At 34.3% G+C, this 60,948-nt stretch overlaps 1 protein-coding gene, 1 long non-coding RNA gene and 1 pseudogene across 2 annotated transcripts; 2 read left to right on the top strand and 1 right to left on the bottom strand.

Moving 5' to 3' along the window:
- The first annotated feature begins 2,182 nt into the window (after window positions 1-2,182).
- SRX (sulfiredoxin) lies at window positions 2,183-22,768 on the top strand. The gene is made up of 5 exons (XM_086441688.1): window positions 2,183-2,345; window positions 2,518-2,672; window positions 22,157-22,190; window positions 22,327-22,420; window positions 22,495-22,768. The coding sequence occupies exons 1-5, from the start codon at window positions 2,204-2,206 to the stop codon at window positions 22,508-22,510; spliced, it is 441 nt and encodes a 146-aa protein (XP_086297814.1). The 5' UTR covers window positions 2,183-2,203; the 3' UTR covers window positions 22,511-22,768.
- Window positions 22,769-31,739: 8,971 nt separating this feature from the next.
- LOC147410931 (alkane hydroxylase MAH1 pseudogene) lies at window positions 31,740-33,508 on the bottom strand (annotated as a pseudogene).
- An 18,385-nt stretch (window positions 33,509-51,893) lies between these two features.
- Window positions 51,894-56,260, top strand: LOC147410930 (uncharacterized). The gene is made up of 2 exons (XR_015178258.1): window positions 51,894-52,378; window positions 54,151-56,260. It is a non-coding gene; the product is annotated as an uncharacterized LOC147410930 (long non-coding RNA).
- Window positions 56,261-60,948: the final 4,688 nt, after the last annotated feature.

Genomic DNA, 60,948 nt, shown 5'->3' with positions numbered 1-60,948 from the left:
ATTTCATCGTTGAATTAAGTAACTCTCTATTTATCATCATCGGTCCCAATCCTCAATCTTTCAAATTGCATGGATGGACATGTACTTCTTGTCATATGTCTAAGAATAAATCTATTAATGTATATATATTAGTAAAAACATATTGATTTTTTTTGATTATTTTGTATTGTTACATTGTACTTATAAACATGAATCGTTAAGTGATCCATTTACCACCCTTCCTTTCGGAGGAGTTAAAAAAAATACTATGATGGTTTCAATGCTTTATATACTTATCTTCTTTGTGATTCAACAATCCAAAATTTTTTCTTTTTTATCTAATTGAATAAAGAAAATATTGTTGTCATCATTTCACTTGAAATTGTATCTCATGATTTTTATTAAAATTTAATATTTGACAAATCATCTAATACCAATCAGGAATCATATTCAATTCGTATGACTTACAAAAATATCAAAGGATTTTTATATGAAGGATTCATATTGGATTGAGATTTGATTCAAATCTTAGATTGTTGTATGCTTTATATTTAAAGAAATTCATATATAATTATACAAATCTAGTATGTTGAAATTATATTTAATTATTAAATTATAGGATTTTGATAATTTGCAATACTAAAAGAATAACAATTAAGCAGAATAATTGTTAAAAAAATGTATTTTGCAGTCTTTCATAGAAGTCCTTGGTCAAAGGATATGGAATCAAGTTATTAATGAGTAAGTGTGCTTCAACTAATCACCAAAACTAGCAATTCTAAACTATACCATTTAGATTTTGTGGAAAAATAAATAAATTATGAAAAACAAAAGAAAACTTTTTGGTCTTGAACCAAAATTTTTAAAATTTACGACATGAGAAGTCATAACATTAAAATTATAATTCAACGGTGAAAAAAAATCAACTCTATAACATCCAGTTGATGAAAATCTATAAAAATTCATAAAAATCTTTTAAAAATAAATTATAAGTATCAAGAATTTTATTTAAGAAAACCACTAACATCCAACTCTTTAAAAATAAATTTCGAAACTGTGTCAACACCCCAAGTATAAGCACATTCAACAAATTGGTGCATGGTTGTTTTATCTAAGAAAACAATAAAATAAAACTTAAAAGTATCAACCTGGTAGCAACTCAATTTTTTTTTAAACATTTCCCAAAACGGTATATGAAACTTTTCACAAATATTTGAAAATGTACGGCCAAAGAGCTTGTTAAATCTTTTTTAAATGAAAAGTTTGTAAAATCGATTTCTCATAAAAAAGATGGAAGTAGACATGATCAAACATAAATCATGATCGACACTATGATTGGATCATTTATATGATTCCATTCACGTGTGCAATGTATTAAATTCGTATTCGAAAATTATTGGATCAAATCAAAGCACCCAATCCGCTATGGGCCTAGCTACCAAATCCAAACTCAACCTAAATGTAAACATGTATCTAAATTGATAATTAAACGACCTAATAATTCTACCCAAACCTGGTCAATGACGGGCTAACTTGACATAACCTAGTCCATTGACAGCCGGTAGTTCATTTAACAAATTCAGATATAGAGTTTGAGAAATTATTAATAATTGCATATAAATTTAAATGTGGGGGCATTTTTGGTCTTCCACATTTACCAATGCTTTCACTAAAGTAGTGGTTGAAATATTATTTTCATATCTATTTTGGTCTTTCACCTTTTGGTGTCAACAAATGCCTATTTAGTCTGCCGTTGCTATAATAGCAAGGATTATTTCACAATTTTTATTTAACATATTGCAAAAGCTTTTTCATAATTTAAAAAAATAAATAAAAAGAAAGGTAATTTTGAAGATAACATAATACAAATATATTTTGGTAATTTTATAAAGATTAGAGGGGTTGTGGGATTTGTAACTAAAAATTTAAAATAAAGTAATTATAAAGATAATGTAATAGAAGGTTATTTTAGTAATTTTTTAAAACTAATAAACATTCTTATATCATATTGATTGCGAGATGAAGGTAGTTACACGTTCGAGAGACTGAGGTGGTTATAGGATCAATTTGGTAGATATAATCACGGCCGTTAGGTAATTAGTTGTCCATAGGGGATATTTTGGGCCGTTAGGTAATTAGTTGTCTGCCATTATTAAGTAATTTCCCTAAGAATTGGTGTGGCATTAGTAAAAGTTGGTGTGGCATTACTATCTCTCTAAACTAAATGATGACGGAGAAGAGAACTCAATCATTCGCTTATCCATCACTTGTAGCGAGAGAGAGAGAGAGAGAGATGGCCAATCTTCCTCTGTTTCTCCCCACCAAATTGAACTTCAGGAACATCTCTATAAAGGCTACATCCAACGGTCTCTCTTCTCTTCTTTTTCTCTCTACTGTATTTTCTTTCTGGGTTCTCGACTTCTCACTCTAACATAACCAGTTGATGGGTTTTAGGTTTTTTTTTTTTTTTCAATTTAAATTTGATTGGTTTTTCTTTAATTGCCCCCATTTTTGCTAAATTATGTATGTTGGTTTCAGGGATTCCTTTTAGTCCACCCAAATCTGGAGGTCCTGTGATTCTTGAAATTCCACTCGATAAGATACGAAGACCGCTCACACGTACGAGAGCTAACGATCCCGAGAAAGTAAAAGAGCTCATGGAGAGCATTCGAGTAATCGGGCTTCAAGTTCCCGTAAGTGCAACTAGTCATATTTTATTTGATTTGAATCTTATTTGTTCGATTTGCACAATATCTTATAGCTTTGTAAACTATGCTGGTTTTGATCAGGAATCATTCTAGCTATCTTTCACTATTTATTTGAATTTCTTATCAATTTATCTTTGATGAACTTATTAAAAGAGAGGGCAAATCCTAAAATTTCATTTTTATTACTCATGAGCACTATTACAAAATTTTCCAATTTAAATTTCCTTATTAATTTTTTATTTTTACTTATATTTTCTTTTTATTCACTTCCATCATTCTTGAGCTCCATAGGGTTGATCCTGTAGAATCTGAGGCATTTTTTTAAAGGGTACAAAATAAATCAAATTGGTTTTGATGAAAACTACTATGTAGAATCTTCGGTTTTTTATCTAAATATAAAGAAAAAGATAGGGCTTTTTTGGGAGGTTGAAGTTGGGGTGGGTTTTTGGGAAGAAACCAAAAAATATCGTTTGATTAAGTGCCAATTTTTTCTTTTTGAAACTTTCTCTGAATTGTAATCTTATTTAAAATGAACTGATTCCCCTGCCAAATAATTGCTGAAGCCAAACTTGGCTCCTATGCTTGGGAGAATTGTTGAAGTATGGCTCAAAAATCAATTAGGCCTGGTCCAAGTGTGTATTTTTTGGGTCGGTCCAAGGTAATATGGGTTGGGCTTGTAACTTATGTAAGTGGCCCACTTTGTGGTGCTTCTAAAAGAGGTTTGGTTTTCTTTTAGTTGTAAGTCTTAAGTCTTTTCTAGAGAAGAGGGTAAAGAAAGAGAGAAAACCCAAGAGAGAAGAGGTTTGAGAAGATTGAGATCTAGAAGAAGGTGAAGCTAAGTAGGCGTTTGGATAGGATTCCTTGGCTACTTCTGACTCTTGCGGGAGTTAGAAGTCGTTTGGATGCGTTTGGATGAACAACTCCTTCGAAGAGTTACTCCGCGCAAGAGCAAGAAATTACTCTTTGTGAAGAAGTCGAGAAAACCTATTTCTCAAAACTCATCTTGCGGGGAGTCAAAATCTAACGGTTCGTTTTACCAAAATACCCTTAACTTTATTAATTTTCTATGAAAATATTCCTAATTCATTTGCTCTTAAATCAAATGAAAGAAACATTTATTAATATTAAAAAAGAAATTTAAATTTTGAGTATAATGGATTTAAACACATTATATTAATATTTAATATTTAAAATATTATATTATATTATATTATATTATATTATATTATATTAATATTTATAGTTAAACACATTATGTTAATATTTAATATTTAAAATATTATATTATATTATATTAATATTTATAGTTAAAATATCAAAAGCAATATAGTTTGAAGGCATATTATGACACTAAAAGACAGTCTGTTAATTTTTTTTTTAAATTTTGAGTATAATGGATGTAAATACATTATATTAATATTTATTACATTATATTATATTAATATTTATAGTTAAAATGTCAAAAACAGTATAGTTTGAAGGCATATTATGACACTAAAAGACAGTCTGTCAAATTTTTTTTTTAATATTATGTCATATTATGTCAAAAACAGTCTGTCAATTTTTTTTTAAAATTTTGAGTATAATGGATTTAAACATATTATATTAATATTTAATATTTAAAATATTATATTATATTATATTAATATTTATAGTTAAAATATCAAAAACAATATAGTTTGAAGGCATATTATGACATTAAAAGATAAAAAACAGTAACTGGTATAATATAAGGGTATTCTGGTCTTTTTTCTAGAAGTCATGAGAAGTCAGTATGGTTCCCAAACAGACTTCCAGCACAAAAGTACTTCTGTCAGTACTTCACAGAGTTGATTGCCAAACGCCCTTCCTGCACAGAATTACTTTTCCAGCTCCTCCATAGAGTATTTCAGCTCCTATTCTTTGGAAGAGTAGTTCTGCTCCTGGTATCCAAACAGGCCCTAAGTGATAGAGATGACTCCTTGTATCACTTTGCCCCTTTTTTTCATAGTGAAATCGAGCTCCAACGCTCATACCTCGATGGACGTAACCTTTGGGTGAACCATGTAAAATCTCGTGTTGTGGGTATTGTGTTCTTATTCTTTCTTTGCGTGATTATTTTTTTTTTTTGCATTTGCTACTATTAGTTGGTTGTCTTTCATTGTTATTATCAAACAAGATCTTGGAAGGTATGTCATACAAGATGTTTGGTGAAATACCCAATAGGTGTTTGATCAAGTTACTAAGTGAGCTTTACAAGGTGTTCACATACACAATAAGTGGTATTAGAATCTAGGTTATCTAGGGTATTTGCAATGGCGGAAAATGGTACAATGATGATCGGAAATTTTGGTGGGGGTGAAGTTTGAGGTAAAGCCATTTGATGGAAAATTAAATCTTACATTGTAGCAAAAGAAGATGAGGAATATTTTTATCTAACAAGGGCTTCATAATTGCATTCGAGGCATTGAAGCGAAGCTGAAGAGCATGTCTAATGAGACAGGGGAGGAGTTGAATTTGAAGGCTATCATTTCCATTGAGTTGCATGTTTCCGATGTAGTTATGTACAATGTCATGGAACTAATTGAACTTGTTCAAGTGCTCAATGATTTCTTATTCCTCCTGCATCCTTAGGCCATAGAGTTGATCCTTAAGGAATAATTGGTTTATTGATAAAAAAAAATGTACACCGTCATGGAAGAAAAGACTGTAAAGGGAACATGGGATAAGCTTGAAAAGCATTACATGGGAAAGATTTTGTCAAACCAATTATTTCTTAAGGACCAACTCTATGGCTTAAGGATGCAGGAGAGACAAGAAATCATGGAGCACTTGAACACGTTCAATTGGTGTTTTAGCGATTTGTTGAAGGTAGAAGTGAAGTTTGAAGAAGACAAAGCATTGCTTTTGTTGAGATCACTTCCTAATTCTTTCAAATACTTTCAGATTACACTTATGTTTAGTAAGGAGATTCTCAAGCTTGAAGAGGTGGTTCAACATCTTATCTCTCACGTGACCATGAACAAGTCAAGTGAGAATGATGCTCTAGGGGAAGGACTCATTGCAAAGGATTTAAGTGAGTGAGGCCGAACAAAAGAGAAAGGAAAATCCGAAGGGAAAAATTCTAAATCCAAATCTAGAAGTAAAAAAGAAGTGAAATGCTACTATTATGGGAAGAAGGGACATTACAAAATAGATTGTAAAAGTACAAAACGGAGGTAAAAGAAGGGAAGAAAGCAGAGTCAAGCTCAGCGGTAAGCATAACATCGGAAAGCGATGGAGAGCTCTTAGCGGCATCTTCGGTAATCTCACTTCCAACTCTTGGATTTTAGATTTCGGGTGTACTTTCATGTGTTTCAATCGTGATTGGTTTGACTTCTATGAACCTCATGACAGTGGAGATATTTTAATGGGGTAATGATTCGGCCTGCAAAGTCATTGGAACGGGTACCGTGAAGATAAGAATGTATGTTGGGCTTGTTAGAACCTTGGTAGTGTGAGACACATACCGACACTCAAGAAGAATTTGCTATCCTTGGGTACACTTGACTCAAATGGGTGTTCTTTTTCGGTAAATGATGGAGCACTCAAGGTGTCTAAGGGATCCATGGTGATTATGAGAGGTGTGAAGCTTCCAAATAATCTTTACAAGCTTTCGGAGAACACAATTCCTGGTGGAGTTGCAATATCCACTGAAGAAAAAACAATACGAGAGTTACACCGGTGACACTTGTTGAAGGGTATTAGGGCATGCAAGTTAGAATTTTGCAAGTTTTGTGTCATGGGAAAGCAAAGTAAGGCGTCGTTCAAGGTTGCAAATAAAAGGATCAAGAGTAAGGGATTGCTAGACTACATTCATTCCGATGTGTGGGGGGCCACACCTACTAAATCAAAAGGTGGAGCTCGCTACTTTGTCACTTTCATGGATGATTTTTCAAGAAAGGTTTGGGTCTACTTTATGAAGGAAAAATCTGAGGTTTTTGCCCAGTTTGTGGAATGGAAAACCGAGGTAGAAAATCAAATGGAGAGAAAAATCAAATACTTGAGAAGCGACAATGGGGGTAAGTACAAAGATGACAAGTTCATGAAGTTTTGCAAAGAATAATGCATTTCATTGTGAAAAAAAAATCCTCAACAAAATGGCACGGCTGAGAGAATGAATTGAACTCTCATGGAGAGGGAGAGATGCGTAAGGCTACATGCGAGGTTGCCCGAATTATTTTGGACGGAATCGGTTAATCATGCTTGTTATTTGGTTAATCGATCACCATTTAAGCTACTTGAATTTAAATGTGCCGAAGAGGTATGAACGAACAAAGAAGTGGATTACTCTACATTGAAGGTTTTTGGATGCAAGGCATATGTTCTCATTCTTAGTGATGAGAAAAACAAGTTGCAATCAAAATCACTCGAGTGCATCTTCCTCGGATTCGAGAAGGAAGTGAAGGGATTCAAGCTTTAGGATCCGGTAAACAAAAAGAAAATCCTTAGTAGAGATGTGGTTTTTTATGAAGGTTCTATGAAAAATGAAGAATTCAAGAAAAATGATGGTCAAAAGTCGGTTATTGGTGGCAAGGTAGTTACTGAAATTCTTATTAGCACGGAGAAGACTATAAGGGAAGAATCTCAAATTCAATTTGAGAAGAGTAGCACATCTGATGGGGATGTACAACAACCAAAAATGGTTTATGATGAGCCTTCTAGCATAGCACAAGGAAGGCCAAGAAGAACCATCATATCACCTCAAAGGTATGGATGAGAAGATGAAGTGCACTTCGCACTAGTGGCAAGTGAGGGAGATCTCACTATATTGGTTACACGGGACAAGTTTGAGCATTGCTTAAACTTATTTAATCTCGTTGCTTGGTGAGATTGGAGGGCACCTACCCACTTAAGGTGCATAGAGATGGGAGATTTCTCATCAAGGTGGAGGTGTTATAAACACATTGAGGTTCCAACGTTTTCAAGGGTTGAAGAGTTTTTTCGCCAATGTGGAGATTGTTGAAGTGTGGCTCACAAATTAATTAGGCCCGGTCTAAGTGTGCATTTTTTAAGTCGGTCCAAGGTAATATGGGTTGGGCTTGTAACTTATGTAAGTAGCACACTTTGTGGTGCTTTTAAAGAGGTTTTGGTTTTCTTTTAGTTGTAAGTCTAACTCCAAGTCTAAGTCTTTTCTAGAGAAGAGAGTAGAGACAAAGAGAAAATCCAAGAGAGGAGAGGTTGAGAGGTTTGGGAAGATTGAGATCTAGAAAAAGGTGAAGCTAAGTGGTAGAGGTGACTCTTTGTATCGATTTGCCCCGTTTTCGTCATAGTGAAATCGAGTTCCAACGCTCATACCTCTATGGACATAGTCTTTAGGTGAACCACGTAAAATCTTGTGTTGTGGGTATTGTGTTCGTACTCTTTCTTTGTGTGATTGTTTATCTTCTTTGCATTTGTTACTATTAGTTGGGTTATCTTTCATTGCCATTATCAAACAAGGTCCTAAAAGGTGTGGCATACAAGATGTTTGGTGAAATACCTAATAGGTGTTTGATCAAATTACTTAGTGAACTTCACAAATGTGTTCACATACACAACAAGAATTGCCAATTTGGATTGTATGATTCTTTACCCTAGTCAGAAAAATTGCATGTTATTTGCATATGAATGCTGATTTGAAGAATTTTTGAAAGAATGGATAATTTGGCCATATTATTCAAAGGATCTTTTTTTTTTTTATACAAAAAACGGCCAAGTATTTTGCAAAATATGTTGATCCAGCCAAATTTTTTTTTTTTTTAATATTTTAAAATATGGGCATATACCAAGTTTCAATAATTATTTGTTTTTTATTTGTCAAAATCGTTGTATATTTTGGGGTCCCATTTGCTATTTACTTATTTGCCCATCATGTGAACCTACATTTAACACAAGGGCATAAAATTTAGTTTATGAAATTTTCTTGACGGCTTACATCCGATAATCATTTTCGTAAAAAAAAAAAATGTAATTACAAAAATTGGGCATATGGTCATTTTCGTAAACATAAAAAAAGGCTAGTTCAGTAATTTCGGCAATACATAGCTGTTTTAGTAACATCCCCTTGTTCAAATATACTATTTAAGTAGTACTTTTTAATAAATAATACAGTTCTTACTTTCTACAAAAGGTACCCTATTTTTACATGACCAGAGCCAAACTACTACTAATACCTTAAAGTGGATGCTAATTATCTTTAAAAAGAAAAGGTACCCTATTTTTACATGACCGAGTTTTTTGTAATTGATATTTTAAAAAGAAAATTTTTATAATTAAACTCAAGTTCATATCTGCTGGATAATTTACCCTGCCCCTTTTTGATTGAGTTTTGGCCATTTTAAATTATACCCGAACTTTTTGTATTGTACGTTTTATGTGTGCTAATTGTTAACTATGGTCTTTACGTGAACATTGTAGAATTTGAAAGCCATTTTTGAAAAGTATATGTGCCTAGAGAAGTTACAAATGATTTTGTTTTCATTGGAAAACCTACTGGTTTCCTAATATAAACAAATGGGGACGATTCTAATGAGTTATTTCCTTATTTTCTGAGTTCATGACAATCTTAAAGAAGAAAAACTGTTGCTTGAAGAAACATAAAACGAATCTCTGCTTTGTGAGTCTACTCATTTTCCGATGTAATCACTCTTTCATAAGAATAATTGTGGAAGATCCAATGGTCCTAACTAATGAAGCCAGTGAAATGGAAGTTCACTGATAAGTCTCAACATCTTCTTTGAATTTGAATATCTCTTTTTGAATTGTTAAGGGGATTTAATTAGGATCTTAATTAGGCTGCCTTGATCATGTAAGTTGATTCTCATTGAAGGCACGCTAAAATATCATTTCATTAAAGCGGTCGAGATGACCAACTAAAAGAAAGCTATAGACGAGAAGAAATCAAGGGCACACAATAGAACAGATTTGATCCCACCTCACCAAAATATTGCCAAAACAAAACTTGTTAGTCATTGGGATCTTTGTGGATGCTTGGTTCAGCATCTGCAATGAGGTCCCACTCAAATATTCAGAAGTCCTTGCAATATGAGGTGAATCAAGACAACTTGTTTTTTTGATAGGTACAAGTGAGGGATCCAGAAATTTTAGGGAATTAAAGAAATAAATGATAAAGAAGACAAAACTTTTCTTGACTTCTTATCATGCAAAACTTTACGAGAGGAGCACGATATAGAGTTGGGACCTTCCAATGATCCTCTATTCAATCTCTCTATGTATTCTTTTCCTCTTCCCTATCCAAATCGTGTCTCCTTCACTCCCTTTCTCCATCACTAACTCCCTTGCTTCATCCGAACCCTCTCCCTCTTACATCAATCTTAATGTGTCTCTTTTACTATCCATTGCAGTGGCATCTGGCTGCTTTTAGGCCTTACATGCTGACCAAATTTCGGTTAATTTTGAAGTTTCATGTCTTCACTGGAGATGGTGGTGTTGACACATTGCTATGTCTTGATGTTTTTGTTCCTTCCTCTTGGGTGGTGAGGCCCTGATTGTATCTATCTTGGTGTTGAGCATTCACTTTTGTTGATGTTTTACATGTGATGGATAAGGATCATGGTCTACCTAGATTAATTTTTAGGGAATTATAGTGACCCTCTTTGATGGATAAGGATCGTGGTCTACCTAGAATCTGGAAAGAAATTCGGTTAGAGAGTGGGGAAGGTGTTAAGCACTCTACTCTCTCCACCTTAAGGTGATTACCTTTTAACTTGGCCATTTTAAGTTCTTCAAAAATAAAGTGCAACATGCAACATGTGAGTGATGTGCAAAATTTAGTGAATGATTATGGATGAATGATGCATGATTGATGTAAGTGAATGTGTGCATGAGTGATGTGATGTGCAAGTGTAGTGTATGTGCATGGGATGTACCCCAACTTTATGTGGTGTTGATTCTAGAAAAGACATGAGGAATGGTGCCATTGAAAGGAATCTTCTATGGACATGTCTTGGTCTTTGAAATGCATGAATGCATTCATGTATGCAAGTGATGTTGACATAGGCCTTAGGGATATTCCACCAAAGGAAACACCTTCCTTGAACTTGAAAAATGGAATGGATGTGTGGAATGCTCCTTTTGGAAGGGGTATATTGTAGGTTGGAAATGTGATGGGAGTCCATTTCATAGATAGAAATGACCCACATCATCATTTCCATGTAAATAACAAAAAATGCATGAAAGTGATAAAAAGGTGGCTTCAGACTTGGTGGATCACCCTATGGAGAGGGACCCATATCATCATGGCCACATGAATGGGATGCATGCATGGAAATGTTCCTAGAATAATATGAAATATTGGTCAGGAATATAAGGGAGATGGTTTCATGAGAAGAGAACCTCCCTACTTTGGTTTTAGTTTTTTTTAATGAAAATGATGATGTTAAATAAGGACTTAGTAAGGATCACCTCGTTGAGAGAGATGTCCCATGTCACTTCCTCACCCTTGAGTGTGTGGGTGTGTGTAAGGTGTGCAAATGTCATGATGCAATGATGAAATAATGACAAGGGAACAAGAATGGTGCCATTCCCTAAGGAAAAAAGGCATCCAAAACCTGAATTCTTTCCATTGGGTTAATGAATTAGGGTTTCAACTCCCATCCCATCGACTAAGTCTCTTCATATGTCTTGCATGAGGTTTGGGTTTGATTTACTGAGTATGGAAGAGAGTTTCATGTTACATCTTATGATTTTATAGAAAAAGAAAGATTAAGAGGGTAGAAGAGGGATAAGGGGGTTACAAGTACTTAAAATAAACTAACTTAGAACCTATCTTGACCTTCGGTATGCTCCTTCCTTTTTCTTCTTCAAGTTTTAAAGGAATTTTGGGTGAAAAAAGCAAAAGAGAGTGGAAAAGAGGAAGAGAGGAAGTGGGAGAAAGGAGGGATTTGAGTAGAGTTGTGAGGCAATGAGAATGTGTGTCTTCAACTCAAAGGAGAGGCCCCCCTTTTATATAGTTTTGGGGTCACTTTTAGTAGTAAAATGGTCCAACCCTAGAAACAATTGAAAATGACATGTGATTTACATGGAATACCTTTTAGTTTTTCACTTTGTTGAGAGTAAAGAGGGGAATTGTCATGGGCCTCTAGATATAAACCATTTGGCCAAACCCATGTGGTCAATGCCATGTGACATGATTTTGGTGGTAGTGGAAAAAGTAAATTTTAGGTGAAAAGTGATTTTGGGATCATGAATAGTGGAAAGACATGTTGAAAGATGGTCTTGGTTCTTATGTAAATATCTTAAAAAGGACAAATGAATTTGTTCAAAAGTTGTCTTTTTAATGTGTGACATGTGGCAAAAATGATTAAGTACATGTACTTTAATTTTTTTATTTTTGACTTTTGGAGGGTAAAATGGTCTATTCAAATGTTTTTCAAAATATTCACATAGGTTTTAAGTATGTTTTTCTTTAATTTTCAATTTTAATAAGGGATATTATGGGGATTTATTACCTGAAGTCTTTTGGTGTTTGATCCACTATTGGATTTGGAATGATAATCTACCAATGATAAGCTTCCTTGAAGGGTGGGACCCTTGAGACTTTGTTAAGTGGTATAGCTTTTTGGGGAACAAAGGAGAGGATGCCATGTGTCCTTGGGCCTTTGGCCCTTTTTTAAGAAAAGATAAGACCCATGGGCCAAGTGGATTTGATTCGAGCTTTTGGTCTTTGCATTATTTAAATTTGAATATGGACTTGCTCTTCCCTAACTTTTGTCCTTGGGCCTTGTACCTTGATCTAGTTCCTGGAACCTTTTCCTCAGAGACACCCCAATTGTGGGAGCCCATTTAGAAAAAGGACTTTGTGAACTTGGTTAAGACCTTTGGTCAAAGTGCCAAACCCAAGGGAAAAATTTGGGAGGCATTTGAGTAAATCTCGTGTTCAAATTCAAATGTAAAGGCTAGACGCAAAACAAATCAATTTAGCCTATGGGCAAGTCCAAGTGTTTTGCAAAGAAACATGACAATCTCTCATTTACTCTCCCAAAATTAGGCCATTTGATAAAGTCTCATAGGTTGGGGAGGTTTATCATTACTTAAAATCTATTGGTGTGTCAACTACTGAAAGGCATTTTGGTGAAGAATCTCCATAATGCCCCTTACTAAATTGAAAAATTAAACAAAAACAAACCAAGGTCTAGGTCAATATCTTGAAAAGGGGTTCATAAACCATTTTATCCTCTAAAAGTAAAAAAAATCAACTTATATATACTTGGTCTTTTTTGCCACATGTCACACACTAAGGTCTTGCTTTTGAAATAATCCATTAGCCTTGCTTTTATAAGATATTTACATAAGGACCAATGTCACATTTCTACATGTCTCTCAACCATTTATGGTCTCGAAACCACTTTTCACCTGACACTTACTTTTTCCACCATCACCAAAATCGTTCCTAATGGCATTATCCGCATGAACTTTACCAAATGACCTAGTTTTAAAAGCTCATGACAATTCCCATCTTTGCCACTCAACAAAGATGGAAATCAAAGGATATTAAATATCCTCAACTATTCCCCTTTTTGCTCCCAACCACTTTTCATCTTACACTTACTTTTCCACCACCACTAAAATCTTGCCACATGGCATTGCCCCCCCCACTTGGACTTGCCAAGTGGCCCAGTTTTAGAAGCTCATGAAAATTTCTCTCTTTGCCTTCAACAAAGTTGGAAATCAAAGGATATTAAATGCAAAACTCATGTCATTTTCCAATGTTTTTAGGGGTATGCCTAAAAGTAACCCACAAACTCTATAAAAAGGGGCATCCCATTTGAGTTGGAGACTCTTGCTCTTTGCCTCAAAGTTCTCCCCAAACCTATATTCTCCAAGTTCTACGCAAATCCCTCCTCTCTCCCCCTCATACTTTCCATCTCTTTTACTTTCTTTGTTCCCGAAGTTCCTTTTGAAGACTTAAACGGGACGAAGAAAGAAGAGAGAAGAGAGAAGAGAGAAGAGAGAAGAGAGAAGAGAGAAGAGAGAAGAAGACTCAAGCAAGGTAGGTTTTATGATAGATTATTATTAAGTACTTGTATTAAATTTCTCTTTTATCCCCTTTAATTTATATTTTTTTGGAAAACCTTAGGATACGATGAGAAGTCATTTTCCAAACTCAGTTGATCAAGCTTAAACCTCATGCAAGGCGTGTGAGGAGGCTCAGTCGATGGGGTGGGAGTTGAAGTCTTAAATCAAGAATCCAATGGCAAGATGTCAAGAGTTAGATGCCTTTTGTTCCTTAGGGAATTATACCATTCTTGCTTCCTTCCCATCATTTTATTATATTCATTTGCACACCTTGCACACACAAACGCTCATTCATTTTTATGGAAAAAGATAAGGTAGGAAGTTCTCCTTTCATGAGACTTTCCCTAGTTCTTAGCCAATATCTATGCAGTCATGCACCCATATGGCAATGATGATAGGGGTTCTCCACCATAGGAGGATTAATCACCATGTTTCTAGCCTTTAGTTCATCTCATTCTAAGCATATTCACACGTTCCAATCACTCCATGGAAAGAAGCACGAAGGGTCCTAACAACAATGGGGATACCCTAAAATGTTCTTAGCCACATTAGCATCCCTCCTTAAGGAGCATTATACTCATTTACATGCATGTTTATGGAAAACCTAGGTTAAGGGCATATCTTCCAATGGGATTGTCCTCATCATCCTTTTCCAGCATCACACATATATTTGCATGCATGTTCATTAAAATGATAGGGCTCAAAAAAGAGACTTTCATCAATGAGATGCTAGCAAAGCCTATGCCAACGTCACAAGCAATGCAAATACATGCATTCCTAAGCCAAGAAGCATGGTTGAAATATCTTTATCCATGAAATGACTCATGTTACCTTGCTAAAATCGATAATCTTCTTTCAAGGGAACACTTCCTACATTTCATACACATAATGCATTTCTATTTCATTGTAAGATTTTTATAGTGGGCAAGTGTTATACATCACCTTAGGCCCATAGGTCCATACTAATTTGTGTCTGAAAATCAGACACCTTTTCGGCCAATCAGGGTTGTATGGGTAGTGATTGAAGGGACCATGAACATTTCAGAAGACTTTTGAGCACTTTGAAGATTCCAAAATTAGAAAAGGAGATGACTTGGAGTGCCAGAACAATAGAAGAAACAAATTAGAAGAATGCTGAATTCACTATAAGCACACAAAGAGGAAATTTTGTAATTTTCAAAATTTATTTCTTTTTAATTGTAAAGGCGATCTGTGTTTCCCATAAATAGAGGTACTTTGGTTTGAGGATCCGAAATTAAATAATTCTAAAAAGGGAAAACGCTGCCAATTTCATTCTAGAGCATTTTTTGGAGGAAGAATCAAGAAATTTTCTGCAAATTTACTTTGTCCAAGTGTTTGAGTACAGATCTAACTTGGTAAGACTTTGGTTTTCAATCTATTTGTTGAATTTAAACCTTTGAAACTAAATTCTAGTGTTGATTAATGGAATTAGGAACCCGATGTAAATTTCTTGTAGATTAAGTTAAGGTAACTGGATCCAAATTGGATCTAATCACCTCACCACTTGTAAAGATCTTTGACCTCTTCTCCTTGTGGTGGGAACAAGATAAAGAAATCAAGTTTTAATGTCTCCCTCCAATTTGGTTGCCTTGAGATGTCTCGAAATCAAGTTGATGCCTCAAATCTGTCCCAAAAGAGATCAAAACCAAAGGAGGGGGGATAACAAGTTAAAAGGATAAACACCTTGGGTAGAGAAAGTGAGGTGCCTAACACCTTCCACAATCTCTAACTGAATTCCCTTACCTAGAATCTAGGTAGACCACGATCCTTATCTATCAAGGCTCACTATAATTCCCTTAAAAAAATAATTTTCTTGAGAACTTTTTATGGGTGACCATTCACACCCTTTTCAAAGTTTGAATAGTGGCGATTCCAATCATAGTGGTAATGGGATTTTCCATGATCGAAGATCTGCTACACAATGGACAAAAGAATCAGGACATATTTGTGTATTCTCTATTCCATTGGGTACAAATGATATTATAATTTTTGGTTTCCCTTAATATAAAAAACAACTATTTTGATTTGTCCAGTTTTCTTTAATGGCAATCTTGAAGGGGAAGCATTGATATTATTTGAACAAGAAGGGTCTGCTCATTCACTTGGTCTCATTTCTTACATCATTTTTACATTCATTTATCTTTTCGTAGATCGATTCATTATCGATTTCATGGTTGGTAGCACTCAACTTTTAGAGGTAGAAAAACAATATAGTGGAGTTTGACCCCTTTTGATGTTTGTTAGTACATCTGGGACTGGAAGGAAATAAACAATACCAAATTTTTTTTTTTTTGGGGGGGGGGGGGTTGGGGGAAGAACTCTCTATTCAGGAGTTCATCATTAGTCTATTGGGTCCTACCTATTCTCTATTGTAGTAAATGTTTTGATGATTTTTGTTAACCAACCAACTACTCAAAAAGATCGATCTTTTGGAGAGGGGGAGAACTATGAATATAAGAGGGTCACGGGGCTTAATTGGGGTATGACACACCTGAGAGTAGAAGAAAATATACACTTAACACTCCCCCTCATCCATAAAGGAGGAAAGATTCAAACATGTGGCCTATACAGATCTAGCACTTTGATATGATGTTAACCAACCAACTACTCCAAAAGATTGATCTGCTGGAGAAGGGGAGAACTATGAGTATAAGAGGGTCACGAGGCTTAATTGGGTTATGACACACCGGAGTGGAGGAAAATATGCTCAACAATTTTAAGGGTTTCTTCTTTCAGGACTTTCTTTTTTTAGGTGAGAGCTGTAGATACATAAAGGTTTAGTGGTCCTAAACCTCAATGGTACATAGGTTTAGGAGTTGCCACAATTCAAAGAGTTTTAAAGTTTGAATGACCACCTAAAAAACAGAGTTTATAAATTCATTTTTTGATGAATTTAGTGACTCAAAATTGATCTAACCAAAAGATTGGGTAGGGAGGTTCGGTTGTAAGATTGAGAAGGTGTTAAGCATCCCATCCTACCCACCAAGTTGGTGGTTACCAAGGTTATAGCTACATGTAAAGACTTGGACTTTTGTTTGAAGAAATTTGGTGTCAGTATGATTGTAAGTGATAATGTATGTTGAGTGTTGTGTTATCTGCCTCTGCTCCTGGGTGTCACATGCTCACGTATCCTGTTTCAGTTCAATTTGTGACCCTCTTATATTCATTGTTACGCCTTCCCCATTAGATCGGTCTTTAGGGGTGAATGGTTGTCAACATGGTATCAAAGCGCTAGGTTCATATAGGTCACGGGTTCGAGTCTCCTCGAGGTAATTTTCCACCCTTATGGGTGAGGGGGAGTGTTGAGTGTTGTGTTATCCGCCTCTGCTCCCAGGTGTCACGTTCTCACATATCGTGCCCCAGTTCGACCCATGACCCTCTTGTATTCATAGTTGCACCTTCCCCATTAAATCAGTCTTTTGGGGTAAATGGTTGTCAACAATGTATTCATAAGAATCTAAGTGATTGCATATGTTATGTAGATGGAATGTTCCTATTAACTGGGATTTTAATGATTGCTTGGAGTTGGAAGTGTCAACCTAAAAAGATTGCACTCTTAATGACTAGCACTTTGATGATGCACGTTCTTATGAAAATGTACTCAAGGATGAGTTTATTCTTTTGTTGGTGAAGTTCTAGAGACAGTCCATGGTTGGGAATGCTCTTGAAAACCATTACCTATTTTGACCATATGAATGCATGCTAGATGTTCCCAAAGGAACTTATTATGTACTTAACAAACATGATGGTTCAACCCATAAAGAGGGTATACTCCTCAACCTTATTTTGCCAATAATGAGTTTTAAGCTATATGAATGATGCTTGTATGCTTTGCATGATTAACTATATAAAATATGCATGCATGCTCTCAAGGATCTTATTGAGTACTCAAAGGTATGGGGATCACCTCATAGAGGGTAAACTCCCTTATTCTTTTTTTCCTTGTCAAATGCTTACACTACGTGGATGTTGAGATAATTATATTACATGATGCATGCAAGGCTTCCAAGAAGCTTATTATGGACTTGAGATGGTGAGGATCATCCCATGAAGGGAGTATACTCTCAAGTCTCAACCCTTATCTTGCCCTTAAGTATGCTTATACTACATGATTGAGATGAGATAGACACTAAAATAAAGGAAGATAGACTGAGGGAGGTAGAAGAGGGATTGGAGGAATGCAAGTAATGTAAAAAAAAAAAAACTATATAATAATCCTACCTTGGTCTTGTTCTTCCGTTGGTTCTTCTTCTTCTCCTTCTTAGATCTCTAATGTTAGGTCTCAAGAGTGTATGAGAGGGAACTTGGACAGATTTTTGAGGTTTTTGAAGGTCTCAAAGAGAGAATTTGACAGAATTTTGAGAAGGAATGAGACTTGTCCCTTTTGCCTTGGAGAAGTCCTCCATTTATTGGTCTTTGGGAGACCCATGAGGATATAATAGTCCACAACCACAAGTTCAATTTAATCACATTAAACCCACATTGAATGACCTTGAATACCCTTGAGCAAAGAGGCCTTGATGGTCATTTACACCCTAATGATTCTTACCAATCACGATGATCTTGTGATAAGAGTGTAAATCTCCCTCAAAGTCTCTAGAGAATTCTTTGAGGGATACTCTTGTCCAAAGCCTTGAGGAGGGGCATAATTTAAATGGAAAACAAAGACAATGGCATAACTTTATCTGCACTTATAGGGGGCTTAAGGGTCAATTACCTTACATTGAATATCAACAAACTAAGGTTAGGATACTTAAAAAAAGAAAAAACAAACTAAGGTTAGGAAGGTAATTGCTCCTAAGTTCTAGAGAATTCTTTTGGGTGGGTAAAAGTGTCAATCCCTTAACCTTGATCAAATTATGTGGACTCCTTAGTGGAAGGTCTCAAAGGAGAGGGTCTTGAAGCTCAATTACCTTGCCTTGGGTCTCAACAAGTGAAGAATAGAAATGTAACTGGCTTTTGGGAGGGCCAAGGGTCAAAGCTAGAGGGCTTGCTTAATTACAAGAAAAAAAAAACCTTAATGCATGATAAATGAGGGTAGAGAAGGACACTCACCTTGAATTCTCTTGGCCAAAAAAGTATTAGGGAGGGTCTAGGTGTAAAAACACCTTAACAAATCTTTAGCAGAAGGGTGAGAAAACTAAGAAAAATAACAGAATAACAAACTGGTTCTTGCCTCAAGCTAAAATTATACTGGTCCTTTAGTTACCAACTACCTGAAGAGATGAGGTACCCACGGCATGAAGAAGGATTGGCCTGGTCCTTGGGTTACCCACGGACCATGTCAATCTTGGGCCTTTGAGGTGGGCTTCCATAGAAATGGGCTTCACTTGAAAATTTGAATGATTTCTGGGCCAAACCTTTTTCTACCAGATTCTTGGAGCTCTTGGGCTCAGTCTGTACAAATTGGTGTGTCTACAAGAGCTTCTATGTAATGAGGATTTGTCAGATTGAGGCCTTAATTGTCCTTAGATGTAATTTTCCTTTCTTGCATGACTTTTCTTTACTTTGTAGTTATGTCTTCTCGATCTCCTTTTTCTCGTCATCAATGAATTTGATATCTATAAAGGGGATTTTGATGCATATGATTTTGCAAAAACAAATGCATACTTTAAAAAAGAGTTGACATTTAATTACTGTCATTAGTGGAACAATTTGTAGAAGAGGTTTTTTTTTTTCTTTCTTGGGGGTGGGGGGGGCAATTTAAGGAAAAAAATCATTCACATGGAAAAACTGGGGGTAGAATGATAAGGTTAAAGGGTCATAAAAGAAAAAGAAGTCATATAACAAGCAAAGCACATACTTTCATAGAATTAGGGTAGTTTAGGGTAAAATAGCTATAATAAATATGCAGATAAGTAGGGTTTTAAAACTGATGGTATTCTAATAGAAGTGTGGAAATGCGTGGGAGTTAATGATTTTGTTGGCTTGTGGATACCTGATAATTGAAAGAGTGGAGAGGAGACTAACCACTTGAAAATAAACAAAGACATATATTTAAAGATGCGGACTTCACCTTTATCGGTAGCATCTTATCCACTATGTCTATACTTACCTCTTTTTTTTTTTCTTTCTATTTTGATGTCAATTGCTAAGAGGCTAGAAAGGTGAGTTAGGGAGTTTGGGATAAGTTTGTTGCCCTAAAGAGGTTGGCAGTCTGGGGATTAGTACGTAAACAAAATGAATTCAAATTCATTGGGAAATTCATCGTGTATATGGGGGGATTTGGAAATCCTTTGTTGGATAGTTTTTGATAGCGAATTTTGTTTGTGCGATGATGGATGGCATTTGGATCCCAACAATGTTTCTAGGGTTGTGAAGTATGGGAAGGTATGTCAAATCAATTACAATTTTATGGTTGTTATCGCTTCATGATGGATTGCTTTGAGATTTTGGAGGATCTTTGGTGTAGTGATGCACTCCTACCATAGGATTTTCCTTCGATTTGCACCATTTCTAATTGCAAATGAGCATCGGTTAATTAGTTCTTGGTTAGGGAATAGGGCCATACCTACCAGGCTCTTTAGACTTTAGTCTGAGGAGGCATCTTAATGATTTGGAGATGGACATAGTCACCTCATTGATCCACATGTATAGTCTTTGTATATATCTTGACATCGGATCATATGATCAGGAGATGGAGCACCAATGGGTGATTTTCAGTTTGCTCATTCTAAAGACACTTCTTTCAGTTTTTTGGGTATACCTTGAACAATGCTTTTCTTTCATTTGAGTTAGTTGTAAGCAGTCACCCCCCCTCCCTTCTCTCTCTCTCTCTCTCTCTCTCTCTCTCTCTCTTGTTTATTATTATTTTTCTTGGGGCCTATTGATCCTTGTTCCTTCATTCAATTCTGTCCATACCTTTGTTTTGTGTTGACTCGAATTTTTTCAAATCCACTCACTACCTCAATCCATGTCCCTTTTGGTCTTCCTTGAAATTTTAAAACCTATGAATAAATTCATTTTAAAGATAAGAAAAAAATCTTTTGAAGACTGCAAAGTACCGGATGAATTTTAGGACCAATATACAAGTACGAAAGAGACATACAAGTGGTCCAGCTCTATTTTTTGAGGAGGTTTTCTTACTTGGACATGATGGAGAAGTTCACATAAAAGATGAAGGATCTCCACATGGTCCTGTAGAGAGTTAATTTCATGTGTACTGGATAGAGTTCTTATTAGAGATAATTTGACATCATCAAGGACATCTATGAGGAAATCAAACTGGTGTGAGAACGAACAAGGATTTAAGACAAATGAGTTTACAATTACAAATTGGTTACACTAGAGACCTATGCTATTTCATATCATTTGCTTTAGTTAATGTGGTCTGTCATCCCTTGAACCCTGTGAAACTGCGGATTCCTCTTTGCATCTTTCCCATGAAGTGACAATTCATAGTTAAGAGTGGGTCTTAGCTGATAAGAATAGAGAGGGAATATATGCAAAATGTGAATTTTGGAGGCCGTTTTGGTGTTCAAGGGCTTTGAATAAGTCAGACCAAGAGAGAGTACGGAGCACAACTTTAGTAAGTTCAAGTATAGAGACGATTCATTAGTAAAAATTGATGACCTAAAATACCATGAAGTGGCCAATTCATTGTTCTATTATCCATAAGATTGGATAATTGAGGATGATGTATTCCTTAGTCTATAGAAATAAAAAATCTTTTAGAGTGGACATGTGCTTCGGTAGTGCTATCTGACCGCGACATACCCATCAAACTAAAGGGAAAATGTAACAAGACATCAATAAGACGTACAATACTTTACGAAGCTCAATGTTAGGCAACTAATCGCTAATGAGTGTAGTAGAGATATTTTATTGAGATGGATGAGTAAAAATACAGAGATTGGTAAAATAAAATAAAAAGAACATATTCATGAAAATGTTGTAACTTCAAAAGACGAATTATTTTTGGGAGACTAGCCAGAATCTAGCAAGAAAATAAGATTTTTCATTCTTTTTTTATTATATTATTTAATTTTTCTGATTTTTTAGAATAAAGAAAGAAAGAGAACGAATCAAAGTGGATTAACCTCGGAAACGGGTTGTTCACGACTTAAGAGGGAGAACAGAAATGAAAATGGGGGTCTAGAGCAAAAAAAATTATGATAAGAGATGATGAATTAATGATTGTGAGAAAATATCAAGCCTATGCTTCAAAATAGAAAGATAAACAACCAATCAAATAGCTTTTCATAAGGCTTCCTTCTAAAAGAATTTAACGCATCTTAATAAGTGCATTGGTTGTATCTATCGTGTTGTCGTGTTACATGACCCTACTTGAAAGATACATCTCTTTCAGTTATTTAAAATCTGATTCTATATGAATCTGTAGTGCAGTGTGCACCTCTATTTATATATCTCAATAACCTTTAAATTTGTTCCTTTATCTAATAATTATGCAGATTGATGTGCTCGAGGTTGACGGAGTATACTATGGTACGTTATCATTTGAACTGTTCATGAAGAATTAGAATTACTTAAAAACTCCCAATTTTTTTTTTGTCGGTTTCATTCTTTCTCATAACCTTTGATGCACCTCTCCTAGAACCAGTCTTTTTCTTTACTTCTACAGGTTTCTCTGGTTGTCATCGATACGAAGCTCATCAGCAACTAGGACTCCCGACAATTCGTTGTAAAATTCGACGTGGAACAAAAGAAACTCTCAGGTTGGTTTCATTTCTCTTGCCAATGCTCCTTCACTTCTACTAGCTGTCTTTCATTTCTCGATTCTGTCTTGCAGGCATCACCTTCGCTGAATTATACATAATCTGCTCAACAATTCATGGTTTGTGGGCTTTGGAGCGGGTTAGTAAGCAAAATCAAGAAACTGGTTAAATTGTATAATCTTGTTAATAGTATAGTATGTTCGTATTGGAGTTTGTATCTTTAAGTCTAAATCTCAATCTATACAAGAATGTATATATCATATATGATTTTTATAACCCATATCATGGGAATCTGTAAGAAAGTAAGCAGCTTCTCAAATTTCATAAGTTCAATTTTATATTTTGGTATACTCACCCAGTTTTAGGCTTATATATAGATTTTAAAATTAAATAATAAGTGGTAAAGTATTTTTTCTTCTATTTTATTGGTCTAATTTTTCATTAATAATATGCATATATTTTTTGGGTCCAGACTTGATATAACAAATACGTTTAGGGACCAGATCTAATATCTTAGGGCAGGTCTATTTGCACACACTGAAATGCCTCATTGCACCCACTTAAGTGATTTCTGTAAAAAAAATTTACCATTTTATTCTTGCATTTTTTCTAGTTTTACACACCATCACCTACCAAACAAAAACTCAAAATCCACTTATTTTTATTCATCATTTTTTGAGTTTTGTGAGAAGTTGAATCAATGAAGATTAGATTTTAGTATTTTGAATTGAAGAAGTTGAAATTTTTTTGGCAGTTTTGTTTAGTAGGTTTAAACTAAACTTGTTTTAGCAAATTAGGTAGGTACCTACCAAATAGGTTCAATAAGTATCTATTGAACAAAATTTTTTACCGACCATTGTAAAATCGATTTGATAGGTATTTACCAAATCTTATAAAACATATTCGATACCCCTATCAAACATAACTTTCTCTTGTGAACGGCTTTGATTCGATTGAAAGTGTTAATATAAGAAAAACAAGTAAGATCAAAGTTTAAAACTCTTATTGAGAAATCTTTCAAGATGCAAAGGAAAAAAAGAAATGAGAGAGAGAGAGAGAGATGATTCGATACCTTTAGGGGTATGCGATAAGTAATGGAGGTTAAAACATATTATTAGGTGTATACAAAGAAATATTGTAAAGTTAAGATGGATATAACAAGCAAGTGAGAGAAATGAGTCATTTCGGTGTGTGCAAATAGCCCCCACCCAATATCTTAACTTGATCTGAAATTCTAAATCATCAGCTATTCATGATTTGCATTAGAAGCCTAAATCTTTACTTATTTTTTAAATAAGTATAAATATTTTATTTCAATATAATTTATTTTTGTTTGTATTTATTTATTTATTTTTAATTTATTTTTAAAAATCATTATCATAAAAGATCATTATTCCCAATTTGGGTGGTTGAACAAGTCGTGATGAATCGTGATCCTTCAAATCTGCTCTCATTGTCTTGCAACATCTTTTTCATTCTTTCTCTTACCTTTTTGAAGCTTATACTTGTATTTTCCTTATAATGATCAGAGCTGTTATTCCAGTCACCCCTTTCAATGACTTCATTTCATTTTTATAGAAAACACTTGTCAAAATTCTTATAGAATGTTTTTTTCAAGGTAATAAAAAGGATCCATTTTGGGTATTTTTTTGAAAAAATTTATTTTGCTCACATAAAATTTACTTTGGGATTTCATAGAATCCTAGATCAACCAATCACACAAACCCATGGATATAGAGGGCATCCCCAATTCAAAATACTACTCTTGCTAGGGTTTGTGCAATTGGTTATCCAGGATTCTCTGTAATACGGGACGGATTTTTCTGTGAGTGAAAAATCTCTTATTTCATGAAATCCTATGATTCCAGCCTTATCTAAAAAATTTGGGGTTAGATGGAACGAATTTGATTCCTTTATTCAATTCTTAGGATTCATGTTAGGATTACATAATTCATAATTGAATTATATAGATTCAAAAGAACCAATCAATCAACTTAATCCCGTTTATCCAATTGACCCTAATTTATGTCGAGGGAGGTCTTTCTTCTTGCTCTCCCATATATTACATGTATTTTATATAAATACGATATTAATTTAATGTGTTCATGCACTGAACGGGCTAAAAACTATTACGAGTGGTAGAAAAGGTTAGGTTGAGCTTTTTAAGCTTAAATCAATTCTAGCTGGAAACATTTGGAGGAAAATAGATATTTTTGATGCACATATGGAAGAATGATTTTCTGAAAAAAAAAAAAAAAAAAACAATTAATTGAAAAGCAAAAAAAAATTCATTTCTCACGTTTACAACACCACCATAAATAAGATCTAAAGCTTAATACAAAGCCAAAAAAGAAAAAAGAAAAAAGAAACTTGGTTACCTAAGTGAAGATCAAATTGAGTGGGGTGATCCTGTTTTCTAAATTTCCAAAGAAAATAACCAGAACCTGAAGTCTTATTTTATTCTTTTTATCTAGTGTCCAAGGTGAGCTATTTATCATTTTTGGATTTTTTTTGTTTTTTAAATTCCTTGTACAGGAGAGAGTAAGAGGCTCTTAAAATACTTTCTAACTCGTATATGATTTGTTAGACATAGAAAAGAGTTTCTAATTTTTTTTTTTTTTTTTCAATCTTATATAATAGAAGATAATAGTAGGATCCACTTTATTATAATTTTGTAGGGGATAAAATTTTATATTTTCTACAATTTTATATTTTGTGAGGGATAAATTTCTCATCCATAACTGCTACAGTTTTATGGACTTTAGTGACACTCCACCACTATCTTATATTATTGACTTTCCTCTCTTTCCCTTTACTTTTTTAATAATGCTTTTCTAATTTTATTTTTTTATTTTTCATCTTTTATCTTTTTAACTTAAATTCTTTTTTAATAATAACTTTTAATTTTATTATTTTTTCTTTTTTACCCCCTTAACCCTCAAAAAGATGATACATGTCCCCTAGCATGGGCGAACTCTAGTATACATGATAAAACACAGTTGTTGGGCCAGGGAAGTTACATGGGGCCCACTGTGAGCTATTGAAATTTTTGTTAAAAATTAAGATAGGTGCTTAGCACCTTACATTTTGATTAATATTTAGAAATATCCTCATCCTTTTTCATTTAACCCCCCACTGAATTTTTTTAGAAATTAAAATTAGTGTTTAACCCCTTACAGTTTGATTAATATTTAAAAATACTCTTGTTATTTTTCTAAACGATGACTTGTAGGCTCACGGAAGTTTAAAAACGAAAAACACTTTACTTTGATAGCTTTGTAAGATTTTAAACCTTAGTCAGGGTTATTGTCTTGTTGAGCTCAAATGGATTGCCAAATTGGCAATCCAACACCATAGCCTTTTATATTTCTGGGAAAAAACTTAGATAAAAATTACAAATTCAAAAGATATTTGTTTTGGACTTGATCTGATGTTTTGAAAATAGATGGTTATCAAACTCCCAAACTTCAAATTAAATTTCAACGGCGAAAAGTAAGTTTTTTTCAAAATATTTATGTTCAAAGTTCTCAGAATTTTGTCCTTTACATCACTGTGGCATCGAATAATACTTTTGTATGCCACAAGGTCAACTCAACGACTCTTTGTAAGATTTGAATTCTACTTAGTTAATAAGGTTAGTTTTACTCTTAAAAAAGAGATGTTTACCACAGTACATATTGCATTTTTATTTAAAAAAAAGAGTTGTTCTAGAGTAACATTGCAATGTATATCGATTCTAACATTCTAATGTTGTGGTGCACACATAACCATGGACGTTTTTTCACTTGTACCTCGATGAAAAGCATCTATGGTTATGTGTGCACCACCACATCAGAATGTACAATGGATTTACAGTTTAATATTGTTACTCCAACATTATCCTAAAAAAAATCTCACTAAAAGTTCTAACAACTCCAAGGAACCTTATTTTTTCAAGTTTGTTACCCAACAAACCTTTGATAGGATCCACATCATTTAAAAAGAATAAATATCTATAATACCTATTATATTATCTCTCTCTCTTTGCCCCCTCAAAATTTATATATTATATTCTGAAGCTAAGAAACAAACGTAATTTTGTTTTTTATTTTTTTATTTTAGATATATGAGTTTAATCATGAAATGTATAAGGTTTTAGCGTTGGATTGCCAATGTGGTCATGTGGTCTGAAAGATGATTTTGGGAGAAATAATTATATTGAGAGAAGAGAAGATGTAATGAATATTTGATTTGAAGAATGAGGGTATTGTAGATATTTAATCTTTTAAAAGAATATGGATCACATTTCAAAGTTCGTTGGGTAACAAACTTCATAAAGTAAGGTTTTCTTAGAGTTATCAAAACTCCAAGGGAATTTTTGTAATTAAAAATGCAATATAAAAAATACTGATTTACAACCCCCCCTCCCCCCACCCCCACACCTCCGAAGTTTGTATCGATATTAGAGAGATCATTATGTTTTACAAATTTAAGATATGCATTCCTTGACCTCAATCTTCTTAAATTGAGGCTAATGTAAAATTACTTGAGGGCTCTCACCTTCAACCTCTATTCAACTTTATAAAAAAAAAAATTAATGATTTAGTCCCCCCCCATATTTTGATTGATATTAGAGATACCTTTATATTTTTTAATCTGATGACATGTATCCCTTTGCCTTGATTTCCTCAAATTCTGATCAGTGAAAAATTATTTGATGGACCTCACTTTCAACAGATATTTAGTCTCAAGAACCATATTAACAAAATTGAATCATAGTAACAAAACTCAGATTTTGTAATTATTTGTAAGAGCTTAAATAGAAGAAAATGAAGATTACTAATCAACCATCGTTAAAACTTAGCCTTTAGTGACCAAAAATCCTGGCTTCGCCTGAGTAGGGGCTCACTTTGCTATATTTTTGTGGGGATATACCTCTCATCAAGTTTCAGTTTTGTGGGGATAAACATCTTATAGAATTACAATTTTTGTGGGATCCACTTTATTATCTTTACTCTTCACCCTTCTAACTTTACGATATTTTCTCTTTTACTCTTTTAACCTTATTTTTTTTAATAATACCCTTTCAACATTATTTTAATCAATTTTTACCCCCTTAACCCCAAAGAGGATGCCCATGCCATAAGCATGGGCGAACTTTAATCTATATAATAAAACACAAATGCATGCCCCACCTTTTTTACAGTTATAGGGAATAAACATCCCATCCCACCTTTATGTGGGGTCCACATTTATCATTTTTTTGCCTTTCTTTTTCACCCCATCAACTTTATTACCTTTCCTCTCCTCCCCTCTTTTTGAGGTGATGATAAGGTTAGGTAGATTGGATTTGAGATGTTAATTGTGGTGGTGACATGTGTCCATTTTTGTGAGCATGAGCTTTTGAAGACTTGTGGACATTGATCTTGATTAATGGACCTTGAATTGAATAAGGTTGGATTTGAGAATTCGTGGACTTTGAAATGAGATGGTGTTGAAGGTGGTTTTGATGAGAACTTGGGCTTAGGCTAGAATTTGATTGAGGATTTGGATTGGATTAGGTTAGGTTAAGGTATTTTTAGGGATTGATTGCGATTGATTTGGGTTCGATCATGTGGTAGGACTAGGGATTTGGTTTGAGTTAGAATTTGAAAAAAGTTAAGGTTGTGAGACGATTTAAAAATAATAAATTATTCATTTTTTAGCTTGTAGGCCAAACAAAGGGCCTTGGACTTTTATTTTAGAAAATGATCGGATTTTTTGAAAATTAGGCTCTTAAGCCTTTTGATTGGTAAAATGAATTTAAAAACATTTTTATAGGTTTTCTCGAGATGGACCCATGCAAATTGGGGTGTTTACAAGTAGTATCATTATCAACTACTAAGCAGGGGAACATAAAGAGAAGAAGTAGTAACATCAACTATTGAGTAGGAGCAGGAGAAAGAGAAGAAATAATAGCATTAGCTACTGAGTAGGAGTAGGAGAAAGAGAAGAAACATTAGTTGTTGTTGCTGAGAGAACTCAATCGAATCACTTTAAGTGTTTCAGATAAGGGTTGATTCCCTAGGGGATCGAATCCTGTTTGGACGTTATAATAAGAGATTAATGCCCTAGAGGGGCCGAAACTCCTTAGGATGATGTGACAAGGGGTCAGTTCCTTAGAGTTGTCGAACCTTCTTTGGATGAAATAGCAAGGGGTCGGCTTCTTAAGGAGATCGAACCTCTTTTGGATTGTTATAGTAAAGGGTTGGCTCCTTGAGGAGACCGAACCTCCATTGGATGTAATAGGACAGCGTTAGCTCCTTGAGGAGGCCAAACTTCTTTTGGGGGAAATAGCAAGGGATTGGCTTCTTAAAGAGGTCAAACCTCCTTGGGATGTAATAGCAAGGGGTCGCTCCTTGAGGAGGCTGAACCTCCTTTGGATGAAAATAGAGAGGGATCAACTATGGTAGTAACACGAAGAGGGGAGGGATCGGCCAAGGTGGCCGAACCTCTTTAAGGAGGTAAGAGAGGGGTTGGGCAAGATAGCTGAACCATTTAGAGAGAACAATAGATGGGAGGGGTCAGCCAAAGTGGCCAATCCACCTTCATTTTCAAATTGGGTTTACAAGTTGGATCGGATTAGAATGGATCTAAGTAGTAATTTTGCTAATCCCTAGGAAGGAGATATTTTTGGTTCCTACATCGTCTATCTAATCGCTCATTGTGCATCACATTCTTTTTAAAACTCATGTAGGTATATATTCTCCGGTAGATAGGTTCTCATGTGAACATTGTTGAAGTTGATGCTGAAATCGTAGTTCTCGAGTCTTTGAGGACTGAGCGAATACATAATCTAGAGTAAGCAAGGCCTCTCTAGATGTAGAGTCAACTATATGAGTTCGACTGCTTTTCGTTGGTGTTGAATTAATAATGTTCAACACAACTTGGTTTGTAGTCTTCCATTGAAGAAAGTCAGGATTGGTTTCTTCTCTACCAGCTTGGGAGTAAACCAATGAGAGAAATTTCAATTAACAAAGTCAAATAATCTCTGTACTCGTTTATGGACCGGTGCTTCTACAATCTGGTACTTCTACAATAGATATACAATTATGAGAATTAAACTTAATAGACACCATTTGCATGGAGGAAAGGGAGGAAGATGCCATGAGTACTGATGAAAATGTCTCTTAATAAAAATAGAAGCTCTGATGCCATGAAAATATTATTTTTAATTAAGAAAATCAAAGTGAGAGATTTGCATCAGAATGATTTCAATGTACCACCTAGAGAAGCTTTCCATTGATAATATAATAATTTAGAGATTACAATATAAGAAGTTTACAAAGAAAATAATTTCTTTTTCATAAATAATTTGTTAGGGCTCTCATCTTATTTTACTCCTGGGAGGCATTGCCTACAATCAAACATATTAAAAAGGGGTAAATTTGAATTTACCCTTTTTTTCATATAGTAGGGTTTATTTTTTTAATTTAATTCGGAGATGTAATCCTCAAGAATTTTAGGTGTCTTCAATTTTGATTAGGTCATTCAAATAAGATTAACTGTAGAAAATAGTTAGTTAATTGTACGTAGACATTTAAATAAGCTGGATACATTTCAAAAATTGAGTCTTTGCATAAGAATTAATTTATAATTGCCAAATTGTTGAGATACCTATTATATCCTAACATTTGGTATAAGAGCAGTCGATCTGGGAACCAATGGTGAGATGGTATTTGACTTGTAAAGTTCTTGACCAAGCCCTACAATGAGTTTGGGACATCCCAGGTGAGCTAGAACGCAACTTGGACGAGTTACAGATTACCATGTCAACATCTTAAAACTTCTATATAACTATAGAAAAAATACTAGATGGGAAAACATGGTGATGGATGTACATCTTATGATTAAGAAGCCCTATACGACACACCACCATGTAATGGATTTGAGAAAATTAGTAATAGCCGAGCATCAAATGTGCAACAACCATCAAAATCAACTTACAAAGATTGATGAAAATGACCCCCCAACATGGATATACACTGCTGATTAATACAAAAAATTCATTATTTATCAGAGGAGCAAATGGTGGCCATCATTTCCACCTATTTTGTGGGTGATGTTGTACCATGGTACCATTGGATGGAAAGGTTGTTGGAGAGTTATCATAGGGTACTCAACTCACATGGGCTCTATCAATTTAACATTGAAAGATGCCCCCACGCCAGCGAATCAATATAGTCCAGTTAGATGAGCGAGAAGGAATGAAGGACATTCCTTTAATTGTCATAAAAGGTGCGTATCAACCAACTCATCATTACAAAGCCCATTGAATGAAGACAGTGACACATTTGGTTGAAATTCTGTAATTTCAGGTATAGTGTTTTCAAAGTATTGAGTGAGATTGTTTAGTCCCACATCAGACACTCATTGCATTTTCTCTCTCCTTATAATCTCCTTAGCCTCTCCACTAATAGCCAATTGGTTTTGAGTTGGACTTCTAAATTTATCTTATGGGAGGGAAAACAAGTTTCCAAGAATCAATACAGATTGCTTATGGGATTCATTTTCCATGGGAATCCCCCTAGAAATATCTTCTCATCTATCAATTTTTTTCTGGAGAGTAACTCATCTATCAATTTGTTTGTTTGAGTACATACTTCTCCAATTATTTCCAAAGAAAAAAAAAAATAAGAAACTAATGAACATGTTAGAGTGTATATTTTCCTCCACTCTTGGGTGTGTCATAACCCAGTTAAAGCCCCGTGACCCTCTTATATTCATAGTTCTCCCCCTCTCCAACAAATTGATATTTCGAAGTAGTTGGTTGGTTAACATGGTATCAGAGCTTAGGTTCCACAATGTGAAAAAATCCATATTTGACGGCCCAAGGCAGTCAAATTTCATAAAATTCAACGGACAAAGGCGTCTAATTTTTCTTTGTCAAATATTTTTTTTCCTTGAGCCGAAATCGTCTAATTAATGGAGGACGGGATAAATTTGACGACTCTTAGCCATTGAATCTGGGGAACATGAAATTTTTTGACAGACATTGACCGTCGAAATTCGATTTCTAAAATTCATGGGTCTCAGCCCATTGAATTTTCGGGTAGAAAATGTTTGTATAGGTTATGGGTTTGATTCTTTCCACCTTTATGGATGAGGGGGAGTGTTGAGTGTATATCTTCCTCCACTCTCGAGTGTGTCGACACAATACCCCAGTTAAATCTTATGACCATATATTCATAGTTCTCCCCCTCTTTAACAGATTGGTCATTTGGAGTAGTTGGTTGGTTAATTGAACATAAACTAACAACTGTTTTTAGAGACCAAATTCCTGATTTTATCAAGAAGCATGAAAATCTAAACTCACTGAGATACATATCAGATCTAAATATTCATTACAATAGTAAAAACAAAAGATGAAATCTGATCTAATGACTAATATCAGATCTAAATATTCTAATATTTAGCTGATTCTTTCAACCCTAAAACATGATTTGATGCACCACTGTACACCTTATTTGTCATCTTTATAGGTACAATACATCTCATTCTCTAAGGCCCTAATATCTTAGGGAAGAGTACTGGCCCTTTCTCTTATCTTAACCATCAAACCATTCTTCATATGAAGATTTATACATGGTTTTGGGGCAATTCGCTGACCTTTCACCAATTCAACATGGAAGTTGAAAAGTATAGCTGCAACAGCACACTTCATCTGAGTAAAAGATATGTCCTTACCTAAACAAGTTCTTGGCCCTACGTTGAAGGCAAAAAACTTCCACATGGATTCATGGCTAAGCTTCCCCTCATCATCTATCCATCTCTCTGGCTTGAATTCCAAGCTATCTTTTCCCCATATCCATGGCATCTTTCCCTCAGAATAGAATGAGAGTATAATCTGCATTCCTGGCTTAACGATGGTGCCATCCGGAAGAACATCTTCTTCTAAAACAGCTTTGCTATTGAGAGGAAGTGGAGGATATAGCCTTAGTGATTCACACAAAGCCGCGTGTAGGTACACTAACCCCTTTAAATCATCCGCATCAAATACCCATTGTGGTTTTATGTCATTAACTTCGGTATCTTTAACGTTCTTCTTCTTCATCAACACTACAAGCTTTAATTCCTCCAAGATCTTCGCTTCCACACATGGTGTTTCGGCTACCAACCATAAAAACCAAATGAGACCAGATGCAATTGTGTCCCGGCCAGCAATAAACAAGCTCAACATGGCATCTCTTAGGAATTTTGTGTCGTTCTTCGATGAATAATCAAGAGACTTAATGTAAGTAGCCAATAGATCATTTGTTTCTACTCCTTTACGCAAGCTTTCTTTCTTCGCAGAAATGTATTTGCCGAGGAGGATATCTATAGTTCTCCATGCCTTGGATAATCTCCTCTCTTTCCCAATCCTCAACCATCTCAACAACTTCCACAAAAACGTAGGTATCGCATGCCTATAAAGTATGGCTTCTTGTGCATCATCGACCCCTTCAGCTAACTCATAAGCTGGGAGATCTATAGATAGACACCCTTCATCTCTCCCGAATATAGTACTCATATTAGTATCGAAAGCAAATCTTTTACACACATCTTGTAAGTCAATGGTGCACCCTTTTCTAGCCACATGAGCTAAGAATGGTACTAGTGAATCAGAGACTACTTTCTTGCTTGATTTAGCTACAAGGCTTCGAAACTCTATCGAAGAGAAGCAAGAGTGCGCCATCTTCCTTTGCGATAGCCACATTTCATCATCGACATTGAATATCCCCTCGCCAAGTATGTCAAATACCTCATTGAAATCTGGGCCTTTGGGGAAATTGGAGAAATTGGTCTTGAGAATGTACTCAATATTTCGGGGGTTGCAAGTGATTAGGTACCTAAGTTTAGAAAATATGGGGCCATCAATGAAGAAAGAACCACGGCCATCAAGGGAGCCAAAAACCTCGGTCAACCACTCGGGAAAGCGGTTGGAGTTCCATATGAGGGACGGAAGTGTGCCGAGGAAAGGCCAGTAATCTATGGCTTGGCTTTTGTGTTTGAGGTACCAAGTCACAAAGATTAAACAAAGGAAGGCTGAGCAAACTTGAGGCCAGTTCTTTAAGAACTCCATATTGTGTTTTTTTTATTATGTTGGTGATTACAAGTGAGGATGAAGGGGCCTATTTATAAAGAAGAGTTGTGCTGGGGTGACACAAACGGAGACACAAAGGTAACACAATGATGTGGTGGCGCACACATAACCTTAGATGCTTTTCCGCGAGATATGAGTAAAAAGCATCTACGGTTAAGTGAGCGCCACCACGTCATTTGTGTCACCTTTGTGTCTCCGTTTGTGTCATTTCAGCATTTTCCTATAAAGAATCAGGATCAAATAAGGTGTCCCGTTCATAAAAAGTAGAAATGGTGTCCACTTGGAATGTTAGGAGTTTAATTAAACACATCAATCTCCGAACCTAGCCGTTTTCTACCGAACTGAGATTTACTGTTTTGAAAGTTATGTACTACGCTGATCAACCAATGGCACGATGCCACGTGTATTAAATGAGCAAAAGTGACTGGCCACTGAGAGAAAATTCCAGGAGCAGTTTAAGTGTTTTATTTTTAGTAAATTTTTCAGTACACATGGCATCCTGCCATTGGTTCATAGCTTAGCACATAACTTTTCAAACATCAAAACTTAATGTTTTCTTCCTGGCACACAACCCTAGAGTGATTGTTAGCTCATAGACCAACACCATTTTGGCATGTGGTGCTGATGACATAAACAATAATACAAGAATTTTTTGATTAATTTATACCATACGAATAACGGTGTATTTATAAAAACGTAGTTAATGTTTAAAAAAAATTAAAAAATTAAAAAAAAATTATTAAAAAAAACGTTTTTAAAAATAAATAATAAAAAAAGTTAAAAAAAAAACAAACGTTAAAAAAAATTAAATAAAAAAAAAACGTTTAAAAAAATTAAAAAATAAAAAGAAAAAACTTAAAAATAAAAAGAAAATAAAAAAAATGTTTAAAAAAAACATTTAAAAAAAAAAAAAAAAAGTTTTCTTTGTTTCAAAATTTTTTATTTTAAACAATCTTCGGTTTTTCTCTTAAAAAAAAGAACAATTTAAAAAAAAAATTTGAATTGAATTTTTATTTATTTAAAAATAAAAATAAAAATTCATAACTCCCTATCTCCAACAATTATCATTCCATACTTAGTTCAATATTCTTTTGAATCTCAATTCGGTTAGGGTCACCCAAAATAATCCTTGATTGAACCATAAAAAAAAATATTTTTGGTTTGGACTAAGAATTGTATGTTTGTTCAAACAATCAAATCCGATGATTAGTCATTGTGTTGAATGTCTATCTAATATTGCCATGATCTTGATATATGTGCTTATTTTTTATCTTAATGATGTGATTGGATTGGTATATATTCATGTGGTATCAATACTGTGATGTAATAATAGGCTTATGGGCTCATTTGTTTGAAAACCCCTCGGGCACACCCCATCCTGTTTTGCACACACCACTGACACATTTATTGCTTTGCACTCTTGCATGTCCCATATAGCCAATGTGACACTAGTGCATAGCCCAGTCTCTTCGGAGATGCGATGTCATTCATGAAATCCACAACTCCAGTCACGTACCTTAGGGTATATAAAATTAGGGCATCAGTACCGTTTGATCAGGTGACTTTGAAAGGTATATTGATGCACTCAGGCTGGAGTGACCTGAGCCTTTGACTTATTGTAAACCGCACAGTTACATGTCCCGATTGTCAATGTAGTACTAGTACGTGGTCGGTCCCTTCGTGGGATGCCAAACCATTTATGAAAGCTACAACTCCTGACTCGTATCCATAGGTATATCAAAGATAATATAAGTACATCAATTACACTTCTTGGTCAAAACCAGTGCCTAAGCAAGATCCTGCTCCGATGTACTACGGTACTAGGAGGATAAATTATGTTTATTATAAAAAATAGGTGATTTAAGAGTGTCTTTGCTCAAGTATCGCGCGCCACCTCTGATCTGGGGATTAAACTGACTGTTTTTTACTTCGGAGAAGTGAGTTGAAGTCTTAGATTATCACATATACGGTATATCAAACCAAGTCACCACGTACCGTCTGATTAAGTACGGCTCGAGAGGTATATAGGTGTACTTGGACAAGGGTGACCAGATAAATTTCATTGCACGCAGTAAACCTAGAGTCTAGAAACCTTCCTATAGGTCACGACCTGAACTGACTGTGGGTATTCTCGGGTTGCTCTATTTAATCCAACCAACAGGTAAGTGGGTGGACTGATCCAGACTGTTCAAACTAAACCCACTATATCGGTCCGACCCAATCGGTGAAATGTACAGATCAATTTGAATCAATTAAACTAGTTGGCCCAATTGACAAATGGATCAAACTAATCAATACCAAATCAGTTGGACTAATTGGTTTCACTTTTAAAGATCCAGACCACTTTATATAGAACGATTCGATCTTATGATCAAATTAATTTATTTGATCAAAGGTTCTATCCTAATCAGGGGTAGACCCGTGACTAATCTTTTTCACATTCTTGGTCACTATAACTTATAGTGTATTTGAATTTGATATTTTCCACCGGAGGACTAATTTATATCAAAATTTTAATCATGTGGTTAAGAGTGAAACCTTCAGAATTGATGGTTAATCTTAAGTGCCCCTAAACGTTCTGAACCCTCATCTATGTTATTTTGGGTCCTTCAAAAGAGTCATCTACTCAAAGTACCAATGCCAAGTCCAAGTAGTCCATCTACCCAAAATGACCTTATCTCTTTGTAGATAATTGTCCTTGAGTTTTCTTTGAGTTTCAATCCAGTTTTCGTCAATATTTAAATCCAGTTAGTTGTTTCAGTTACGTTAGTCTTTTTTCAACTTTCAAATTTTAGTCGAGTTTGTCAGTCTATATTTTTCAATTCCAATAAAATATAGAAGCTTCTGATTATCATGCGTGTAATAATGATTTGAACATAATATCTAGCATGATGATTGACTTAGATCTCACTAATCAAACTTAATAAATATTAGAATTAAAGAGTACACTCAAGAAGTACAAATTGATGATACATTATCCTCAGGGGAACATAAGAGAATAATAAATTTACTTGAGAAATTCAATAATATTCCTGCATGGTCTCATTAGAATAGATTGCACCAAAATAAATCAAGACATAAAGTCGAAGGTGGACTTCAAAGTCAAAGCTTATTAAGAATGATGTAGTTGAAACCAGCGATAAAGATGCAAAGATTTATAAGAATGGATTCATCATATTTTTTACTCGAGAAAAGAGAGTTCTCTTTCACAAAAGAATAAAAGATTTTCTGGAAGTTCTAGAAAAGTTGAACAGTTAAATATAAAAAACTCAATCACATTCAATTTCGTAGAAGAAGACTGAAGATTACTCTTTTTCAGAAGAAAACTAAAGTTACTCCTTCTCAAAAGAAGACCTTACTCGACAGAGCAATCAAGACATCGAGTTCTCAAAATCTTGACCAAATCAAGTAGCATTTCACCAAAGGAGACATTTTTTGATTGAACCATTTTCCTGTTTTACCAAGAAAAAATAACCTTCTTTAGTCCCTTATAGCCTTAAAAAAAATCAATAGTCTCTTCTTTCTAAATCATACCAACCAATCTCGGGAGGGAAGTCTAGTATGAACTACATTTTGACCTGATCCCAAAAGAAAAATAAATATTTGGGGTACGTAGGCAATCTGAGAAGTTACTTCAGGTCCGGTCACGCAAAAAATGTGTATTCTCTTAAGAAAAGTGTCATCCAAAAGGAAAATCCCCTATGGAAAGGTTCAAAAGAAGAAAATGCCAAATTAGAGCATTAGAAAAATTGACAGAGAAGAAAAGAATGCCAAACTAGGGGCATTAGAAAAAAAAAGTCAAAAGAATTTACAGAAAAGAATGACAAAAAAAGAGAATATTAGATTAGGGGCATTTTAGGAAGTCGAGCCTTTTACCCTTTCTTTCTAAACCATATCCTAAGCCCACCTATAAAGTCATCCTGAATGCTAATTGACTCGGTTAAGATGCAAGGAACCAAGACATTGTTGAGTTGGTTATTCAAGATCATCAAGAAGAAAAAAAACCCACTAAATTAAAAACCCAAAAGGGTGACTTTAATAAAAGTTAGGGCATAACTATAAAAAAAGAAGGCCTGTTAGGTTGAAAACCTGAAAAGGCAACCTAGGCAAAAATCAATGTATCATCAGAAAAAGAAAAACAAAGCTCGCTAGATTGAAAACCTAAAGAGACGATCTAGGTAAAATTAAGGCATCATCAAATTAGGGAAAAAGTCTCATAAAAAAGAAAACTTCAGAAGGAAGCTTCTGTAGAAACTAGGAAATGTAGAACCATTCAAGCCACAACATTCGATGAAAATAATGTTGAAGTCGAAGAAACTCAGAAGTCATTTTGAACATTGTAGAATAGTTAGGAGTATGTTTCTTTATTCAAGTGTTCACCAAAGGAAGATATAGAACCATCGACCACTTTGAATAGAAAGATCTTCTATTCGAACAATTATCAAGATATTAAGTTCAACTTAAACATTTCTCAATAGAAAATGATCAAATTCCTTATTGCACATATGATAATCTTAAAAGTCTTGAAAATTTAAAGGAATGCCGATTCTTCTGTCTATCATATATCAGAGTTCATACCTATTTGTGCAATCCATTCCATTAGTTTCATATTAAAGTTTTAGTTAAAGCCAACCTTGAAACTATGGGCATTTTTGAAAGTCTTTGTGATTCCAAAATTTTGTTCTTAATTACATGATAAAAAGGAAAATCTTATAAAAGCTTTAAAGTTCAACGAAACCCAATGATAATTATGAATCCAGATACATGATAAGCCAATAAAGGCCTAATCTCCCAATCTTTGAGTTTGATAATATCAAGTCCTTAATTAATCCAAGCCCGAGAAGCGTGGCTCCAATAAGTTTGAGTCCGAGAAACGAGACTCAACTTTTTTTTGAATCATAAAATGAATTAATAAGATTGTTTAAGTTCCTATAGATCTGAGCCCGAAAAACGTGGCTTAGTGAATTCGAATCCAAGAAACGAGATTTCAACTTTTTTTTTAATCATAGAATGAATTAATAGGATTATTTAAATTCCTATAAATCTAAGTCCGAAAAACGTGGTTTAGTAAATTCGAGTTCAAGAAACGAGACTCCAAGTTTTTTTTAATCATAGAATGAATTAACGGGATTGTTTAAGTTCCTGTAAACCTCAGTCCGAGAAGCGTGGCTCCAATAAGTTCGAGTCCGAGAAACGAGACTCCAACTTTTTTGAATCATAGAATGAATTAATAGGATTATTTAAATTCTTATAAATCTAAGTCCGAGAAACGTGACTTAGTAAGTTTGAGTCCGAGAAACAAGACTCCAATTATTTTTAATCATAAAATGAATTAATAGGATTGTTTAAGTTCCTATAAATCTGAGCCCGAGAAATGTGGCTTAGACTCCAACTTTTTTTTTTGAATCATAGAATGAGTTAATATGATTGTTTAAGTTCCTATAAATTTAAGCCCGAGAAACGTGGTTTAGTAAGTTCGAGTCCGAGAAACGAGACTCCAACTTTTTTTAAATCATAGAATGAATTAACAGGATTGTTTAAGTTCTTGTAAATCTAAGCCCGAGAAACGTGGCTTAGTAAGTTCGAGCCCGAGAAACGAGACTCCAATTTTTTTTGAATCATAGAATGAATTAACAGAATTGTTTAAGTTCCTGTAAACCTTAGTCCGAGAAACGTGGCTCTAATAAGTTCGAGTCCGAGAAACGAAACTCCAACTTTTTTGAATTATACAATGAATTAACAAGATTGTTTAAGTTCCTTAGCCCGAGAAGCGTGGCTACAATAGGCTCAAGTCTGATAAACCAGACTTAAAGTTTTTCGAACTCTAAAAAAGAATTTCAAATAAGATTTAACGAAGTTCCTACAATGTTATGACTCTAGTTACCTTATTTTTCAACCTTGCCATGATTGCTTTCGTTGCATAAGCACATTTCAATTTTAAATCATTATTGTCAGTGAGAGAATATCTCTAGGACCTGACGCATTTTTACTCAATAAGCATCACACTATTGTACACACGTGCACTTTTGCATTAGTTAAAGAGAATTTTCTAAAATTCGAGGATCTGACATTGTTAGTGAGAGTTTAAGCTTGAGGACCTGACAACTTTAGTTCGAGGAGAGTTTTACGCTTAAGAATCCGAACGTCCCGACGAATTATTAAATCAGGCTGTAAAATGAACTGTCACTAGCTTTGGCATTCGGATATCGCACTATCTGCCAAAATAGATTTGCTATCTAGTTTGCTTCAACCCTCTGTCAAAGAGGGGCATCTGTAGACACCCCATTTTTGTACTCGCCTGATTAATCAACTCGTCAACTTGATCACAACGATTCTCAATGATGGATGATCATTCCAATGCTTTATTTGTTACTAGATATGTTTCAGAAATCCGGATGAGGTATCTCAAACCAACAAAACCTTAGAAACTACGTTACACTAGGAAAATATAACCTCAAAAATATAGAAATCATCATCTTGCAGACAAAAAGAAACTTTACGTTAAAAATCACTAAAGAATGACCAAATTATCAAAATACCCCTAACCTCAAAACATCCCTAAAGCCTACATTACACTTAGGAAAACCCTGTCAAATACATAAAATAACAAATTGAAACCAAATAAACCATTTCGCCAATTTTCACAAAATTCGATAAAATTATGAAAATGCCCCTAATAAAGTTCATGATCATTTCGCACAAAATTTTTTATAAATGACACAAACTAATAATTCCATCGAATTCCTTACGAAAAATAGATTCCAAAATATCCTGGAACATTGAAAATCGATTTAAAACGCAAAAAGTTCTCTCCGAGGGTAAAACGGTAATTTCACAATTTTAATAATTAAAATTTTTGAAATTAATAATTAAAACATTAATTGATGTAAAGTGAAATCCTAATTAAAATTAAACTCAGTCAAGTAAGACTCAAGTTAAAATCCTAAAGTCAAGTCAATCAAGTAAGACTCAAGTCAGAATCCTAAAATCAAGTCAATCAAGTGAGACTAAAAGTCAAAATTCTAAAATAATTCTAATTAAACTATAACTCTATTTAAAATAATTTTAATTAAACTATAACTCTATTTAAACAATTCTAATTAAACTATAACTCTATTTAAAATAATTCTAATTAATTATAACTCTATTCTAAAGTAATTCTAATCAAACACTAACTCTATTTAAAACAATTCTAATTAAACACTAACTCTATCTAAAAAGTACTTAAAAAATCTATAAATAGGGGTTTCTACACCCTATTTTCGTTTCAAAAAATAAACCCTAAGAAAAGTAGGTCAAAAAGCTTCCCTAGCCTCCCATAAACCTTAATTTTGAAGCCTCAACTCCTTACCTAACATCCATACCCAACTTTAGCTCAAAAAATACCTAAAAATTCTTAAAAAACACTTAGAAATCCAAAAGAAAAATCAGAAAATATCAGATCTAAGAAGGAGATATTTCGTTTTGTAGATTTGAAGCGAATCCGGTAGTAAAACGAAGCAAGGAGTGCTGTACGAGGAGCTGTTCTATCAGATTTGAGGGAACAAAACTGTCACGTTCGTGAAGGTAAATTTCTTTTAGTTTTTTAAAGATCTTTTTAGCCATGTAGTTTTATTTGGGAATTAGTAGAGACTGACGTTTACCGGACGGGGTTGGTGCCTAACACCTTCCAACCCCGTAACGTGATCCCCAGACTCAGTATTTTTTTTATCCGTTTCGAGTCGATGTTTGGTTTCTAGATCGTAATAACTAGGTGGCGACTCCCAAACCTCAAAAATCAAAAGTGGATCCGCGTACCCCGCAGATTGAAGGCGCTTTCACTAAGTACTATGGATCAGGGTAGTAGCATCCCTCATAAATAAAAGAGGCTTAGGCAGTTGAAAAACCAACCAAACAATTAGTTATCACACTGAGTACTATGTGAGGTACTACTAAGTACTATGGATCAGGGTAGTAGCATCCCTCATAAATAAAAGAGGCTTAGGTAGTTGAAAAACCAACCAAATAACTAGTTATCACACCTTATTAATTCTTTGATTGTGATTTATTAATTATTTGATTGTGACCCTTTATAGAGAGGGCGAGCCTAGCTATAATTTCATGATTTTGTGAAGCTATAATTGAATGCCAATTCAGCCTTGACAACTATCTGGCTCGGATAAAATTTTAAAGAGTTAATTTCCAAACTTTCTTCCAATTAATTCTTGACCAATCTATTGTTTTAATTTTTAGGTAAATTTGTAAATAATATTTTTATTTTTCTTTAAAATTATTATAATGCATCCTCTATAGGATTAAGGGGTAAACGTGGAAAAATAATGAAGGTGGACGGGTATTCTTAAATATCATTGAGGTTATAGAGGTAAAATAATAAGCTGAAAAGTTGTTATTAAGAAAATGGGAGGAGAAAGGCAATAAAGCAAAATTCGAGGGATATTATTGAAAAGAGGGGGGGGGGGGGGAAATAAAGTTGAATGGGATGGCGATGAAAGGCAATAAAGTGGATAGTGTGGATTAGGGTTGTCAATGAGTACCCAATTAATTGAACTAGAAACATAATTGAAAACCCTAGTTCCATTTCACTTTTTATTGGAATCGATTAGAGCCGTGTCTAAAATGAAATAGAATTGATAGGAATCAGAACTGTTAGGTTCTATCTCATGGGTACCAGGAATCAATTTATTTTGTCATTTCTTTTTATATTATAAATAATTTAAGATATCCTTTTATTTCAAAGTTTATGCATGTTACATAAAACTCTTCATTTATGTCATATAAACTATGGAGACCTTAAAATGAGCTCTCACTTTTAAAAGTTTACTATTTTTAAGGAAGATAAATTTTTATTTTTGAAAAAAAATCATTAATTTATATATTTAGTATAACAAATTATAAATAACTTAATAATTTTGTAGATAATACGTTAATATTTTGAAAGGAAATATGTTTTACAATGATTTAAATTATTTTTTTATATTTGATTTTGAGAACCAAAACTGATGGGTAATCGTGTTTTTGGTGGTTTCAGTTTCACTTTCATTTATTTTGGAACCAAATGAAATCGTAATTGATAAGAATCAAAACAAATATATATATATATATATATATAGGGAAATGTTCAGCACCCAACCATTTACCCAACATGTTTTGTCCTACATGGGTTAGAAGTTTTGGAATGGGCTGATTTTTTGTGAGGATGATTTCTACGGTTAGAAGATCATCCTCACCAAAAATCAGCCCATTCCAAAACTTCTAACCCCATGTTTACAAGTTGAAAAATTGTAGACCGTCCATTTTTTGTAAACTATTTATGACGGGGTTAGAAGTTTTGGAATGGGCTGATTTTTGGTGAGGATAATCTTCTAACCGTAGAAATCATCCTCACAAAAAATCAGCCCATTCCAAAACTTCTAAACCATGTAGGACAAAACATGTTGGGCAAATTGTTGGGTAAATGGTTGGGTGCCGAACGGGACCCATATATATATGGGTAGCGTTCAATGGCCAACAGTTTGGCAAACATTTTGGCAAACACATTTTTCAAAACATGGGTTAGAGGTCTTGGAATGGGCTGATTTTTGGTGTGGATGATCTCTACGGTGAAGAGATCATCATCACCAAAAATCACTCAATTCCAAAACTTCTAACCCCATCAAAAATGGTTTACCAAAAATGGACGGTTCACAATTTTTCAACTTGTAAACTGGGGCTAGAAGTTTTGGAATGAGCTGATTTTTGGTGAGGATGATCTCCTCGCCGTAGAGATCATCCTCACCAAAAATCAGTCCATTCCAAGACCTCTAACCCATGTTTTGAAAAAGTGTTTGCCAAACTATTGGCCATTGAACGGGACCCTATATATATATATATATATATATATATATATATATATATATATATATATATATATATATATATATATGGGTCCCGTTCAGTGGCTAACTTTTTGGCAAAACATTTTTCAAAACATGAGTTAGAAGTTTTGGAATGGGCTGATTTTTGTGAGGATGATCTCTACGGTGAGGAGATCATCATCACCAAAAATCAGCCCATTCCAAAACTTCTAACCCCATCAAAAATAGTTTACAAAAAATGGACGGTCCATGATGTTTCAACTTGTAAACATGGGTTAGAAGTTTTGGAATGGGCTGATTTTTGGTGAGGATGATCGCCTCACCATAGAGATCATCCTCACAAAAAAATCAGCCCATTCCAAAACTTCTAACTCATGTTTTGAAAAATGTTTCGCCAAAAAGTTAGCCATTGAACGCTACCCTATATATATATATAGGGGACGGTTCGAGGGACGTGCTGAAAACCAGCTGAAAAATATACGTTAGATCTACAAAAATGGACGACGCAGATTGTGCAAAACGTCATTTCCAACTAAAGAAACTCCATTTCTTTTATTTACAAAAAACTCCCTCCTTTTTTCTATTTTTTTAACTACCTCAGTTTTTCTATTTTTTTTTAACTAAATCTAACAACTCTGTTATGTTCATCTTCATCTCGACGAACCCTTTGAGACTTCAGTGATCTCTCTTCTCTATTCATCTTCGTCTCGAAGTGTTTCTTTGATACATGGTTGATCCACCGTGCACGCCATTTTGAGGCTGCTGGGACAACAAATAAGACTTTCAATGGTGATAATATGGTTTCGGGAGAGCTTGGGACTTGTGGCTCTTGGCCATCCGTTGGCTCTTGGTCTGGTTTTGGATATGGCCCAGTACACAATAGAGCAATTACGGTGAAGGGAGAAGATGTTTCATGGCTTAAGGTGGGCTCTTCAAACACATATGTGCCCTCAAGAAATGATTTTGGCTACATCTTGATGTTAGAATCTGTAGCTGTAGATTGCAAACAGGGAAATCCTTTGGCCCCAGTACATTTCATAGTCACTGATCATGTAATCAATGCACCTGTCCTCGTCCTCGCGGCATGATCCAAATTGGGCCGTTGGAGGGCTGTAGGAACTTCAGATTGGAAACGCCGTCTTCTGTTGCTGGAACGTTTAGTGTGCTATCCTACAACATCCTTTCTGATTTGTATGCTTACATGGGAATACCGTCGTGAAAATCTGCTCCGTGAGATCACTAGATATAAAATAGATATCCTTTGTCTTCAGGAGGTGAATTTCTTTATTGCTATTGCTTTCTGAATTAGTTGACACTGGGGCCTGGTCTTGCACTGAAACAACAACAATGGGTTTTCAGTCGAGAGTTCGTCTGTCGAGAGAGAAAACGAAAAAACGAAAAAACAGAGATGTTAGTTTAAAAAAAAAAAATTTGAAAAAACAGAAAAGAGGAGGGAGTTTTTTGTAAATAAAAGAAAAGGAGTTTCTTTAGTTGGAAATGATGTTTTGCACAATCTGCGCCGTCCGTTTTCGTAGATCTAACGTCTCTCAAACATCTGTTTTTTAGCTGGTTTTCAGCACGTCCCTCGAACCGTCCCCATATATATATATATAATATGGTTATGGTTTCAAGTGCCTTAGGAACCAAATTGGAACTGACCCATTGACACCCCTAATGTGGACTCCACTCCACTACATATAGTTGGATTGGGAGATTTATCTGCCCCCCCACCCCCCTCCCCCAACTGTAGTGGAGTGGGACCCACTGTAGTGCTTTATTATATAGATTTTTGGGACAATGACTGTAAAGGACTCTTTATTGAGAATATGTACCAAATAGTCCCCTAGTAAAGATTACGGACCATTTAAGTTCCACTTAATAAAATATTAACCTACGAAGAATATCTGAAATACCCTTTTAACAACTTTACAAAGTCGTTTAATTTAAAAATATAACGAGTCAAATAAAAAATTTGGCTATTATATTTCTGTGAAAAATAAAAAATAAATATTTTTATTTATGAAAAATAAATATTCATAAATGCAATAAAATTTTATTTGACTCATTTAAGTCAACTCGCTAATTATTGAGTTGAGTCAATTTCGATGAATATTCAAGTCGAGTTTTTAAATTATATTTAAATTATTAAAAATTATTTATATATTTTAATAAATCTAATATACCTATTAAATCAATTTGATGATGATGACGACCATACTCATTTCCATCATAACTTTTGTTATAGTCATCATCATCATCATCATCATTTATGTGAGTTAAAGATTTTTAGGAAGAAAAAATAAGGATTTTTTTCATTTATATCTTTTTTTCATTGTTCTACAAGAGATGACCATAGTCAAGGGGCTCATCATTAATTTTAAAACATAGAAGTGCCTCAAATATTCTCAAATAAACACGTTTCTTTAAATCTCGAAAATTGTTGAAAGGCAGATTAGAATATTTTCACTTTAAAAATCCTTTTTAGAATAATATATGAAAAAAAAAGTACTGAAGAGTCCATATTTTTTTAGAAGAGACTTTTTGGTGCATATTTTCAAAATATAGGTCTTTGTGGTTATTGTCCCTAAAATTTTTCTTCTTTAAAATTAAAATCAAATTTCTATTAACTTTTTTTGGATAAAAAAATTATAATTCTAATAAACCCTTTTTCAGTAATAAGAATAAAAAATATATGAGTTAAAAGCTTAAAATCAGAAATATGATGATCCATAGTAAATGTGGATTGATTTTAACAAACAACTGAGGGTAAACAAATGGCTAATCCATTTACTAAAATTTTAGCTATGACTCTGTAATTAAATGAGCCTAAATTTGTCAAGACTCCTAAATTTGACTATTTGGTGATTAAGGTTCTCATGATAATTTATGTCATCCACTAGAAAGAAAAATGTTTATTTTACTTTTCAATATAAATGTTGAGTTTAGTCCACATCGGACGCTCATTGCCTTGTTTTTCTCCTTGTAACCCCCTCGGCCTCTCCACTCATTGCCATTTGATTTTGCAAAATTTATCATGGTCTCAGAGCGGGCATTTCTCTCCTCTACGTCTGCGGTCCACACATGCAGGGGTGTGTTGAGTTTAGTCCCACATCGGACACTCATTGCCTTCTCTCTCTCTCTCTCTCTCTCTCTCTCTCTCTCTCTCTCTCTCTCTATAATTGCCAGGCCTCTCTCTAGTATCATGGCAATATATCGAGATATTTCCAAAACTTTATTTATAAAGTCCATTGAATCTTTTTCAAAATTGGTGTGTAAATATAAGCCGAGTCCGATAATGAAGAGGTAGCCCCCATGGCCAAATCAGCCTCCCATGTGGTTAGGTTATTTTTAAAGTTTTATTAAAAGAAAAATCAGGTTTTCAATTAAAGATACCCACAAAATTAAGATTCTGTTTTTTTAAGATCAGTATATAACTATTAAGTAATAAACCACATCCATGACATTCATCCAAAAGCTAGTTTCTTTGACGGGAGAAAAGTTATTTAAATGGGAATTTAACAAGGGTTAATGAACATGGCAAATTTCATGATCCTACCTTTGGAATTACAAAATTAAATGACGAACTATTTTATTGATTTTGATGAAAATGACGACACAATCTCAGTATACTCATTTGCCCAAGTGATCTCCTTTGATTGACAATCAAATATATAGAAAATGATGTTGTATAACTTTCTTCTCTTTGAGTTATGTACTTGATTGACTGAAATAGTTCTTGACTTTGAGAGAATAGTTTACAATATAGGGTTTTCTGCCCTTATATCTTCCTAGATTTTCTCCATGATTCTCACCTGAGTGGTTGCACCTGTTTAGTGATCTGTCTTGATTTTCACGGGAGCAATTATACCTAATCTCTCAGTCGTGGGTGTAGTTACACCTAATATCCCAGATTTTACAGGATTTGTTCTGATCTCCACACCAGTGTAGCTTGGGAGATCGGTTTTAATGTTGGTCGGATGATCGGTTAGCTTATCTCATAATTTCATTCTTCGGCTACAATTCCTCGGGATTGCCACGTGTTGCTTGTTCGAGAAATATCCTCCACAAAAATCATGACAAAAGAATGTGGTAGATCACAGGGTAGAATTAATAGAATAAGTATGAAGTGAACCAATTCAAGGATAGGTAAAACAAGATCCAAAATTGGATTTCCATATCATTCAACTAAACCAAAATTTCAATAACAAGATCTTTATTGAGTACATCTTTGTTCAATATTCATACAAAACCCAACCTAACAATAGTGTCAAATCTCTTTCACTCTTCTTTGATTGGTATGTGTACCTTCCAATGTTGTGCCTACTGATAACACTCTAGTGATATGGATAAGAGAGCTCTCTCTCTCTCTTGAAAATATTCAAAGATCACAGTGTTTGTAAGTTCTCTTTCTTATAGTTTCTGATCTTTCGATGAGGTTTTTGATCTTATATTACTTTTCATGATCAATACCATATGTTTTTCTTTGGTTTATGTTATTAAAGGACTGATTTTTATCCATGAAAGATGTGCTTTTCTTTCTGATTGTTATGGTTACAGAGATTAATCTTTAAGTTTTCAGTGTTCTTAGCTTAAATGGACTGATCACTGATCAATCTGTGCTTTATAGCTTTTAAAATTTTAAATAAATCTAGGGTGGCTGTTTGGGGCATTTTTTTATTTATTAATCTTTATTCATGATAGATTTGTTCTGAGATTGTGTTTTCTGCATTTTCTTATACTGAGATTTGATAAACAAAATATTAATGTGCTAGGTAAAGATGAGCTACAAGAAACAATAATACACAATCTTTTGTGCTTCCTAAAATAATAGTGATAACAATAAATAAATGAAGAAGTGATGAACTCACCATAAATGACAAAAACCCTGTAAGTATGCTGAATCCATAATATGTAAACAAGTTAGTTTGTACATGCAATTAATTAAAAATGAAAACTTAACCCACTATTACAATTGTATTTTCTTATAAAATAATTATTTATTAACAGGAAAAATCGAGAAATATTAACAAGGATAAATGCACAAGAAAAAAAATCCGAGAACAATAAAGAAATAAAAGAAAGCCACAACTCCCACGATTCACATCTTGGTTGTCTTACCTTGGTACTTCACATTTGTTACTTCCATTAATTTTTATGGTTTTCCTGCTTTCAATTGCATTTTTCCCATTTTTGAGAAGGATGGTAACATAGGATATCATTAGAAAAAACTATTTGATATATCATTATATCATGCTTATATATTTGCTTTATGTGCCCACACACACACATGCTTGTGATTGCTAATACTCTGGGAGCTCGCCTAGGTAGCATAGGCAAGAATAGGGGTGGATTTTGGCACATACATTGGTTTTCCAAATTCACAATGGGATTGGCACTTTTTAGTTGTTAGTGTCACCTTTGGGTTCATTGGTTTTGTGGTCGCCCTTTTAGATGGCTGATTAAAGGAGGATGCATATGTCCTGAAATGGTTTGTCGTTGTTTTGAGTCGATGTGTCTTCATGAGAGGATGTAAATCTAGGCACCACATCTCAAATTAGAAGAGTTAAGATTGTTTTGTGTGTGTATGTGTGTATTAATGTTCATCAGCTCCAGGATTGTATTAATGTTCTAGATATATGTTTGCTCTCTATTGTTTATCAGTAATGTTAGCCAAGAATCCTAAAAGAGGGAATTATTAATTGAACACAAATATGTACTTTATTTATGGTTTATAAACCAAGACCACTTGTGTTTCTCCTAGCAGTTGTATTATTGTCCATAATCTTCAATTGAAATTGATAATGAGAACTCTGTGATTCTTTTTCAATGGATCGCCACAGGAATTATAAGTGATGTTTGCATTTTGAAAGATTGTTAGAAGTATATACATGTTTGTGGGCTTCATATGATAATTTCAGACTCTTTACAACTTTGCATTCCAAGCAAAGTTGATTATTTCCTTAGAAATCACATAGTGAAACTTAAAGAAAACAATAGATGTGACAAAACTTATAGAAAATTTATATGTTCTCTCTTCTTACTTGTGGTAGAAGCCCTTGATTTTCTTCCTAGGAATCTATATATGGTTAAACCACTCTTCCGTTTTGCAAGTGTGGAGTGATATAAAGATCAAAAGCACGATCTTTTCCCTCGTTCAAACGCTCAAGCTGCTGCTGTTGGAGTTTCTGGTCTTATTGAGAATTCTTCATCCAGACTCACTTATTCCCTTACAGCTCCACCGCCACAACCTTCTCTGGTGAGATCCCCTGCTTCAACAAACAGAAATGTGGATCAGCTTCCACTATATATTCTCAATTTGATTACAGGGTTCCTTCAGTTTCCATAGCGGACATATATGTGATGCAAAGGAGGAGAGTGTGGTCAATGAATTGCGTAAAAAATTACTTGGCAGAAATTTGTTGCCATGGAGGCGTGATGACTATCACACATTGTTAAGGTTCATATTTCCTTTCAATATATTCTAAAATTCCTTTTATGTGAACTCATCGCTTAATTTGATGGATTGCTTTGTCAATGTCTGAACTAAAAAAAATCAGATTCTGTGAATTGGATTGTATATCTGCAGACGCAATTAGCGCCACTTTTCATTTACAGAAACTGCCCATTAATAATGTTGGGGCTAACTTATTACTTGACAAACATTGATTTTATAAACTTTTTTAGCCCAACTTGTTTTGCATTGGTCATAAACATGAAAGGACCTTTAAAAATGGAAAACAAATGTTGGCATTAAAGCATATAAGAATTAAATAATATATGCCCATCGCAGTAAAAATACATGGTAGCATTTCTAGATATTTTTTATTATACAATATACAAGCTACTTACCTATAAGGTGTATCTGTTCCAAATTTCTTTTGATCAACCTCCCCACTAAGCAACTTCATATGCCCACCACCATAGTAAAGCTTCTGCTCATGTTTGAGAGAAAACTGGAAAACCAATGTCTTATTCTTGTTGTTGAATTCGAGGAATTGTGCAGAGATGGCAACGCAATTGTAGTCTGGATAAGTCTGGAACTGTATACCCGTATCAAAGAAGCTTGGTCAGTAATAATTTGAGGAAAATGACATAAGATCCAGTATTTTTTGGAGTGAAATAGTGTAAAGTGTAATACAAGGTACAGACACACCGGTCTCAACCATAAAGCTTTTATCTTGTGTTTCTTAGAGAAGCCTTGATAAAAGTGTAAGTGTAATACATATTAATAAAATAATGGAAAGAAAATGTTCAAACAGATTTGGATAGAAAAAGTTAGAAATAGTTTTGTTTTTCACATTTTCTGTGATTCACACTTTGGGTGTCACGTGTTTTGCCTCCTCCAAGTGTTGTACCAATACCTTTTGATTATATTGACCTTGAACCCATAGAGTGTGCACTACATCAGCTTATGGAGGCACTAGGTGACGAGACTAGAAGAGCCATAGGGGTGCATGGAATGGGCGGTGTGGGGGAATACTACTCTAATTAAAAGACTAAACAGTGAATTTCAAAAAAAAAAAAAAAAAAAAACAACTCTTTGATAAAGTTATATTCGTGGTTGTTTCCAGCAATCTTGATTAGGAAAGAATCCAAAATGAGATAGTTGAGAGGTCGGACTTCAAGTTTGATCATGGGCATTCTCTACGTTTAAAGGCTAGCATGTTGTTTATGAGGTTGAAGAAGGAGAAAACAGTTGTTATATTTGATAATGTGTGGCAGAGGCTAGATTTATTTGCTATACGGATCCCTTGTGAAACTGATCATAAGGGTCTTAAAATTGTGTGACATCTCGAATGGAAAGTGTTTGCCTCCAAATGGGTACATTAAGTAACATTAAATTGGAACCAATGTCTGATAATGAATCATGGATCCTCTTCAACGCAAAAGCCGGCGATGTAGTTGATTTACCTACATTACAACCTATTGAAAAACTTGTTATGAGTTAGTGCAAAGGTTTTCCATTGGCTATTGTTACAGTGGGATTGTCTTTGAGAATGAATAGGGAAAGTATTATGAGTGATGCTAAATGCATGTTGTTTTTGGTCAACGCCCCTGACACCCTATTCTCTCTCTTGCCTATAGTGAAAAAAGTAAACTTTTTTATTTGATCACCTTGTGACATTCAAAAACGTGATCCGATGCAATAGAGTTGTAGAGGACAAAACTACATGAATTTAAAAAAAAATAGTTATTTTTCACCTTTGAATTTTATGTTTAAATTTGGGTGTTCGGTGACTGTCCATTTTCAACACATTAGATCAAGTTCGAAAAATAAATTTTTTTTTTTAATTTCTATTTTTTGAATATGACTATTTAATGAAATCTAAAAGACTGTGTTGTTGGATTGTCCATGTGATAATCAATGTGGACCCAACAACTTTTTTTAAGATTTGAAATCTAAAAAAAATAAATATGTGGGCAGCGGGCAAGAGATAGAAGTTCTCTCTATTGCCGATGTCATTGCATCACACGTCAAACGTTTGTTGGGTTGTGAGCCAACACATCATAGGGCGAGCAACGTCCATTTAGCATTTCTCGAGTATGATAGGGAGAAATGCATTGATGAAATTACGAAATTCTATACTCACTACGTCAAAATTGGGAAGTACGACTCAAATTTTGCGTTGGAAACGAATGACTTATTCTGTCATTAATTTACGACTATTTCTAACAGTCGTTTAGAGTTTAGTGACAGTGTATTTGGTCGGATGTTTTCAACAAATTTGAGGAGTCATTAAGGTTAATAGTTTTGACGAATCTTAGCTGTCAAAATATTTTTTTCCGTCAGATTCGTCGGATCAACTCAAACACTCGACTAACCCTAGAATTGTTTTTCTCCCTCTCGACTTTTTTTTGTTTCCCTCTCAAGCTATCGCCTCTCTCAAACCCTAACTCTTTATGTCTTTCTATCAAAGAAGATGATGAAGGTGATGGCAAAACAAATCTAGATCTGCCCCCACGAGCTTCATACCTGTAATTTATCTTAATCTTTGATCTCAGGTAATTTGCAACTTATTATATTGCTCCATCTACATCTTCACTTCGTTTTTGTTTAGATTTCGCTAACAAATCCCCTCGATTTCAAGTTTTTTTCCCTTAATTTCTGAATTAATGCGTGCATTCTTAGATTTTGTGATTTAATAACTTAGATTTGAGGTTCTTTGGATGAAAAACAATTTACTGTAAGATACGGGGATTTGCCTAGTTTTCTCTGAGAAGTAAGATTTGATCTCTGTGTGTGTGTGTGTGCTCGTGCGCACGAGCGCTGCAATCTGTTGTTGCCTCTCTCTCTCTCTCTCACTATCTCCTTGTAGAAATAGGGACCCTAATCTCACCTCCCCCTTCCCTCATCTTTACATCTTGTTGTTGCTGTTGGTGTTGACATTGAAGTTCACATAGTTCTAAATCTTTGTTGTAAGATGAGTTCTCTTTGTCTCTATATAGACGACCCTATTGTTTAGAACAATTAGTTTGGAAAAATTCTAATCTTTATCTATATGCCCTGCAAATATTATCTTTTCAGGTCATCCCCTCTTAATCTGTTTTTTCTTCTTTTCTCTTTCTTTGTTCTCTCAAGAAATTTTGTTTTGTAATTTGTTTTTAATGGAAGAAAATGAGTTTGATAGAGGGATGAATGAAACTAGCAAGAACTATAGGTTTGTGTACTCTAAAAAAAATCAGGTCTTCAAATTTTTTTTCTTTTAAATATTCCAATCGATTCTAGATTTTACTTATTATTATATTCTTATGATTACCAGTTTGAGTTCCTCTCTTTAGCAAACAAAAGAAAAAAAAAAAAATGCTTGTGTTTAGGTTTAAATTTGGAGTACATGATTCTTGTGGTATTTTGGAGAGATCATTTTTTCTTCATATTTTGATATTAAGGAGTTTTTATGTGAATTGAGCCTTATTGACCTATTCTTGCAATGGGGTTTGGATCTCAAAATCCAAAATTTGTTTTTAGATGAGAACATTCTATTGCATGCTCCTAGCTGGGTAGAATGAAACCTAGATACTCAATACATGCCATTTTTTTTATACATGAAAACTTGGTCACTAGATGCATACCAACCTTTAGTCTTAAAATGTTAGTGCAAAACGAAAACTGAAACTACAAACTCCTGTCCTATCTTTCCTAGATATTGTATTGTATAAGGCCTTCAAAACAGATTCATTTAAGATAGACTTAAACATTACTATAGAATATTTAGGGATGATGTTGGTTGTATCGCACCAGTGTCGAATAATTGGACTTGAATTGAGAACCCAATCTTTTAAGAAACATTCTGAGTCGATTATTTGACTACATCTGTTTTTTTTTTTTTTTTTAATTATAAAAACAGAGTTTAGACAACGTAGTCGGGCTCTTGCCAAACTGAGTTGGCATGGGTTCCTAGTTGATCCTTGTCATATCTTGTATTATTGTTAAATTTTGTTGAAATAGTTTCTACTTATAACTTTTCTTAACCTCAAGTGTGCATCAACTATACGACTGAGATGGGATGATAAACACAGGTTTCCTAGAGATCGACAGAGCTATTAGATTATTCATATTTAAGCTTTATTAAAAGGATCAAAATTCATTGCTAGATTCAGACTCCTAGGTGACTTGAAATTTTGTTAAGTTCAAAATCCGTTCTTTCTCAACTTCTTTGATTTAATCAGTTGGATCTTGACCAAGTTTTAGTAATCTTAGTGAGTTCTTTTGAGTAATCATATTAGATTTTAAACTCTCACTTAGATTAACACACTTTTTTTATAATGTTTGACAGGCACAAAAGCCAGAGGAACTACCTAAGCAAGTCCTATGTTGTTTGGAACAACTAATACTAATTAATAATGTTGGGACACCAATCCATTCCAAGCATCCCATTTAATTCCTAATTTTTTTAAAGGGGTGTTAGCTTTTACATTCTTAATCTTTGCTGACAGCTCTCAATCTGCGATGAAATTTTATTTCTTAACTTATGAGTGCTTCTCTGTACTTGGTAATAGGAAGTTTTGACAATAGTTTGGTATTTTAGTTAGTATCCCACTTGTGTCATCGATGTATAATTTCAATAGATGTACACATCAAATGGGTGTAGGATGTTTGAAAATTTGTTGCTTTCTTTATAGGGATGTTAATTTCATAGTTTTTTTGTAATGTAGTGACTCTTGTATGGATATGGTATCGATCTACCTAAGATCTAGGCAAACGGTTCGATTAGAGATTGGGGAATGTGTTAGGCACCCCTCTCTCTATCTTAGGTGGTAATCTTGAAAATATGGCCACTTTTGAAAAATATATTCAAAATTTTCTTTTCTTGAGAAAATGACGGTTTTGTTCCCTTAAACGTAAGGGAAGTTAATGTTGGCTTAGATCATGAGGGTTACATCATTGAGAGAGATGAACCCTTCTCATGTTTTGCCTTAAAGTCACTCTATTTTGAAAAGTGTTGGCTTTTGTGGTTATGGGCCGACTCTTATAGAATAAAGAGGGCCCAATTACCTTTAGCCTCAATATAGGATTTTTGTGTTGTATGCAAAGTATATTTGGTTTAAAATAATTTTTCTTTTAAAAATGGCTACAATCCCTACACTTTCGATTGAACTAAAGTCTAATCTACTAGGAGTAGGGGAGAGTGTTCATTTCATTCTAAGGCTTTCTAAAAAAAATTAAAGAAGGGAAAGGAAGAGATAGGAGAGGGAGATGTAGAGGGGAGTAGAAAATCAAAATCCTATTATAAACACCTTGAAGCTTGAGTTTCTTTCTTTCTTGTTCTTATTCTTTATTTTCTTCTTAAGTCCTTAAGTGAATTATGTTTGAGTTATGACTTGAAGGGGAGAAGTAGAATAAGAGAGTAGAGGTTTTACTTTGGGAAAATGATATTTTGAGTATGAATTTGGCTAGAGTTTTTAAAGTGAAAAGGGGGCTTGATAGCATGGGTTTTATTAAATGGGAAAAGGGATTTTTATAGGTGTTTGGGATTACTTTTAGGGTTAAAAAGGTCAAAAGTCAAAGGTGAGGGAAAATGGTATGAGTTTTTAAGGTAAAAGGTTTGGAATTGAAGGTTAAAGAGGGGTTAATATGGTAAAGGAGTTAAATGAGTTACTTTTGACCCATACTTGTAGATAAAATCCAAATGGGTTGGTTTGGTAATCCATACTTATATTGAGTGATGGTTAAGTTAGAGGGTGTTGGTGTTTGGTTGAGAGAATAGTTAATGTAAGAGGTTAGGTGGTTAGATTTTTGAGAGGGTGAGTATAGTGATAATATGTGGTGATCAGGACATAGAAAGTCATTTCTAAGATCCTAATTATAGAGACTTTAAGGGTTAATTATGCTTTAAATCCCCTAAATAGACAATTCATTAATAGTTCATGCTTATTATTGTTTTAGAATAAATTATGATTTTTTGGCCTAATTTCGATTATTTATTTATATAGGTCACGAGAGCCAAAAGGTTCACAAGATGATGAAGGACGTACATCATATTCTAGGACCCAAGACAAAAATACAGATCGAATTCTAGACCCATTAGGCCCACAAGAGTTGCAGCACGAAGAACCCTTGGACAATTCGGTGAAGTTGATAGAGAATGCCTCGAGATTAGTGCAATGTAATGACAATGTAATTTGTATCCTAATAGATTATGATTTAGACCTTTTGTTAAATACGAAAGTGTTCTGAATCCTTAAAACTTTAATCTGGTCTTTATAAATAAGAGACCAGATCAGAACCATAGATAATCTTTTCCAATATTTTTTTCTATCTCATTTTTTCTAATTTTTAGTTTTTAGGTTTTTAATTTTTTTTTGTTCAAACTTTGTAAATAGAAGGAGTTTTATGCTAGTTCTAGCCAAGATCAATAAAATAAGCATTATTATATTTTCTCTCTATCCCTTCTCTCTTTATTTTCTTATCTTATCTTCTTTTATTATACTTGCAATGATCTATGGCTAGACCTCCATTAGAGAGGTTAATGAAGCCTAAGCAAGATTATCTTAGATAATTTAATATGTTTTTATCTGTATTTCATTATTTAATTATGATATTATTTTGTTAAGTAGGGATCATCAGATATAATATTTTTTTCCCCTAATTTTGATAGTTTAGGCTTAGATAAGTGCATGTTAAACTATCCTTTGTTATGTGTATTATATCTAATATTTTAGTTTATCTTATTAAATCTGATCACATAGGTTAGACTTAATATTTGATTTAATCTTTCGATCCAACAACATTGGATTGTTGATTGAATCGAGATAACGAAAAGACAAATGAACTGATGAGATAAGTTATTCTTGGTGAATTCGACAGATCTAATCCTTTATATTATGATTTTATTTTCTATTTATTTATGCTAATTTTAATTTAGTTTCAATTATTTTTCATTAGTATTTTGAAATGTGATTGTTTAAAGCCAAAAACTATAGATCCACGTTGTTTCTGTCGATCGATCATTACTTGCCAATGCTTAGTATTTTGTTCTTTACATTTATTAATAATCGGCACCGAACATATGAAAAAAGAGTATGGAAGTGTGGGTTAAATGAGTTGATTAAGGAAAAAGTGGTTTGGTTTAACAAAGAGGTGGCTTGTGATAGGGTTTTGGAGAAGGTAATGGCATGTGGTGTGGTGGCGGAGTTGTGTGTGTAGCTTTTGAGGGTGATGATGAGGTTAGATAGATTGGATTTGAGAGGTTAATTGTGGTGGTAACATGAGTTCATTTTCGTGAGCATGAGCTTTTGAGGACTTGTGGACCTTGATCTTGGTCAATGGACCTTGAATTGAATGAGGTTGGATTTGAGAATTTGTGGGCTTTGAAATGGTGTGATGTTGAAGGTGGGTTTGATAAGAGCTTGGGCTTACAATTGGCTTAGGGTAAAATATGATTGAGGATTTGGATTGGATTAGGTTAGGTTAGGTTAAGGTATTTTTAGGGATTGATTGCAATTAATTTGGGTCGGATCATGTGGTAGAGCTAGGGATTTGTTTTGAGCTAGAATTTGAAAAAAATTGAGGTTGTGAGAAGATTTAAAAATGGAAAATTATTCATTTTTTCGCTTGCGGGCCAAACAAAGGATCTTGGATTTTTATTTTAGAAAATGATCGGATTTTTTGAAAATTAGGCCTTTTGATTGGTAAAATGAGTATAAAAACATTTTTATGGGCTTTTTCGAGATAGGCCCATACAAATTGGGGTGTTTACAAGTAGTATTAACTATTGAGCAGGAGCATAAAAGAGTAGCAGCAGCAACATCAACTATTGAGTAGGAGCAGGAGAAGGAGACGAAATAATAGCTTCAGCTATTGAGTAGGAGCAGGAGAAGGAGAAGAAACAATAGTTGTTGTTGCTGAGAGAACTCAGTTGAATCACTTTAAGTGTTTCAGATAAGGGTTGACTCCCTAGGGGGACCGAACCCTGTTTGGACGTTATAATAAGAGATTAATTCCTTAGAGGGGCCAAACCTCCTCGGGATGATGTAGAAAAGGGTCGACTCCTTAGAGTTGTCAAAACTTCTTGGGATGAAATAGGGTCGGCTCCTTAAGGAGATCGAATCTCCTTTGGATGTTATAGTAAGGCGTTGGCTCCTTGAGGAGATCAAACCTCCATTGGATGTAATAGCAAAGGGTCAGCTCCTTGAGGAGGCCGAATCTCTTTTGAGGGAAATAGCAAGGGATCTGCTCCTTGAAGAGGTTGAACTTCCTTGGGATGTAATAGCAAGGGGTCGGCTCCTTGAGGAGGCCGAACCTCCTTTGGATGAGAATAGAAAGGGGTCGAATATGGTAGCCGAACCACCTAGATGTTACACGAAAAGAGGAGGGGTCAGTCAAGGTGGCCGAACCTCTTTAAGGAGGTAAGAGAGGAGTCGGCCAAGGTAGCTGAACCACTTAGAGAGAACAATAGATGGGAGGGGTCGGCCAAAGTGGCTGATCCGCCTTCATTTTTGAATTGGGTTTACGAGTTGGATTGGATTAGAACGGATCTAATTAGTAATTTTGCTAATCCCTTGGAAGGGGATAGTTTTGGCTCCCATATCGTCTATCTAATCACTTATTGTGCATCACATACTTTTTAAAACTTATGTAGGTATATATTCTCTGATAGATGGATTCTCATGTGAACATTGTTGAAGTTGATTCTGAAGTCATAGTTCTCGAGTCTTTGAGGACTGAGCGAATACAAAATCTAGAGTAAGCAAGGCATCTCTCGACGTAGAGTCAACTATATGAATTCGACTGCTTTTCGTTGGTGTTGAGTTAATAATGTTCAACACAACTTGGTTTGTAGTCTTCCATTGAAGAAAGCCAGGATTGGTTTCTTGTCTACCAGCTTGGGAGTTAACCAATGAGAGAAATTTCAATTAACAAAGCCATATAATCTCTGTACTCATTTAAGGACCGATACAATCTGGATCTTCTACAATATATATACAGTTATGGGAATTAAACTTAATAGACACGATTTGCATGGAAGAAAGGGAGGAAGATGCCATGAGTACTGATGGAAATGTTGCCTAATAAAAATAGAAGCTCTGATGCCATGAAAAGATTATTTTCAATTAAGAAAATCAAAGTGAGAGATTTGCATCAGAATGATTTCGATGTACCACCTAAAGAAGCTTTCCATTGATCATATAATAATTTATAGATTACGTTATGAGAAGTTTACAAAGAAAAAAAAATTTCATCAACAATTTGTTAGGACTCTCATCTTATTTTATGAGTGGGAAGGCCCTACAATCAAACATATTAAAAAGGTAAATTTGAATTTTCCCTTTTTTTCACGTAGTGATGTAGGGTTTATTTTTGAATTTAATTTGGAGATATAATCCTTAAGAATGTTATGAGTCTTCAAAATTTGATTAAATCTTTCAAATAAGATTTAGTGTAGGAAATAGTTAGTTAATTGTAGACCTTTAAATAAGCTGGATACATTTCAAAAATTGAGTCTTCACATGAGAATTAATTGGAGGACCAATCTCGAATTAGAGCAATTAATTTATAATTGCCAAATTGTTGAGATACCTATTATATCCTAACATTTGGTATCAGAGCAGTCGATCTGGGAACCAATGGTGAGCTAGTATTTGACTTGTAAAGTTCTTGACCAAGCCCTACAATGAATTTGGGACATCCCAGGTGAGCTAGAACGCAACCTAGACGAGTTACAGATTACCATGTCAACATCTTAAAACTTCTATATAACTATATAAAAAATACTAGATAGGAAAACATGGTGATGGATGTACATCATATGATTAAGAAGCCCTATACGACACACCACCATCGAATGGATTTGAGAAAATTAGTAATAGCCGAGTGTCAAATGTGCAACAACCATCAAAATCAACTTACAAAGATTGATGAAAATGATCCCACAACATGGATATACACTGCTGATTAATACAAAAAATTCATTATTTATCGGAGGAGCAAACGGTAGTTGTCGAAGAGTTATCATAGGGTAATCAACTCACACGGGCTCTATCAATTTAACATTGAAAGATGCCCCCACTCTAGCGAATCAAAGTAGTCCAGTTAGATGAGCGAAGGAAAAAGGACATTTCCACAATTGTGAAACGTAGGTACACAAAGGCCATTGAATGAAGAAGTGACAAATAATTGGTTGAAATTCTGTAATTTCAGCTATAGTGCATTCAAAGTATTGAATGGGATTGTTGAGTTTAGTCCCACGTCGGACACTCATTGCAATGTCTCTCTCCTCATAAGTTCCTTAGCCTCTCCACTTATGGCCAATTAGTTTTTAATTGGACTCTCAAATTTATCATATGGAAGGGAAAACAAGTTTCCAAGGATCAATACAGATTTCTTAAGAGATTCATTTTCCATGGGAATCCCCCTCGAAATATCTTCTCATCTATCAATTTATTTGTTTGAGTACATACTTTTCCAATTATTTCCGAAGAAAAAATAAAATAAGAAACTAATGAACATGTTGAGTGTATATTTTCCTCCACTCTCAGGTGTGTCATAACCCAGTTAAGTCCCATGACACTCTTATATTCATAGTTCTCCCCTTCTCCAATTGATTGATATTTTGAAGTATCTTATATTCATAGTTCTCCCCTACTCTAATATATTGATATTTTGAAGTAGTTGGTTGGTTAACGTGGTATCAAAGCATTAGGTTCCACAGCGTGAAAAAATCCATATTTGACGGCCCAAGGCAGTTGAATTTTTTTGTCAAATATATATTTTTTTCGTTAGGCAGAAATCGTCAAATTAATGGAGGATGAGAGAAATTTGACGACTCTTAGCCATTGAATTTGGGAAACATAAAATATTTTTACAGACCTTGATCGTTGAAATTCAATTTCTAAAATTCATGGGCTTTGGCCCATTGAATTTTCAGGTAGAAAATGGTCGTATAAGTCATGGGTTTGATTCTTTCCACCTTTATAGGTGAGGGGGAGTGTTGAGTGTATATCTTCTTCACAACGTCATAATGCGCCAACAATTGTTTTTAAAAAAATTGTCTAGGATGGTCGTTTTTTTTAAAAAAAAGACTGCGCTTACAATCGCAAAAGGAGTGGTTGGAAAGAAGACTGTCCTTGACAAT

This window comes from Akebia trifoliata, chromosome 1, assembly GCF_017979445.1.
Source record: "Akebia trifoliata isolate Shusen 1 chromosome 1, ASM1797944v1, whole genome shotgun sequence".
Classification (NCBI taxonomy): Eukaryota; Viridiplantae; Streptophyta; class Magnoliopsida; order Ranunculales; family Lardizabalaceae; genus Akebia; species Akebia trifoliata.
This window is presented reverse-complemented; position numbering and strand designations above follow the sequence as displayed.

What these genes read in the sequence shown, in the direction of transcription:
- SRX (XM_086441688.1), top strand. Translation starts at nt 2,204, where the DNA reads ATGATGACGGAGAAGAGAACTCAATCATTCGCTTATCCATCACTTGTA. An exon ending in TAATCGGGCTTCAAGTTCCC is followed by an intron (nt 2,673 to 22,156) that starts GTAAGTGCAACT and finishes ATAATTATGCAG; the next exon opens with ATTGATGTGCTCGAGGTTGA. An exon ending in GGTTGACGGAGTATACTATG is followed by an intron (nt 22,191 to 22,326) that starts GTACGTTATCAT and finishes TTACTTCTACAG; the next exon opens with GTTTCTCTGGTTGTCATCGA.